The 72,089-nt window shown below is 47.4% G+C and overlaps 1 protein-coding gene across 1 annotated transcript; it reads left to right on the top strand.

Moving 5' to 3' along the window:
- The first annotated feature begins 17,930 nt into the window (after positions 1-17,930).
- LOC144110029 (uncharacterized) lies at positions 17,931-43,096 on the top strand. Its single transcript, XM_077642834.1, has 6 exons — positions 17,931-18,461; positions 29,018-29,072; positions 30,627-30,728; positions 37,715-37,896; positions 38,219-38,378; positions 41,678-43,096. The coding sequence occupies exons 1-3, from the start codon at positions 18,189-18,191 to the stop codon at positions 30,713-30,715; spliced, it is 417 nt and encodes a 138-aa protein (XP_077498960.1). The 5' UTR covers positions 17,931-18,188; the 3' UTR covers positions 30,716-30,728; positions 37,715-37,896; positions 38,219-38,378; positions 41,678-43,096.
- Positions 43,097-72,089: the final 28,993 nt, after the last annotated feature.

Below are 72,089 nucleotides of genomic sequence, written 5' to 3'. Positions count from 1 at the left end.
ACTGAAGTGCGTCAGCAAACCTTCTGTGTTCCTTTGCGATAGGGAGATGAATTATCTCGGGAGCACCTGACGAATGTTGCGTTTCATGTTTTTAGTTTTTTTTTGTGTTGCTTTTTCCCTTTGATTGTTTCTTCATATAAGAAGGTTTCATTGAATAAACCTTTTAGTTGCGAGAACAGCGCTTGTCCTGTTTCCCTTCTTTTCTTGTCCCTTGTAGTTCGCGCTGTTCAAATCATGAATATCTACCAACTCGCCCAAATGAACGTTTTGCTAAACCATATTTCAAGTGTAGCACGCCATTAACACGTCGTAACACGCTCGCTACGGCCGTACACCGGCAGATTACGCCAGGCGTATCCGCCTCCGCGAGACGTTAAACGACAACTGGGTCGCGTGAATGTGCGCATTTCGAGTTTATTTCAAGTATAGCACGCCCTTAACCCGTCGTAACACGCTCGCTAGGGCCGTACACCGGCAGATTACGCCAGGCGTACCCGCCTCCGCGAGACGTCAAACGACAACTGGGTCGCGTGAATGTGCGCATTTCGAGTTTATTTCAAGTATAGCACGCCTTTAACCCGTCGTAACACGCTCGCTAGGGCCGTACACCGGCAGATTACGCCAGGCGTATCCGCCTCCTCGAGACATCAAACGACAACTGGGTCGCGTGAATGTGCGCATTTCGAGTTTATTTCAAGTTTAGCACGCCCTTAACCCGTCGTAACACGCTCGCTAGGGCCGTACACCGGCAGATTACGCCAGGCGTATCAGCCTCCTCGAGACATCAAACGACAACTGGGTCGCGTGAATGTGCGCATTTCGAGTTTATTTCAAGTATAGCACGCCATTAACACGTCGTAACACGCTCGCTAGGGCTGTACATCGGCAGATTACGCCAGGCGTACCCGCCTCCTCGAGATGTCAAACGACAATTGAGTCGCTTGAATGCGCGCATTTCGAGTTTATATGAAGTATAGCACGCCATTAACGCGTCGTAACACGCTCGCTAGGGCCGTGCACCGGCAGATTATGCCAGGCCTACCCGCCTCCGCGAGACATCAAACGACAACTGGGTCGCGTGAATGTGCGCATTTCGAGTTTATTTCAAGTTTAGCACGCCCTTAACCCGTCGTAACACGCTCGCTAGGGCCGTACACCGGCAGATTACGCCAGGCGTATCAGCCTCCTCGAGACATCAAACGACAACTGGGTCGCGTGAATGTGCGCATTTCGAGTTTATTTCAAGTATAGCACGCCATTAACACGTCGTAACACGCTCGCTAGGGCCGTGCACCGGCAGATTACGCCAGGCGTACCCGCCTCCGCGAGACATCAAACGACAACTGGGTCGCGTGAATGTGCGCATTTCGAGTTTATTTCAAGTATAGCACGCCATTAACACGTCGTAACACGCTCGCTAGGGCTGTACATTGGCAGATTACGCCAGGCGTACCCGCCTCCGCGAGACGTCAAACGACAACTGAGTCGCGTGAATGCGTGCATTTCGAGCTTATCTCAAGTATAGCACGCCCTTAATCCGTCGTAACACGCTCGCTAGGGCCGTAAACCGGCAGATTACGCCAGGCGTATCCGCCTCCTCGAGACATCAAACGACAACTGGGTCGCGTGAATGTGCGCATTTCGAGTTTATTTCAAGTATAGCACGCCATTAACACGTCGTAACACGCTCGCTAGGGCCGTGCACCGGCAGATTACGCCAGGCGTACCCGCCTCCTCGAGATGTCAAACGACAATTGAGTCGCGTGAATGCGCGCATTTCGAGTTTATATGAAGTATAGCACGCCATTAACACGTCGTAACACGCTCGCTAGGGCCGTGCACCGGCAGATTAGGCCAGGCGTACCCGCCTCCGCGAGACATCAAACGACAACTGGGTCGCGTGAATGTGCGCATTTCGAGTTTATTTCAAGTATAGCACGCCATTAACACGTCGTAACACGCTCGCTAGGGCTGTACATTGGCAGATTACGCCAGGCGTACCCGCGTCCGCAAGACGTCAAACGACAACTGAGTCGCGTGAATGCGCGCATTTCGAGCTAATCTCAAGTATAGCACGCCCTTAACCCGTCGTAACACGCTCGCTAGGGCCGTACACCGGCAGATTACGCCAGGCGTATCCGCCTCCACGAGACATCAAACGACAACTGAGTCGCGTGAATGCGCGCATTTCGAGCTTATCTCAAGTATAGCACGCCCTTAACCCGTCGTAACACGCTCGCTAGGGCCGTGCACCGGCAGATTACGCCAGGTGTACCCGGCTCCGCGAGACGTCAAACGACACTGGTCGCGTGAATGCGCGCATTTCAAGTCTATTTCAAGCATAGCACGCCATTAACACGTCGTAACACGCTCGCTAGGGCCGTGCACCGTCAGATTACGCCAGGCGTAGCCGCCTCCGCTAGACGTCAAACGACAACTGAGCCTCGTGAATGCGCGCATTTCGAGTTTATATGAAGTATAGCATGCCATTAAAACGCCGTAACACGCTCGCTAGGGCCGTACACCGGCAGATTACGCCAGGCGTTCCCGGCTCCGCGAGACGTCAAACGACACTGGTCGCGTGAATGCGCGCATTTCAAGTCTATTTCAAGCATAGCACGCCATTAACACGTCGTAACACGCTCGCTAGGGCCGTGCACCGTCAGATTACGCCAGGCGTAGCCGCCTCCGCTAGTCGTCAGACGACAACTGAGTCTCGTGAATGCGCGCATTCCGAGTTTATTTCAAGTATAGCACACCATTAACACGTCGTAACACGCTCGCTAGGGTCGTACATCGGCAGATTACGCCAGGCGTACCCGCCTCCGCTAGACGTCAAACGACAACTGAGCCTCGTGAATGCGCGCATTTCGAGTTTATTTCAAGTATAGCATGCCATTAACACGTCGTAACACGCTCGCTAGGGCCGTGCACCGTCAGATTACGCCAGGCGTAGCCGCCTCCGCTAGACGTCAAACGACAACTTAGTCTCGTGAATGCGCGCATTTCGAGTTTATTTCAAGTATAGCACGCCATTAACACGTCGTAACATGCTCGCTAGGGCCGTGCACCGGCAAATTACGCCAGGCGTACCCGCCTTCGCTAGAAGTCAAACGACAACTGAGCCTCGTGAATGCGCGCATTTCGAGTTTATTTCATGTATAGCATGCCATTAACACGTCGTAACACGCTCGCTAGGGCCGTGCACCGTCAGATTACGCCAGGCATACCCGCCTCCTCTAGACGTTTAACGACAACTGAGTCTCGTGAATGCGCGCATTTCGAGTTTATTTCAAGTATAGCACACCATTACACGTCGTAACACGCTCGCTAGGGTCGTACATCGGCAGATTACGCCAGGCGTACCCGCCTCCGCTAGACGTCAAACGACAACTGAGTCTCGTGAATGCGCGCATTTCGAGTTTATTTCAAGTATAGCACACCATTAACACGTCGTAACACGCTCGCTAGGGCTGTACATCGGCAGATTACGCCAGGCGTATCCGCCTCCTCGAGACATCAAACGACAACTGGGTCGCGTGAATGTGCGCATTTCGAGCTTATCTCAAGTATAGCACGCCCTTAACCCGTCGTAACCCGCTCGCTAGGGCCGTACACCGGCAGATTACGCCAGGCGTATCCGCCTCCTCGAGACATCAAACGACAACTGGGTCGCTTGAATGTGCGCATTTCGAGTTTATTTCAAGTGTAGCACGCCATTAACACGTCGTAACACGCTCGCTACGGCCGTACACCGGCAGATTACGCCAGGCGTATCCGCCTCCGCGAGACGTTAAACGACAACTGGGTCGCGTGAATGTGCGCATTTCGAGTTTATTTCAAGTATAGCACGCCCTTAACCCGTCGTAACACGCTCGCTAGGGCCGTACACCGGCAGATTACGCCAGGCGTACCCGCCTCCGCGAGACGTCAAACGACAACTGGGTCGCGTGAATGTGCGCATTTCGAGTTTATTTCAAGTATAGCACGCCTTTAACCCGTCGTAACACGCTCGCTAGGGCCGTACACCGGCAGATTACGCCAGGCGTATCCGCCTCCTCGAGACATCAAACGACAACTGGGTCGCGTGAATGTGCACATTTCGAGTTTATTTCAAGTATAGCACGCCATTAACACGTCGTAACACGCTCGCTAGGGCCGTACACCGGCAGATTACGCCAGGCGTATCCACCTCCGCGAGACGTCAAACGACAACTGGGTCGCGTGAATGTGCGCATTTCGAGTTTATTTCAAGTTTAGCACGCCCTTAACCCGTCGTAACACGCTCGCTAGGGCCGTACACCGGCAGATTACGCCAGGCGTATCAGCCTCCTCGAGACATCAAACGACAACTGGGTCGCGTGAATGTGCGCATTTCGAGTTTATTTCAAGTATAGCACGCCATTAACACGTCGTAACACGCTCGCTAGGGCTGTACATCGGCAGATTACGCCAGGCATACCCGCCTTCTCGAGATGTCAAACGACAATTGAGTCGCTTGAATGCGCGCATTTCGAGTTTATATGAAGTATAGCACGCCATTAACGCGTCGTAACACGCTCGCTAGGGCCGTGCACCGGCAGATTATGCCAGGCGTATCCGCCTCCGCGAGACATCAAACGACAACTGGGTCGCGTGAATGTGCGCATTTCGAGTTTATTTCAAGTTTAGCACGCCCTTAACCCGTCGTAACACGCTCGCTAGGGCCGTACACCGGCAGATTACGCCAGGCGTATCAGCCTCCTCGAGACATCAAACGACAACTGGGTCGCGTGAATGTGCGCATTTCGAGTTTATTTCAAGTATAGCACGCCATTAACACGTCGTAACACGCTCGCTAGGGCCGTGCACCGACAGATTACGCCAGGCGTACCCGCCTCCGCGAGACATCAAACGACAACTGGGTCGCGTGAATGTGCGCATTTCGAGTTTATTTCAAGTATAGCACGCCATTAACACGTCGTAACACGCTCGCTAGGGCCGTGCACCGGCAGATTACGCCAGGCGTACCCGCCTCCGCGAGACATCAAACGACAACTGGGTCGCGTGAATGTGCGCATTTCGAGTTTATATGAAGTATAGCACGCCATTAACGCGTCGTAACACGCTCGCTAGGGCCGTGCACCGGCAGATTATGCCAGGCGTACCCGCCTCCGCGAGACATCAAACGACAACTGGGTCGCGTGAATGTGCGCATTTCGAGTTTATTTCAAGTTTAGCACGCCCTTAACCCGTCGTAACACGCTCGCTAGGGCCGTACACCGGCAGATTACGCCAGGCGTATCAGCCTCCTCGAGACATCAAACGACAACTGGGTCGCGTGAATGTGCGCATTTCGAGTTTATTTCAAGTATAGCACGCCATTAACACGTCGTAACACGCTCGCTAGGGCCGTGCACCGGCAGATTACGCCAGGCGTACCCGCCTCCGCGAGACATCAAACGACAACTGGGTCGCGTGAATGTGCGCATTTCGAGTTTATTTCAAGTATAGCACGCCATTAACACGTCGTAACACGCTCGCTAGGGCTGTAGATTGGCAGATTACGCCAGGCGTACCCGCCTCCGCGAGACGTCAAACGACAACTGAGTCGCGTGAATGCGTGCATTTCGAGCTTATCTCAAGTATAGCACGCCCTTAATCCGTCGTAACACGCTCGCTAGGGCCGTAAACCGGCAGATTACGCCAGGCGTATCCGCCTCCTCGAGACATCAAACGACAACTGGGTCGCGTGAATGTGCGCATTTCGAGTTTATTTCAAGTATAGCACGCCATTAACACGTCGTAACACGCTCGCTAGGGCCGTGCACCGGCAGATTACGCCAGGCGTACCCGCCTCCTCGAGATGTCAAACGACAATTGAGTCGCGTGAATGCGCGCATTTCGAGTTTATATGAAGTATAGCACGCCATTAACACGTCGTAACACGCTCGCTAGGGCCGTGCACCGGCAGATTAGGCCAGGCGTACCCGCCTCCGCGAGACATCAAACGACAACTGGGTCGCGTGAATGTGCGCATTTCGAGTTTATTTCAAGTATAGCACGCCATTAACACGTCGTAACACGCTCGCTAGGGCTGTACATTGGCAGATTACGCCAGGCGTACCCGCGTCCGCAAGACGTCAAACGACAACTGAGTCGCGTGAATGCGCGCATTTCGAGTTTATATGAAGTATAGCACGCTATTAACACGTCGTAACACGCTCGCTAGGGCCGTGCACCGGCAGATTACGCCAGGCGTACCCGCCTCCGCGAGATGTCAAACGACAACTGAGTCTCGTGAATGCGCGCATTTCGAGTTTATTTCAAGTATACCACGCCATTAACACGTCGTAACACGCTCGCTAGGGCCGTGCACCGGCAGATTACGCCAGGCGTACCCGCCTCCGCGAGACGTCAAACGACACTAGTCGCGTGAATGCGCGCATTTCGAGTCTATTTCAAGTATAGCACGCGATGAACACGCCGTAACAAGCTCGCTAAGGCCGTGCACCGTCAGATTACGGCAGGCGTACCCGCCTCCGCTAGACATCACACAACTACGTCGCGTGAATGCACGCATTTCGAGTCTATTTCAAGTATAGCACGCCATTAACACGTCGTAACACGCTCGCTATGGCCGTGCACCGGCAGATTACGCCAGGCGTACCCGCCTACTCGAGACGTCAAACAACAACTGAGTCGCGTGAATGCGCTCATTTCGAATTTATTTCAAGTATAGCATGCCATTAAAACGCCGTAACACGCTCGCTAGGGCCGTACACCGGCAGATTACGCCAGGCGTTCCCGGCTCCGCGAGACGTCAAACGACACTGGTCGCGTGAATGCGCGCATTTCAAGTCTATTTCAAGCATAGCACGCCATTAACACGTCGTAACACGCTCGCTAGGGCCGTGCACCGTCAGATTACGCCAGGCGTAGCCGCCTCCGCTAGACGTCAAACGACAACTGAGCCTCGTGAATGCGCGCATTTCGAGTTTATTTCAAGTATAGCATGCCATTAACACGTCGTAACACGCTCGCTAGGGCCGTGCACCGTCAGATTACGCCAGGCGTAGCCGCCTCCGCTAGACGTCAAACGACAACTGAGTCTCGTGAATGCGCGCATTCCGAGTTTATTTCAAGTATAGCACACCATTAACACGTCGTAACACGCTCGCTAGGGTCGTACATCGGCAGATTACGCCAGGCGTACCCGCCTCCGCTAGACGTCAAACGACAACTGAGCCTCGTGAATGCGCGCATTTCGAGTTTATTTCAAGTATAGCATGCCATTAACACGTCGTAACACGCTCGCTAGGGCCGTGCACCGTCAGATTACGCCAGGCGTAGCCGCCTCCGCTAGACGTCAAACGACAACTTAGTCTCGTGAATGCGCGCATTTCGAGTTTATTTCAAGTATAGCACGCCATTAACACGTCGTAACATGCTCGCTAGGGCCGTGCACCGGCAAATTACGCCAGGCGTACCCGCCTTCGCTAGAAGTCAAACGACAACTGAGCCTCGTGAATGCGCGCATTTCGAGTTTATTTCATGTATAGCATGCCATTAACACGTCGTACCACGCTCGCTAGGGCCGTGCACCGTCAGATTACGCCAGGCATACCCGCCTCCTCTAGACGTTTAACGACAACTGAGTCTCGTGAATGCGCGCTATTCGAGTTTATTTCAAGTATAGCACACCATTAACACGTCGTAACACGCTCGCTAGGGTCGTACATCGGCAGATTACGCCAGGCGTACCCGCCTCCGCTAGACGTCAAACGACAACTGAGTCTCGTGAATGCGCGCATTTCGAGTTTATTTCAAGTATAGCACACCATTAACACGTCGTAACACGCTCGCTAGGGCTGTACATCGGCAGATTACGCCAGGCGTATCCGCCTCCTCGAGACATCAAACGACAACTGGGTCGCGTGAATGTGCGCATTTCGAGTTTATTTCAAGTATAGCACGCCATTAACACGTCGTAACACGCTCGCTAGGGCTGTACATCGGCAGATTACGCCAGGCGTACCCGCCTCCGCGAGACGTCAAACGACAACTAAGTCGCGTGAATGCGCGCATTTCGAGCTTATCTCAAGTATAGCACGCCCTTAACCCGTCGTAACCCGCTCGCTAGGGCCGTACACCGGCAGATTACGCCAGGCGTATCCGCCTCCTCGAGACATCAAACGACAACTGGGTCGCTTGAATGTGCGCATTTCGAGTTTATTTCAAGTATAGCACGCCATTAACACGTCGTAACACGCTCGCTACGGCCGTACACCGGCAGATTACGCCAGGCGTATCCGCCTCCGCGAGACGTCAAACGACAACTGGGTCGCGTGAATGTGCGCATTTCGAGTTTATTTCAAGTATAGCACGCCCTTATCCCGTCGTAACACGCTCGCTAGGGCCGTACACCGGCAGATTACGCCAGGCGTACCCGCCTCCGCGAGACGTCAAACGACAACTGGGTCGCGTGAATGTGCGCATTTCGAGTTTATTTCAAGTATAGCACGCCCTTAACCCGTCGTAACACGCTCGCTAGGGCCGTACACCGGCAGATTACGCCAGGCGTATCCGCCTCCTCGAGACATCAAACGACAACTGGGTCGCGTGAATGTGCGCATTTCGAGTTTATTTCAAGTATAGCACGCCATTAACACGTCGTAACACGCTCGCTAGGGCCGTACACCGGCAGATTACGCCAGGCGTATCCGCCTCCGCGAGACGTCAAACGACAACTGGGTCGCGTGAATGTGCGCATTTCGAGTTTATTTCAAGTTTAGCACGCCCTTAACCCGTCGTAACACGCTCGCTAGGGCCGTACACCGGCAGATTACGCCAGGCGTATCAGCCTCCTCGAGACATCAAACGACAACTGGGTCGCGTGAATGTGCGCATTTCGAGTTTATTTCAAGTATAGCACGCCATTAACACGTCGTAACACGCTCGCTAGGGCTGTACATCGGCAGATTACGCCAGGCGTACCCGCCTCCTCGAGATGTCAAACGACAATTGAGTCGCGTGAATGCGCGCATTTCGAGTTTATATGAAGTATAGCACGCCATTAACGCGTCGTAACACGCTCGCTAGGGCCGTGCACCGGCAGATTATGCCAGGCGTACCCGCCTCCGCGAGACATCAAACGACAACTGGGTCGCGTGAATGTGCGCATTTCGAGTTTATTTCAAGTATAGCACGCCATTAACACGTCGTAACACGCTCGCTAGGGCTGTACATTGGCAGATTACGCCAGGCGTACCCGCCTCCGCAAGACGTCAAACGACAACTGAGTCGCGTGAATGCGCGCATTTCGAGCTTATCTCAAGTATAGCACGCCCTTAACCCGTCGTAACACGCTCGCTAGGGCCGTACACCGGCAGATTACGCCAGGCGTATCCGCCTCCTCGAGACATCAAACGACAACTGAGTCGCGTGAATGCGCGCATTTCGAGCTTATCTCAAGTATAGCACGCCCTTAACCCGTCGTAACACGCTCGCTAGGGCCGTGCACCGGCAGATTACGCCAGGCGTACCCGCCTCCTCGAGCTGTCAAACGACAATTGAGTCGCGTGAATGCGCGCATTTCGAGTTTATATGAAGTATAGCACGCTATTAACACGTCGTAACACGCTCGCTAGGGCCGTGCACCGGCAGATTATGCCAGGCGTACCCGCCTCCGCGAGACGTCAAACGACAACTGATTCTCGTGAATGCGCGCATTTCGAGTTTATTTCAAGTATAGCACGCCATTAACACGTCGTAACACGCTCGCTAGGGCCGTACACCGGCAGATTACGTCAGGCGTACCCGCCTCCGCGAGACGTCAAACGACAACTGAGTGGCGTGAATGCGCGCATTTCGAGTTTATTTCAAGTATAGCACGCCTTAACACGTCTTAACACGTTTGCTAGGGCGGTGAACCGGCAGATTACGCCAGGCGTACCCACCTCCGCGAGACGTCACACGACAACTGAGTCGCGTGAATGCGCGCATTTCGAGTTTATTTCAAGTATAGCACGCCATTAACATGTAACACGCTCGCTAGGGCCCTACACCGGCAGATTACTCCAGGCGTATCCGCCTCCTCGAGACATCAAACGACAACTGGGTCGCGTGAATGCGCGCATTTCGAGTTTATTTCAAGTATAGCACGCCATTAACACGTCGTAACACGCTCGCTAGTACCGTACACCGGCAGATTACGCCAGGCGTACCCGCCTCCGCGAGGCGTCAAACGACAACCGTGTCGCGTGAATATGAAAGGAATCATTGTTTTCAGTCGCTGCTACAGCCATGTAGACGAATATGCATATTTTTCAATGATGCTGGGACGACATTTCAGCATCACGCGAAGCATGCCCCTGGCCACAGGCTGAATTTCAGTTTCGGCTTGCTGTTCTTGCTTTTTTTAAAATGGGTTCACTAAATAACTTGAAAATGTTTTTTTTTGTGTAGAGTGGACTCCAAAGATGTGATGCTACTGTCAACTTGAAATTTTGATAAACCTCAGGAGTAGCACTCACTTTAACAGTCCTTGAGGTATTACTGCTAGTCAGACCTCAGAACTTCACTAAGCTCTTTTTTTCTTATTCTATTGAGTAGTCCTTCATAAATCCTGGCCTTATGTTCCAGTTATTGCAAGTCCTTTATCTTCGTTGTATGCTGTTCGGTGTTTTGACGATTTGTAAAAAAATGGGATTTGGTGGGATTTTCTTTCACTCGGAGCATAAAGTGCTTCATTGACCTCTGTTACACAAAGGGGTGCAATTCTTTCAAGACATATCACATGCTAGTACCTCCGTGTGCAGATGTTTACGCTCACTGCCCGCTTGGTGGGTGTGCTACATTGTAGTTTTGTCTAGGCACAATATTTGGCTGAAAAGGGTTAGGGCTTATTGCTTTCTTAGTAAGCAGAACAAATATTTGTCACGAACTTGTGTTAAGGAAAGCTATCTCCTGGCATTAGGCCTGAATAAAGTTTCGGCATTACAAAGAAAGCTAAAGGTGCAGCGGGTTAGGCAATATTTTTGGTATCTTTGTGTAAACAAAGTTAAAGCTGACAAATTTTCCCTTATTGGTTAATAGGTGCTTGGCATTGCTAAGCGAGTATCTCTGTGTCTCAATACTAGATAGCGATCATGCTTAGTGCATTGTTTCTGTTAATTGTCCACCCTCATCAGTACATTGAACAGGCTAATGAGACACATATTTGAATTTGCTTCACTTCTTCCAGAGCAGTAATAATACATTTAGCTTCAAGTATGTTACTTCTTACAACACAACCTTGCAAAATTGACGGCTTTCTCAAAACAGTTTTCTCGGTGGCAGATGGTTCAGTCTAGTGTCCATAAATATTGGTTCGCAATTAAGCTGTGCACCTGTGCGTAGCGCGCGAGTTTGTGTTGAAGTGGCATAGAAAAATAGACTGCTAGAGGACATCACAACTCAGACTGTTTTTGTGGCGAGAGACTAGAGGCCATGCTGTGTTGCTCCTTTAGCAGCATTGTGCATGGATGCTTCCCTGCTGCGGTGTGGTCACTGAGCAAGGCAACCAGACTGGGAGCACATGCAGAAACTGGTTTAGCCTTCATACTGACATAGCTGCTTATTAGCCACAGAACGATGTACAGAAAGGAACCCTTATGGAGGACTAGAAGTAAACTTCTGAAGGCAGTGCATTTAATAACACTGGCAGCTCTAGCAAGTGGCAAGCAACAAAAAAAGTGTTCCCTTTAACACGTTGTACAAAGGTTTATGGCATGCACACTTAGCTGTCATCAAGCCCTTCTTTTTTTGCTTACCTTGTTCTGCATACTCGGGGATTTTCTCCTGCAGCCTCATGAGTGGTTTCGAAACTGTGCCATAATGTGTCTCCCGCCAGGCCTCGTACATATAATAAACAGTCCTTTTTGTTGGGTTCAGTGCACCACTGGCAAGTCTGCGCCTGTCTTCTGCGGTTGTTCTGTCTCTTGGCGCTTCTATGCTTGGCCATACCAATGGGAATGTTTGCTCTGCCGTTCAAAATTATCTACTAGAATCAAAACGTCTACCTTCATGAGCTTTCGTCCTGCCCATCCCATTATCAGCTTCTGTATTTCGGTTTTTACAACCACTTATAGTAATCCCTACCCTTTCTTTGCCTAAATTTTAGTTTGTATGACCCCCCTAACCTCCTGCAACCACCTCAGCTACGAAAACTGTGCAATCAAAATTTTGGTAGGTCATCCCATGCTTGCCACATGCAAGTGGTCATTTAAATAGTCACCGCCTGGTTATGGCCAATCCCCCTTGTGGGTATGTGCCATTGTGGGAGGTCAACAACAACAACAACAACAAGTTTCAGCAGGCTTCCAGTGTCGCCTTCAAGACACAAAGACCCTTCGTGCAGGCGTATCGCATCAGCCGGAGTAAGTCCATCAGCGAAGTACTGATGAAAAAGTTGTTTTGTTTCCTCACTGCATCGCAGAAGGCGGAGAGCGGCTGCACTCTCCGTTGCATGATTGTGCTGGGTGTGCAACTTGATCAATGCACATAGCGGAGGGTTTCTTCGGAGATACGCATCATTCTTTTGGGTGTTGTAGTTGACTTTTTTATCTTTATATCGATCATTGCATCGCAGTTTGTTGTGCATTTGGTGTTTTTTTTTGTTGAGGCAGTGGAGGTGGCACCTCCAAACTTTGCGACAAACCATTCTGCAAAGGACACATGTTCATTCTATAAAACACCACTTTCTTCAATTTTCTAATCTGCACATTGATATACTTCAAACTAATGTTAGGTGTGCATATTTCGCTACCATTGTTAAAAACTTCTATAAAGCACCACTTTTTTCAATTTTCTAATGTGTGCATTGATATACTTTAGACAAACTAATGCTGGTGTGCATATTTCGCTACCATTGTTAAAAACTCCATCGTGCAAACTGCTGGCCTTTTTTTTGCATGTATCCTGCCACAGAATATAACTACAAATCATTACTCATGGGCAAATTCCAGCCTGCAACAAATTTACGCTAACTGCCGTGTTATAATTAATTTGTTTCTGAAACAGCACTTTCGTTCCAGGTAAGGTAGCTTTCCCGCATCGCATGTTAACCGTGATTTCGTGTCGCGAGAATTGTTAACAAAAACTAATTGAAGTTATGTAATGCAGCACTTGAGATGCTATTCGACGAAGATGGGGAAATATTGTGGGAAAGGTAGCTTGTGGTTGTGCACTGCTGCTGTTTAGACCATATTTTGCGACGTGAAGCTTGCTTTCCTGCAAAGCTAAGGCTCGTCCACAAATGTGCAGTGTATACAAACTACCTTGCAGTTCAATTCCCCCTTCCCGGTGGTGGTAATTAAAGTGCGTGACAATTTTTTACCTTGAAGGATTTTCATGAACTGCTAACGAGAAAAATTTTTTTTAATGCGTTTGCGGGCGACCCGGATCATAATCGCACAATAATGTATGTGCCGAAAGCGCGGAGTAAACAATTCAGACCTACTTTTGACATTTGCCCTCCTTTTGGGCGCTGCAGATGATCCATGATGTATTCGTAACAGCGCTGTAACTTTTCACCCACTCCGAGGCCCCTTCTTCACTGGGAATGTCGCTTCGTAAAACGACAGTATGTGCTGTCGAAGCAGCAACATCCCGGAGGCATTGCCAACCGAAGCCAAGGCCCTCCTCGGGAGGAGCAAGCATGGTTTCGTTGTTGAACTTTTTTTCCAGACTCAACTTGAATCAACGTCAGCGAGCTCCCGCAACTCGGAAGGAAATCGAGCACGGCGAAACCGCGCACGTATGCAGACGAAAAAGACAGCCACTGAAAATACAGTGAGGAGGGTGGAAAGCAGATATTCTCGATTCTTTCCACAAGCACGCGCCAGAAGCTGGGTCGTCGTCCCCCCTCCATTTCTCGGGAGAGGTCGTCTCTGTGGGAAGTAGTGATTTACTGAGAGGCGTGACGCCCGCGCTTAGGGTGCCTCGATGCCAGCTACCCGCGCTATTCCTTCCGGCGCCGACTGATCCCCTGCTGACCGGCCGTACACGAGCGGTAGAACACTGACAGTGCATCGCGCGTTTCGGACGCTGCTCAAAGCCGTGGGAAAATTGGGGAAGAACCCCGAACTGCCTTGTCAGAGCCGCCGGGGGCCGACGACCTTTTCTCGCTGCAGAAGTTATTTTTGCTGTCAGCGGAGACGGCAAAGCCTATGCGTGGAAGCTTCTATGGGGCATCAATGGAATGCACATGCAGCAAGCTGCGTACGCGGAACCACGCGCCCGGCATGCTCCAGGAGGTGCGGGGTCCACAGTGTTCAGGCCGGTGAGCCCTGGGCTCCGTCCACTTGTACATACGGTGCCATTGCACTGCTATTAGTTCAAATTGGGTGATAGCTGGTTTAGTAAAGCTCTGCCCAATTATCGAATGGGTTAAAACCCGCTGCAAACGAAGACTTAGGAGGAGCGCGCCGAGTCTCAGTCTCGACCGCTTTTAAACAGCCTTTTCGTTAAACTGCATTATTCTCACTGCATTGTATTTCAATCCCGTCTTTAATAAATACATTTTGTCTTGAGAAGTTGGAATTGCTGCCCCAACCGGCAACGTGCCGCCAGACGAGCGGACGAAGGCCTGAAGGCTCTTCGTACTGCTAACTGCCGTGTATATTCGATCACCAGCTAGCGTGCCGCCATCATTCACCGCTCACGACGTTCAACCGATCGACCAGCCCAATCCGGCCATCCCATCAAAGAAGGATTCGGAAAGTTTAACTGGTGCCGTGACCAGGATTGATTGGAACTTCTCAACTCATCCCATACGTGAAAGGCGGGACATGGCCGCTTGATGCAAAGCGCGATTTTCTTTGCATCAAGCGGTCGTCTAACCCGCGCAGGAGGCTTCTATTCGAGTCGTGGCGCATCCAACGGACATGGAAGAATGAATCGCTCCCTGGGGACACTTCCCTCTTCCTAAATCCATGGTTTGCGGCCACTGACCCGAGGTCTTCCACACAAGCGCAAAGAATGGGCCTTTTTCACGTTGCGAGAGCGACCCTAGCGGCGGCCGCCGAATCACAACTGGTGGTTCGGTCAGTCGGTTCGCGTCACGCGGTCAGCAGTAGTCAGTTTGGTCGGTTGATCATTTGCTGAAGTTTTCGCACTCATCCGAACGTCGGTATTGTGTTTCATTATGCTTTTGCCTTTATTGCTGTGAACATTTTCTTTCTGTTGAGCTGACAATGTTTTCGCCGATGGATTTTGCGCAATTTTCGGACGCGAGCAAGCAGTGGACGAACGATCTGACCTTTGTGCCGCCGGTTAGTGAGAATGCGATTGACGTGCACTTTGGCGCACAGAACCGGCAACTGCGGAAAGAATGGGCTTTCAAAGAGGCCAAATACATTCGCCGCATTGCATGTTGCGTTAATCAGCACTCGTCCGAGGGCGATCTGCTGATACGGAGAGAGCGGGCGACAGAGCCGACGCGGCTATCATTCTTCAGTTCGAAGGTCGATGGCACGTAATCCGGATGGTCCAAGAAACGAGAGGGCATCCCTGCAAAAAATAAAACGTAAGGGGAATGCTCGTCAACCTGACCTTTTTCAGAGTTGTGCACCTTCTTCACTCTAATCACTGCAGTTTCAGGAATATAACAAACGGGAAGCAAATGTATTGAAAGCCCGGTCGTGATACAAAGTCGGGCGTGCTCTTTGTTTGATAACAAGGCTGAGCCATGGCTGTTGATGATGCGCAAACGATCTCACAGCATGATACAGCGCTGTGGAGGCACCGAGGCGCTTACTGACTGGCGTATTCGGCTGGCTGGTGAGTGAATGCACGAGAGTTCTGCTGAGGAATCCGTCAACTCGCATTCGCATAGCCCCTGCACTGAGATGGTCTGAAAAGGGCACAGTCCGCTGCAGCAAAATATGTCGAGGCGACTGCTTTCGCAGGAGAGTTGCTCCTAAGCGAAAGGTATCTGGCATTCTCGAGCCAACGTCGTCGTTTCCGCGAACATTGTGGTCGCGCACTCCCCTCGAGACCGGCTGTGCCACGGCGCGCGCACGTTCCCGTAGGCGTACTACATTCCTTTAACCTTTCACCCTATCTTTTAGGCTCCCTTCTGCTCGGATGCGGCACTGATATTATAGGTAATGAAAGAACGGCGCTATCGAGTCACGGACGGCGAAAGCCAAAGACGCACACAAACGCTGTCCTTGCCTCGTCGCCTTCCGTGTCTCGTTCGCGAAGATCTTTTCTATATAAGCCAACCAGCCCGACAAGTTCTACTGAAGTTATTATTATGCCCGGGGTGCTAGCAGACGGTCCCGCGCAGTTTCCGCTTATTTTTTCATGCAGCTACTTCTTCTACGCTAGCAAATGGACAACAGAGGCGTCGCACATTGCGCTTCGCGCTACAGCTTCTTAGAAAATAGAGTGCAAGAAAAAAGAAAAGGAGTTCTTACCTGACACAAAGTCGTCGCTGCAGACACGCGAGTTGGCTGTTGGCTGTCACGCAGATCCATCAACATTCACACGGCACGTTGTCTGCGCCCACTTGGCTCTTTTGGCTTCATGGAGTGATGCCGCAGGGAGTCTAAAAAATCTTGCATTTACTGGCTTTTTGCTAAAATAAAAGCATACCACGGCAGCGCATCGCTGAGGTACCTCGCCAGTGATTTCAGCAGACACGCAAAACTCAGAGTTGGCGACAGCTACGCAGCAGCGAAGCGCCGCTCGCGCGAACCAACCAGCCGCACCGCTCCAACCGCTCAACTGGCCGACGAACCACCAAAAAACATGGCGGTCGCGCGCTTCCCGCAGTGCACTGCAAGCGCATGCGCAGAGTGCCACCATGAAAAAGGCCCATTCTAGAGGCCCGTGTGCTGTGCGATGTCAGTGCACGTTAAAGAACCCCAGGTGGTCGAAATTATTCCGGAGCCCTCCACTACGGCGGTATGCTACCCTACACGTGGGAAGGGGAACGGAGGGAGAGGGGGGATGGTTGGAAATTTTGATGTCAGGTGGGCTCTACCTGAGGGATCAGGGGATCTCATTAACACATAAATGTAGATATTATGGGCAATGAGCCTGCAGCCTTCACGAGTGCATCGAAAACGTGCTACAAGGTACGTAATGCTTTCGGAAATGGAAGCACATGAACGTGAAAATATGAAACGTCATTTTCATTGACATTTACTTTTAAAAACGGCGATACCTGGCAGTCAGCTTTGGCAGGGGCTACCGGGCGGCACGTTTAAACAAAAATTGCCGGAAAATTTTTCTCGTTTTAAACTGTACCTATCCAGGCAGTCGTTCGTTAACAGTTGGCAAGTGCTTTAAAGAAAAAAATTACAAAATATGCTGCGTCATTTCGACGCTATCGCTTTTAAAACGTCACAATAAATGTGTGTTGCGAATGCGGGCATGCTCCCGACAGGCACTCCAACAGCAGGGTGTTGCACCAAGTTCTCAAGGAGTCCGATGTGCTGCAGCGTGTACTACATTTACTCGTTAATGTTAGCAATCGTTCAAATTAGTCAACACACCCATACGTGAAAAGTTCAGAAACAGCGCGACCGAAAGCGAAACGCACTTGACAGCGTAAATACCTCTAAAACGCCCCGTATGTTTGTAAGTAAACATTGGTTTCTTACTCTTTTCACCTTTGTTTTAAAAAAAAAGTGCCCTAGCAATAGAAAAAGTAGCTTATTTGTCAACAGAAAGTGCCAATAATGCAGACGTGCAGACGCGGCACAAACAAAAGCGGTAGATGACGCGTTAAGCGCAGCCGATGTAGGCGGCGGATTGCTGTTGAGAAGTTTTAATGCAGTAGACCATTTTATTAACAGTGCATTTCAGTTTGTGCAATATGTGGTATGCTCGAACAAACGTAAGCAGCGTAATTGTTTTGTTTTGCTTGTGTTTTGTGTTTAGTGACGTCACCGGAACTTCCGCTGCTGCATCTTTGGGTCTTTGGAAACGCGCGGCATCCGAGGCGTCCGAGGGTCCGAGGTTCCGTTTAACGAGAGTCTACGTATACTGTGTACAAAAACGTGCTCAAGGCTATCGATTCGCTGCGGGAAACGAACAAGGCGGTCTGATGGCATTGAGTCTTTCGGAGACTGGCGGCACTGGGGTATTCGGCCATTCCAGCAACTATAGGTGCCGCGACGGCAGTTCAACTTGGCGGACGAGACGGTGATGGAGCGATGTTGCAAGCGTCCGCGTCTCGCGCAGCAAAGCGCGTCAGGCTCTGTTGTTTCGTTGCAGAGTGTTGTTTCGTTGCTCTCACTAAAGAGACGCGAAGGTGCGTAATCGAAGGTGAATCGACGTTCAACGCCGGCCTCATCGTATGCTGCGGCATCAAGAAAGTTACAGACACCGTGGTCAATGTTGAATCGCTCTGCCTTCAGACAAGTGCCATGAAAGGTCCGCCGCACTGTGTGAACGTCGCAGTATGTAAGGATACAGGCTCCGTAAAGGTGAGTATGCTGCACGAAACCACGTGTTTGTATTCATTCCATGTATCAGTATTCACTCCATGTATTTGTATTCATGTAACATTCAGTACACGCGACCGAATGTCTGCAATAAATTCGTTTGTAAATTTTTACGCGCTCCTGCTCCTAGTAGACCGCGTGTGCAAAAATGAATGAATGAGTGATCTGTTTATTTAGAAAGGGAGGCTCAAGGCCGTTTGTTGGGGGAAAATAAAGCGGCTGTGACTTGCAGCGGTTTGAAAAACTCGCCGTCGCGATGGCTCAGTGGTGATAGTCCTCGGTGGCCGACCCGAAAGACGCGGGTACAATCCCGGCCACGGCGGTCGTATTACGATGGAGTCGAAATGCCCATGTACTGTACGAAGACAGTGTAAAAGAACCCCAAATGGTCTAAATTACCGAACCCTTACACTACGGCGTCTCATAGCCTGAACCGCTTTGGGACGATGCTTCAGTTTGATGTGCCTGTCACGAAGTAATTTTAAAGAAAAATTTGAACACTAGCCAGTGATGCAGAAGCTCCAGCCATAAATTTACACTGTGACTTCATCTGGTGTCTCCAATGTATTTCGTTTTTAGGGAACATGCACATGCCAGGCAGGACTCTCCGGACAATGCAAACATTTTTTTGCCACCCTGATTTACTTGAACCAATATTTTGTTTTGGTCCATCGTTTTGGAATTTCGTGCAGTACAGTATGCCTTCCTCACATACGATGCTTCAATTTGATTTGCCTGTCACGAAGTATTTTTTAAAACTTGAGCAGTGAACACTAGCCAGTGATGTAGAAGCTCCATCTATAAATTTACCACAAGCAAAAAAATAGCAAAGCTCAATGATTACCTTATTAATAATATAATTTTGTCTGAGTGTTATCTTAACGCGTATCAGTCACAAGTATGTCTTAAGTGTTTAAGCTGTTCTGATTTGGTGGTCTGTTAGTAATAAGGGCTTGTCTACATAAAAAAATAGTAACACGAGGCTGAAAAACTCAGTTCTGTTTATCCTTTTATTTTCCATGTTCAGGGCAAGCAAAGACAGCCTGCATTTACTGTCTTGCACAGATGTTCAGCAGCAGTGGGGTCGTATTGCCACATGCAACTTGTTGGAGCCACGACCAGTAAATGCTTTTTGTCATGTCCACCGACCAACAACAAAAATATTTTCTGAGGACGTGCGAAAGGACATCCTCAAGGAATTGACGGAAGCTGCTCCAGAGTCTGCACTTGCGAAGCACAAGACACGTATCAGAAAACAGCACACTCACACTCTGCAAGCACACAACACTACAGATGTTCCTTACGCACTTGAAAGCTTATTTTCAGAGGAGCATGCAAACTCTCCCCTGAGAGATTATGCAAAGTTTCAGTTTTATGAAGACTTGAGTAGCAGAATGAGTATCTCAATCAAGAGGTTTTCTCTTTAGATGCTAATGGCAAAAGAAAGCATTTCATGAGAGTGAGGTGTGCCTGACAGTAGACAGGGCAAAACACCTATGTGAATGCACTGTCAGTCAGCAGTGCACATTCTGGCAAAGTGAAAAAAAAAAAAATAACCGGTAGCATCTGCAGAGAACTATACACTTTTGTAGAAACAGCAAGTCGGACATGGGCAGCAAAAATTGAAAGAATATTTCAGAACCCCACTTTTGCTGGCAACCAAGCAGCAGCATATGGTAACGAAAATGAACCGCTTGCTATTCATGAATATGAACACATGCAGAATGCTCAGGTTAGCAGGCTGGGTCTTATAGTTGTCCCCGAGGTGCCATGGTTAGGCTACAGTCCTGATGGGATTGCAACTCAGAATGGGAAAAAAATCCTTGTTGAAGTTAAGTGTTCTGTGTTGGGCAAACAGCACAGTATTGCTGAGCTGGTAAAGAACAAAAATTGACATACATCGTAAAAAATGAAAACTTTGCTTTGAAGCGTAAGCACACTTATTACTCCCAGGTTCAGCTCGGTCTTTTGCTTTTAAACCTCGACATGTGCCACTTTGTCGTACATTAAAAGCTAGAAAGCTTGATAATTTATGTGTCGAAAGATGTTGAGAATATGCGGGAGCTACTATACTCCGTTTCATACTTAGCTGTCTACGCAGCCAAGGCTACGGTGCCTGTTTGCGATCCTCGTCCGCATCATAATATAGTGCGTCAAAAATAAAAATAGAAATGAATTGACAAGCAAAGTGAACAGTAGTTGATATTATAGTAGACCGATGGAAGTGTTTTATTTTGCAAATAGATTGATTTTTCTTTTATGTTTTCCAGAACCGAGTGACGCAGATTTTTCGTTTTCTCAGGCGCCGGCTGTATCAGGTTTTCGCAGCTGAGCCGGCAGGTCTGTTTGTGAAAATGGCGTCGCTGTCACCTGCTCGCTTGTTTTCTTCCCCCGCTTCGACTTCGAAAACATCTCCTGTTCGCCTCTTTTCCAAGGTGAAGTCTCCAAAGTTTTCTAAAGACTGCAAGGCGGTGATAGTTAATGTCTACGCAAGCATAAGGAAGCTCCACCCCGAGAAGACTGTGCGTGACGTTCTCGCAATTGTGGGCGAGATGACCGGAGTGAGCCCTCGGACAGTTGTGAGGTTTAAGAAAGAAGGTCTTTCTGGCGGAGTAAAATAATTGAAGCCACACTGAATTCTATCACCCCACAATTAATGATTCATTTTTTGCAGCATGCGAAAAAATCCGTGAACACCGAAAAACAGTGCCTCTCAGCACGTCCGTTGCCAACTCTCACTTCACTTTCGTTTCCCTGCGGAAAAAGTTAAACAGCACGCTTCTTATTAAAGAAGTCATTTCATTTTGATAACAAAAAAGGCCACTTATATATGGCTCGCATTTAGACTTTCTATCTAGAGATTCGCCGAAAAAAGATAAAAAAAAAGAACAAACCTACGCTGAGGATCGAACCTGGGCCCCCTCACAAAATGAACAAACATGCCCGCTCTTCGTACCACTCAGCCACGACGCGAGGCGGAGTGACACATTTTGTTAGTTTTTTTTTGACGGACTACTTCCGTACCTTTGGCTTTGTCGACAGCTATGTATGAAACGGAGTATAGGCAAGTTGCAATATGTATATTTTAGGAAAATACTTCCCAAACTTGCCAACATGACCGAAAGTAAAATTGTGCACAGAGTGAGCCAAGGTCATGCCGCTTGTATTAAACGTAGGGCGAATGGCAGCTTTCTTGTGAATTATGTAGCATTCCATGACTACAGCACAACGAACGGGATGTAGAAGAAGGACACAGGCAGGGACTCAACACAGCGCTGTTGTGTCCCTGCCTGTGTCCTCCTTCTACGTCCCGTTCGTTGCGCTGTAGCCATGGAATATCAAAACCAACTCGCCCAACAACTTACCTTATCTAACATTGTATATGTACAAGTACCTGCAAAAATTGTAATAAAAGTGGCTTTTGATTGTCAGTCTATTGCAATTCTGGAAGGTTGAAATGAATCCACAGCCCTCTAATGTGGCACACCTCGTCTTCACAGTGCATCTTTAGCATTGAATAAAGTGGCCTCTCATTACAAAAATTGATCGTCGGCCAACATTGGTGAACACAGGTTTGTCGTGCCACATGCTACAGTAAAGAGATGATCAATATGCGGTAGCATTTCCCACAATATTGTGCCATTAAACATTCTGAATATTTTCACTGTTCGAACGACCCTTTCAACATGCACTCTAGCCCTTGCAATGTTAGCTGTCTTCAGGGCTTCAGTTTCAGAGAACTGGTTCTCCTTTCCTAGGAATGGGGGCCTAATAATGCCCACAGCACGAGATTCACATAGATCATCAATAAAAAAACCTCTGTCAACCATGATGTTGTCAGTGAAAGACTCAAACTTGTTGAGAAGGCCGCAGTGCGTTGTAATAGCTTTGTCAAATGCTCGTCCACCAAATGCATCACTAATAAATGTGATTGTGCCTCCTGGACTGACACATACAAGAAATTTTACAGTGTAAGTTGATTTATATTGGGAGTAGGTTAGCAGCTAACACGTCACACAACTTGACCGCTCAACTGCAATTTCTGTACAGTCTACAACCCCTCTTACTCTAGTGCACTTCTCAAGTTGCACAGGTATTTTGTTTAACACCTCTTCTTTTGATGGCCACTGTTAAGTGGAAGCCCACGGGGCCGATGGCCCCCCCCGCCCCCCCCCCCCCCCCCGCACCTGTTACCAGGAGCGATCATGCCCGGGGAGGGGGGGGGAATCGAGGAATGTACGTCGAGGCGTGACGCCCGCTTAGGGTGAGAGCTGCGCATTCCACTGGGCTCGCGACAGCCCACGGGGACAATGCCCCCCCCCCCCGCACCTGCTACCAGGAGCGATCATGCCTGGGGCGGGCCCTGGGCTCCGCCCACTAGTACATATGATGCAATTGCTTTGCTATTGGTCTAAATTGGGCGAGAGCTAGATTACTCAAGCTCCGCCCAATTATCGAAGGGGTTAAAACCCGCGGACAACGACGACTTGGGACGAGCGCGCCGAGTCTCAAGCTCGGCCGTTTTTAACAGCCTTTTTTTAACTGCCCTTTTTTTAAACTGCCTTTTACTCACCTGTCTTTTTATGTCAGTGCCGTCTTTAATAAATAAGTTTTGTTCTAAGAAGCTGGAATTGCTGCCCCAACCGGCAACGTGTCGCCGGACGAAGACCTGAAGTACTCTTCGTACTGCTAAAAGCCGTTCCCATCCGGAGGAGGGCAAGAGGAAAGTTTAACTGGTGCCGTGACCAGGATCGTCTGAGCGGCTTCCTGCAGAGCGGTTGGAGGCAGTACCTTCCGGAAGATTGACGGAGCACAAAATCTTGGGGAGAAGCCCCGGGGACCAAAGTCCAGGCGAGGCCTCGGAGTCAAGGCTCCACGTCAGCGCTGAGGGGCCAGTGAGGCGAGACCGACGGAGCGAAGCGCTGCGACTTCTTCGGCGCCTGCGGCTGGCGACTTCTGCGGCACCGGCGGCTGGCGACTTTGAAGGCCGGGAGGACGTGAAGGGCCTGCTGCGAGCTACAGATTCCGGCCACCCTTCTGCGCCTCAGGACGTGACCTGCTGCTGCCACGAAGCAAGTGCCATGACCGACAGCCCGACAACGGAGTGAGTTTCCCCATTCTCACTTTACTTGCCTCGGGAGTGCTTGAGCCGTAAGGTTAGAATTACGCAAGGCACAATGGCTACATTTAGTTGGCGAAGTGGCTGTGGCTATGGGTATGAGTATGAGTATGGCGCTCAGCGCGCAGAAATGTCAGAGGCTGAGCGAGCCAAAGAAAAGGAGCGGAGCGGAGCGATGCTATTATTCGAGAACTCAAGCGCCAGTTGGCGGTAGCCGAAGAGAAGCTCCGGCAGGAGAGGAAGAGAATTGAGGAGGAGGAACGCTCACGGAGAGCGGCTCGTGTACTGCCGAAGACGGCACGGGCAAAGCCATACTCGATTAGCGCGAATGACGCTGTTGAAGCGCTGGTCGAGGTGGGAAATAACGAGGATAACTGCGGAGGAATTCAGTCGGCTCCTATTGAAAACAGACAGCAGGAATCCCAGGTTCTTGCAAACGATGCAGCTGTCGTTAGCGCCGAGGAGCCGCGAGTTGTCGAGTCGACCAAGAGTGTTGACACAGACCAGCAGTACTTTATTCCCAAGGTGGAGGCGAGTTCCACGGACATGTCTGTTCAAAATTCGAACAGTGATCTGACCGTGAAGGTCGAGTGTTGCGAGGCAGCCGAGCATGTTATGGGCGGTGCTAATGACACTGATGAGCGCAACGACATGAACTGCTCGGACGGCCCGATTGCCCCGAATGACCTTTTGTTGCGAACTGAAGCGCCAGCATGCCAGGCAGAGAGCTGCGAAAGCGGCATGGGCGTTCGCGTTCAAATGGCATGCGCAGCACTTACAACGGCGTCGGAGAAGACAGCAGCACGGCTGGGTAGGCGAGGTTATTCAGAGCCCGTAAACTCGGACTCGTTCAGCGCCGCAATAATATTGGCTCCAGATGAGGGGAATCAAAGCAGTGAGGACGGGGGATTCACCCCATGCCCTGGAAGGAGCGAAGTTACTCTACCGCTGATAGAGGCGAAGCGCGACCCATGCTGCAATCTCCTTGCGGATCTGGGCGACAGGCGGATCGCAAAAATAGAGGTCGCTGATGAATTCAGTGAGCTGGCCATGCCATGTTCTAGGAGGCTCTCTAGACACGAGCATTTAAAGCCTTTCGCGGAGGCTTGCCCCCCATATGCGCAGACGGTCGGCCTCTCCTTCGAGGAAGATGAGAGAGACAACCCCAGAGCAGGACGAATGCGAGAATGGTGCTTCCTGAAGCGCGCAATGTACACTTTCGTGCGAACAGACATGTTAGATCCTGGGGGATAGGGACAAATGCATAATGGCTATAGCCTTAACCCACTTTGCCACTGCCAGGTTGCGATAGGCGTAAATATTCTTTGTGGCTCGAGCACACGATGGGGCAGTGAGTGAGAGTGGGGGAACGTGAAGAGTGACTCTGAAAGTCATCGAACAGTTTCATTCCAGTTGGCTAATTGTGTCCTCTGTGAACTGTTCCCCTTGTGACATTTAATCAATGTGTGACGAAGAGCACCGCGTCATTAGGTTTGTTTTGCCCTCGTCGGGATCGTGTTGAGGTGTATATGCCACTTCATAAGAACTGGAGACATTGTATGCTTTGTTCATTCGGTATTCCGTTCCATGTTGTTGGGTGTGAAATTGTTCTAATGCTTTTACAAGAGGATTTCATTTCTGCTTGTCATCCTGTACCTGAAATGTGTTAACTAAGAATTGTGCTTGCATCTGCATGCCTGAAGGTATCTTCCCTAGCATGTTTTTTTCTTTCAGTTGTTAGTAGGATGCAGAAGGGTATTTTTTGTGCTGGTACAGGGGCCAGTGGGGGCCTGGACCCTTTTGCTTTCGGGCATTTTGTATGTTGTTGAAGGCCGGATGCATTGTGCTATTGTGGGCTTCCGTATGTTGTTTGTACAGCAAGTGTCCCCCCAACATTCTTGGTGGGGAGGTGTTAAGTGGAAGCCCACCGGGCCGGCCCCCCCCACCCCCCCCCCCCCCCCCCCGCACCTGTTACCAGGAGCGATCATGCCCGGGGAGGGGGGGGGAATCGAGGAATGTACGTCCAGGCGTGACGCCTGCTTAGGGTGAGAGCTGCGCATTCCACTGGGCTCGCGACAGCCCACGGGGACAATGCCCCCCCCCCCCCCCCCCGCACCTGCTACCAGGAGCGATCATGCCTGGGGCGGGCCCTGGGCTCCGCCCACTAGTACATACGATGCAATTGCTTTGCTATTGGTCTAAATTGGGCGAGAGCTAGATTACTCAAGCTCTGCCCAATTATCGAAGGGGTTAAAACCCGCGGACAACGACGACTTGGGACGAGCGCGCCGAGTCTCAAGCTTGGCCGTTTTTAACAGCCTTTTTTTAACTGCCCTTTTTTTAAACTGCCTTTTACTCACCTGTCTTTTTATGTCAGTGCCATCTTTAATAAATAAGTTTTGTTCTAAGAAGCTGGAATTGCTGCCCCAACCGGCAACGTGTCGCCGGACGAAGACCTGAAGTACTCTTCGTACTGCTAAAAGCCGTTCCCATCCGGAGGAGGGCAAGAGGAAAGTTTAACTGCCACTCAGTGACTGATTCAAAAATTGCTGCAAGAAGAGGAAGTGTATGAGCAAAATACCTGTGCACAGATGATGCACTGCATTGAAAGAGCACACCAACAGATGAATACGAAATGTACTGCCTCAGAAGAATAAACGCTAACAGAACTCTATCCTTCGCAGTGGCTTCCAACTTGTCCCTTTCATGCCTCTCCAGGAGCTGAACAATCTTGTTAAGAATGTTCATATTTGGGATACCAGTAAAAGCATTCAGTTTGGAGTCTGTCGTTAGAAGTTCAGTGATTTTAAACTTCTGTGCCAAGTCGTGCGGCACATTGCCCTGCGTTGCCTTGTCCGCATTGTGTGGTTCCTCTAACTGATGGAGAAGGTTGTGCAGGTCCACTTCTCTGTGTCCTGAAATGAAAAATATGGTGGGTGCGGTGGCTGTAGTAGTAGTGATAGTACAGTGGCAGTAGTAACAGTAGTAGCAGTACTGACATTAGCAGTAGTATAAGTAGCAGCCTATTTGGTGGAAAATTAAGCACTCAAGAAGTTGATAGGTTGACGAATCAAGGGCTCTTCAATTCCAAGCGATAGAGTAGGGTCGGAGTAAGGAGGAGGATTTGGGTAGCAACAGGACAAAAAAAACGTAAGGCACCAGGTTAGCATAGAGGAACAGTAGGCTCGGGCACGATGAATCTAGACGTAAGTGGTAGGTAAAGACAGGGTATGTGTCTAAATTTCACGACGGATGCAGAATGAGGTAACGAAGAGAGAGATGAAGCTCTGAAAACAGTAGTAATGTCATGCCGCAGTAGATGTTATGAACCTAATGTGGCTCCTGCAACAGTTATGGTAATATTTACAGAAACTTACCTGTTAGCATTTCTTCATTTCCTACATGGAAACCTGGACCCGAGTTTACCGCAGGCAACTAGTCCTGGATAGGTTGATCTGTAGTACACAGACACGAAGAAAGTTGTGCATAAGCAGCTTCACAGGCTAAGCATATGCATTTGTTTATGGTCTACACACAATCCAAATGATGAATACAGAAACAACATACTCATGCAATAACTGACATTGCAGGTGGCTTGTGCTGTGTACCAGAACACATACAGAATCGTGTCGCCTCTTACCTTGAAACAAGCTTGGTACAGTGCTGGCGGCACAGTTACAAACGTGGTGACTAGGCACAGCTGATCCATTCGAAGCGTGCTCGCTGGCAGAAATTGGAGAACAAATTGGGCAACACTTTCTAAAATGAGTACTTACCGCAGTTTTCAGCTGCATATGGATTGACTGAAGGTGCGCAAGCGTAAGCTTCCCGAGATTCAGGTGGATCTGGGTGATCAGCGGGATGATTATTTCCTGCAAGATTGGCAATGCCGTCCGAGTCGTATTTAGCAAAAAAATAAATAAATAAAAATAAATGTGGAACTTGCGCATTTGCAACACCCTTGCAATACATGTCAGTGGAATCAATGAAGCCGCTAATTTAATTACAAAGCGCCGCATATCAAGCGCATGAATGCAATGATTCGAGAAACTGCCGAATGTCGGCACCAAGATGAAGGCATAGATCATGTGCCGAAGGCAATTCTTTCACTAAAAAATAAACATGGGAGTTCAGTATGTACCTTGAATGGACTCTGTTGCCTTCCTTCTGTTCGGTCTTGGAGTTACTGCCATTTCATGTGTCCGCGAAAGTACTTTCAGCGATGGGAAAACCCCTTTCTTCAGCCGCGGTAGACGAGGCTTTAGGTTGTCGTCTTGGAAGAAACCATAGTACCATCACAAAAAGTTCCCAGGAACGTAACCACTGAACGCCTCGATGGGCACGAAAAACTTACCAAGATAGCTCCAGAAGTAGTCTTCTTGCTTGAAGTGTTCACTACAAACATACATCTCGGCGGTGACCTTTTTGCCTATACGCATCTTCACGGCCCTCAATTTCTTCAGTTTATTTTCTTTAGGGAATGCATGCAGGCTTATGTTCCTCGATACGGCACGATTCGAGCATTGCGGCACGCTGCACATGCGATTGCTGCTCGCTTTTTTCCTTTTGACGCGTCTGTGCCGTCCATTGCAAGTAGACGGCCGTCTGCTCCGGCGATGCTATCACCGGGTTACTGCTTCGGAGGAGGGCCACGTGGTGTCGCCACCGTCGCTGAAACGACCGAATGGAGGCTGTACTAGAACAATGTGATCGGGATGAACAGGCTCGGTCTGTCCAATGCACTCACGACGGTGCGAAGTGAGTGAGCAGGAAGAGCCCTTGCTGAATGCTAGTTCGGCGTGGCCACTTTGACCTATAAGCAGGATGAATTTCAGAGGAAGATATCTTCAGGAGACTAAAAGAGAAGACTGTGAAGGTGACTGTACACTCAGGAAAAGAGGCGCAGGTGATAGAAACAAGGACAAGACGAAGGTAGGATAATGTTAGCTTGCACAATGTGACATTTAGCGGGTCCCAGTGGCAAAGGACACAAGTAGGCAGGGCTGCAATAAATAATTTTCCAAGAGCAGGCGTCTAATAAACTTAAATTGCAATAATACTAGCAAGTGTCAGCAGACTGGGCACAGATATATTGCAGTGGTTCGTGAGATCTGGACAGTAGGAAAGATAATGCTCTTGGAGTTGCCTGGAGTGTAACTTCTGCTTCGCTGCACAAGTTTTTTTCTTGTTTTTTTAATGGCAACAGACGTGCATGGCAAGCCACAATTGTACCGACGTTCTGTAGCAGGACAGTTTTACATGACTTCTCATTCTTGGTTTCTTTTGTTCTCATTTCCTCCTCTATTTTTTCTAGAATGTTTCTTTTACCCTCATATCTTGGTGCAGTAAAGACAATTATAAATACGTGACTCCTTATTTGGTAGCTGAAGCATTTGAGATGGAAATGTGTGTGTTGCAGGTCTCAGCAAGCATTTCCTCAAGCACTGGGTCCATTAACAGCTTCCTAGACAGTCGTGAGCACATTTGCTTGTGATGCATGCTTTGCATTTGATGTTAACAGTAGTGCTTAAGTCAGTGACAATGCGTTTAAGCCTGGGCAAGCTGCTTGGTGAAATTGCTTGTAGGTGTCATGGTGCGCATAGCTGTAGTGCTGTAGACCCCGAGACCGTCTCGAACGCCATGCTCCGGCGGTCTTCCATCCTTCTTCTTCGGTAATTTCGTCAGCGGAAATGTCTTCCCGCTTCATTTCCATGTTCATTCTTGAGTTACGTTCGACGGCTTGTGCCGCTTCATTGGAAAGAGTCCGTATACGTGGCACCGCGTCCGTCGGTAGCGTGCAGCTGTTGCGCCGGCTAGGCCTAGCGTCTGGCATACACGCCTAGACCTAGTGAGGCTACGGTGTAGTCGGAGTGCTGAAAGTTCAATATCTCTGTGAGGAATGTTGGCCCACCTAAAAAATGGGTACCCGTCGGCGGTGAAGTACGGTTGAAATCGCTGTGAAATCGTGTTCAAGACAGAGCCGATGTGAACACGTCCGCGCATCTCGGCGATCCCCCACGAACCAAGTATAATCACAGATTTTCTACTACAGTGCAGCGTGTCATAATCATTTGAGGCATTAATAACAATAACACCTTTATTTAAGCGGTAAGCTAACGTGAAATGCAGCCCCTCTTACGACGGGCTGACACGAGACGCTGCTGCAATGATTCTCCGGAACCACTTTTGCCGATCAACTGCGCTGTTTTGTTATTATGTTTATGAGATAATATTTCTACTTCAAAGCGCTAATTAACTGCCTTCTTTTGTGGTTCATAAAAAAAAGCAGCAATTATCCTTTTTTTATTTTGCTTAGAAAATACAGCCGTCATTGCCACACGATTCTGTAGACGCAGGGTATCAAAATTTCATTCCGCGACTTTTTTATTAGGCTTCGTCAATGTCCTTCACATATTGTCCGACCCACAAACACATCATGGCGCTGAGAAACGCCATTTATTTATATCAAAGCGGAGTACTAATAAAAACAATCGCCGGTTTCCAAACTGTCGTAAAACTCATCTCCAAAAACCCCGTTACAGTACTAATAAAAACAATCGCCGGTTTCCAAACTGTCGTAAAACTCATCTCCAAAAACCCCGTTACGGATGCACAGAACAAAACACAGGCCCTTGAAATCAGCGTCCGTCGCCAGTGCCAAATATGGTCATAGCTCAGCGCTGGCACAGGTGGCCACCATCAAGACTGTCTTTGCTTTTGTCTCTTATTAGTTTAATTGAGCCTGATTGCGCTCGGACGTTAATGAGCGAGAGTTGCACACGTGCGATAGAGGGAAAGGGAACGCAAGGTGTAGTCTGCAAAGCCATGCAAAGCAGACAGTTACAAAGAAAGAGCAAAAGAGTATGCAGAGAAGGTAGAGAGAAAGGAGGAAAGATACCCACGTATCGTTTGCTAACGGGGCATATCTTCATAATGCGACGGGACTCTGGTAAGCGACGGTTGGTCGCAGATACGTTTCCGGTTTGATGCCCCGATTAACAGTGCACATTTTTCATCTTGTTTTGCAGATTCGGAGATGATGGACGCCTTCAACCCGACTAAGAGGCCCAAGCGTCAGACCAGAAGGCCGAAGCGTGAGAAGGCAGAGAGATGTTGAGCCAAGCCTCGCGGTAAGTGGTGCTGGGCAAAGAGCCGCCATGTTGACCTACTTTCTCGTCCTCCGCGGGTCGTCAAGGTCACCAGGACCGGGTCGCGCTAAGCCTATCTTTACGGTGTCCGCGGCGTGTTATCGCTAGTTTGACGCGTTTGCGCCGCTATTTAGGCGCGATTTGTATTGGCGCTCGCTCGCGCAGGTGCGCGTATGCTTGTGACAGTATTTCAATAGCGCCCGCTCAGGTGCGCGTGTTAGTGAGGGGTCGCGTGGCGCGAGGTGACGTGACGGCCGTTCTTGAAACGGGGTTTGAGGATTCGAGGGCGCCATGTTTGGCACGCTGGGCAGGCATGATTTTATTTATTCACCGAGATTGCTCACGTTCTGTATTAGTTTGTATATTAATATTAACATTTGGGCAGATTGCGACATGACTAACTCGTTGAATATTGTGATTTGGTTTACTTTTGAATTCATTAAGTGAATAACTTATTTAATTATCGCCGATTTATTTGACCGATCAATATGACGAATGATTTGTCGATTCATTGCTTTTTTTAAATGATTAATTGGCCGATCGATATACTGATTAACTGATTGATTGTTGCGTAATTTATTATATGTACATGGTTGAAAATGGACTTGTCCTTGTGTTTTTTTCTTCGTCCGTGTTTCTTTTTACGCCTCTTTTCACCCATGCATTATAACAAACTTGTCCAACTTTCTCCTCTTCTTAGCAGATGGGGTTTAACTTCCCAGTCAGTCAGTCATAAAACTTTAATATCGGCACTGGTATTGATGGGTTCTGTCGACCCCACGAGATGGCCCTCAGTCAGTGCTGAACGCGACCTCTTGGGCTTGTGCTGTGACCCGGACTTGTACAGATGTCCGCAGACCTGTCTAGAGCGCTCGAACTCTGTGCACTTTGCGTGCTGTGGAGCGCAGCCGGAAAGGATTTCGAGCGCTCTGCACAGGTCTGTGGACGACTGTACATCCGAATTAGAGCTGGCTAGCAGGGTGTCCCGCTTTTGGGAGCTTATAAGCTTCTGGAATTCTTCGGGCGGTGGGTCTGTGGGGCAGTCCCAAAAGATGTGTTCATCATGGCTCTCTGGCCACAGAGCGACATAGGCTATGAGGATTTGGGTAGTGTAGTGAAAAGTTTCGGATTAATATCGACCATCTGATTTTTCCTTAACGTGCGCTGGCATCACGAAGTACATAGGTTCCATTTGCTTCGTCTCCATTGAACCGCGGCCGGGATCAAGCCCCTGTCTCCAAGCCCAGCAGTTGAGTGCTGTAACGATTGCACTACTGCGGTGGGGCTCATTGATTGATTGATATAATGATCTGGTTGCTTTATTTGATAGAATGATTGATCAATTCATTAAGGGATCTATAGATCTACTGACTGACTGAGTCATTGATTTATTTTGATGTGTGATCAATTGACCAAGTGACTAATAATTTGATTGGTTGATTCATTCATTAGTGATTGACTATCGATTGATTGAATCAGTCAATGATTGCCGATCAATTGATTAAATTAATTTGATTGTTTGTTAAACTGACCGAATGATCAATGAATTGACCATGTAATAAATTATTTGGATGATTGGTCGAATGATTGATATATGTTGATCACTTGATCGATTGACTGAATGAATATGATTGATTCATTAGATAGACTTAGTGATTAATTTATTAATTAATCATTACCTTGACTGACTTAGTGGTTGACTAATTGATTGGTCGATCAATAATATTATTTGATGTATTTCAGTTGAGCGATTGATCATTCATTTGGGTTGATTGACTGACTGATTTGTAGATCGATTTATTGATGTAATTTGTTGATCAGTTGACCGATTGATCAGTCATTTGATTGAATGAATCATCTGAATGACAGATTTCATAGTCCGATTGATCCACTCTTTAAAGGATTAATAGAATGACTTACTGGTTTATTGATTATTTGATCAGTCGATTGGTTTATTGCCCGATCGACTGATTGATTTAATTTAGTGTTGATCAACTGATCAGTCAACTAGCTGATTAATCAGTCAATTGGTCAATTAATCAGTCATTTGGCTGAATGATAGATTGACTAATCTGCTGATTGAATTATTGATTTCACCTGATATGTTGGTCTGCTAGTTTGATCAGTCATTATAATGCTTTATTGATCGATAGACTTAATGAATGATCTCATTGATTTATCATAGACTGGCTCATTTGTTCACTGATAGATTGACTGACTGATTGATCGATTGGTCGATCGGTTGACTGATTTAATTGGATGTGTTTGGAACTTGTCCAATTGATCAATTTCAAATAATTGATTTTTATTTTGTGATCCATTAATTCTTTACTAATTGCCATTATTGATTTATTGAATCATTCAATATATCGAGTGATTGACATTCGATTGATTGAATCAGTCAGTGACTGTCGATCGACTGAGTGATTTGATTTACACATTGAGCAATTGAGCGATTAATCAATCATGTAGCCGGCTGGCTGACTGATTTGGCCGGTCAGTTGATTGATTTAATTTGATATATCGTTCATTTGACCGATTGATCAATGATTTGATTGATTGATTATTGATTTTAATTGAAAGAAAGCTTATTTTAGGTGCTTGTTTACTACTGCTTCGAGTTCTAACCGTGCATGTACGGGGAAAATTGGAGCAATAGGTGGTCTTTGTATTTGAAGCAGCTACCACAACACCCTTCGTGTTTCGTTTTTCATGGCAGCTGTTGTGGTTTTCATTATCGCTTTTGCTTTTAATTTTTCTTGTTTTAGTTATTTTTCCTGTCTGCCCCATACGAAGCTGCCACAGTACATTGAGTGTTTTATATTCCGTCTGTAATATTTCGTAGAGTTATTTTTGTGCATTTTTGCCTTGTAGTGTGTTTGTTTCAGTGCAATGTGCTCCCACTCGACCATTACATTTTTTTTGTCTTCACCCTGTTTCAGGCAGGGTAGCATGACGGGAGAGAAAGGATAGGGGAAATATTTTGGAGAGATCAGCCTTTGTGTGATGAGGTTCGTTCTTCGTATGCCAGACGTTTGTTACATTCAGCACTCTTTGTGATTTCAATGAAAAACGGATTGCACCTAGCCCGAATGAAGTGCAGAAATTTGCATGATTTTTGAGTTCTCGGTTTAAATCCCAAATTTAGTCTGGCTTCCTTAGAGCACTTATCAGATAGACTAAGGCTGAGTAAGATTTTTATGAGACATCCCGGGAGACACCTGGCGCTGTTGCAAAGGGTACTTAACTCCTTGTTTCGGGCCGCATGAAAATCCTCGAATTTTTCAAGTATATTTTAGTACAGTCAGGTGTAAGGCTCGATAAAGACCGGAGTAACTTCCCAAATGCCAAGCGATGTTCCAAACGAAAAAAAAAAACGAGTTCTGAGTCACGCTTTCTATTAACTTTTTTTTACTATTTAAAATACTACTTTTATTTTAGTAGTGTGTTTGTTAATTTAAAGAAATGGTTCAGCGTAAATTGCACCGCTCAGTACTTCAGTGACCCTAGTAATATTGTTTCCAACAGCTGCCGCTATGGAGTCCAGCGGGCTTTGTTGCTGAATCTTAGGGTTACTACAGCGCTCACGATGGTATAAAGTAAAAAGTTTTATTCAATTGCTGGAGACAAATATTGGTAGATGTGGTAAATAGCCTTCAGTTTTATTTCGCTGGAAAGTGTGTGAATAAATATGCGGGAATCTATATTATAACGAACACTACTCTGTGTTTCTGCTCGTGGTGGTGTTGAGGAAACCGCCTCATCAGCCTGTAAGGTCGAGAGTTCGACTCTCGGTAGCTACGGCCGCGTTCCAGAACTTTATTCAGCTTTCTTAGTCGAGGAAAAACAAAAAACTTCCCAATTATGAGGATTTAGCCTTGCGGCTTGTATTTTCGCGAATTGAATTGTTTTTATTAGTAACGTGATGTACTAGAATTCGGAAAACAGCGCTGATTTTTAGTCTTCAGCGCAACACAGAACAAAGTGGCAGCCCTGGGAACTAGAAGCCCTTGCAAAGATTTTCTGGTCTTTCAAAACTTAGCTTCACTAAACATGATTGAGATTCCCCCGCGTCGAACAGTTGTCTATGAGCTGAAAAAATCCCAGTATAGGGTGACGTATCTAGTGTTTAAAGCACAGAGGAAAGTTCTGCGTTGCCTTACCTCGGAATGGTACCTAGTGTTTCGCCTAAGATGTTCTGCAAGCTTTAAAACTATTGCATCGAAGGGCTCTTTGAGTTATACTGGTACTTTCTTTTTGGAATAGCATGGTAAGCGGTGTAGCACGTCAGATTACAGCTAACTACTAGGATGGTCACTTGTCAACTTTCTATTTCTCTTAGTCTCTTATTTATTGAGAAGCTTTTAGAACACCTTAAGTAACATCTATATCAGCCGCGGTGGCTCAGTGGTTAGGGCGCTCGACTACTGATCCGGAGTTCCCGGGTTCGAACCCGACCGCGGCGGCTGTGTTTTTATGGAGGAAAAACGCTAAGGCGCCCGTGTGCTGTGCGATGTCAGTGCACGTTAAAGATCCCCAGGTGGTCGAAATTATTCCAGAGCCCTCCACTACGGCACCAAATTCTTCCTTTCTTCTTTCACTCCCTCTCTTATCTCTTCCCTTACGGCGCGGTTCAGGTGTCCAAAGATATATGAGACAGATACTGTGGCATTTCCTTTCCCTAAAAACCAATTATTATTATTATTATATCAGTTTTGATTATTTCAAAAATGCAATTACCCTCGGCGCTGTTGCCCAAAAAAACATTTTGCCCATTCCGAAAAGGTGCGCGTATTGGAGGGGTGGCATTGTGTGCAGCCTACTCGAAAGCCAGTGTGTTTTGTTGCGATGTCGGCAGTATTTGTTGAGCGACAGCGCCGTGGGTAACTGCGGTTTGGAAATTATAACACCGATATATATTTTACTTATGCTGAGCTAGAAGCTTCTCAGTAGTAAATAAGAAGACTTAACAATAAAAGTTAGAAAACTATTTAGCATTAATTAACCAGCCTACTAATGCCTCTTATGTCAAATGTGCTAGGCCGCTTACAATGCAATGGTTGGAAAGCGCTCTACTAACTCGAAAGGCCTTTTTTTTTTAAAGAACATCTTAGGTGAAACACCCGGTATATGTACACAGCCAGCCCTTCGATCCGTTTGTCTATATTGGACGCCAGCATTTGTTTCTTTGTTAATAAGTGATCTTGAAATAAAAAAAAGATTTGTTTCGTTGCCCGACGAGAAACATCGACGCTGAGAGCGCCCGTCCTTTAAAGCTGACTTTTCCTGACAGACTCCTTTCTTGAGAGGAGGACCCTCTCCGTCTATGCGAGTCATTCGCAGCTACCAAACAGGTGCACGTGCGCAATTTATGCACGAGGGTTCGATGCCTCCACGCTCTGATCAGTGGTCTTCATCAATTATTAATAACATGTAACCTATTGTTGAAAGCTACGTCTATTCGCATGTCTGAAAATTATACCAAAAATACCAGGCTGTTATTTCGTTGGAAAATTACAAGTGACGTCCTGTCAACAGCTCATGGGCCGGGAATAAGGGGGGTATTTTGTATATGGAGAGGAAGTGAATGTCATTTGATGGATAGGAAGGTACAAAAAATAGGCGCTACAAAACAAAGTCACGAGACCATAAAATGATACACGAAATCATGCATGGAGGGGAAAAAAAAATGAACAAACTTTGCACTGCAGCCAGACGATACCTCGGTGAGGGTTTTAGGGCTGCCGTCCGAGAGATGAGAGCAACAATCTCATGGCACGAAGTTCCAGAGAAGAACTCATGAGAAAGAGAAATGATGGTGGGACGGAGACGTTGGCTGCACGGAAGAATCAGTAGCGTTTTTGTTCAGAATTGTGGGGTGTTATTGGGGAATCTGCGCTGTCAACATGGCATACGCGTCTGTCCACTGGTCTGGGAAAATCTGCTCATATGGGCCTATCGGGTCACCATGAAAAGAAGGAAGTGGCCTAGGGACACGTGTCTTATTCGTTGAGTTCTTTGTCTCGGTGTGTTCCATACGTGGCCAGCTTGGCTTCAATATAGAGCACAAACCGGTTTCAGCATGGAAAGGAAGCTTCAGCACAGGTTCCCTCTTGCACAGGGCGCTGAATAATATATTGTGCTGGTATATGGTACTGTGTTGCAATCTGTGGCGTTGTGTGGCGTAGTGTTTGTTGCATGGCGGGCTGCTCTGGTGTTGAGAATGTCCTCCTCGCTTCGTTCATTGCTGAAAGCGTGGTTTTTGCTTTTTCGTTGCAATAGTTCGCCGCAATAGCATTCGATACACCTGACCTTCGTAAGGAAATGAAAGAAATACTTCTTCTACACGTGACGGTTCAGCGAACAAAAAACTGAAAATGAAAAACCAGTAAAATTAGATGAAGTCATCTTGTCCCATTACCATGCCTTTTTCAAGAAGGCTATGACGAAACCAGAATTGTTCCGACTATTCTATATTGTTTGTATTGCTCAGTAAGTAGATGCTAATTCAAACCTGATCTCTCGACAAGGCAGAAGCGGAAAAATAGGAAAAAAATCTGTTGCAATATTCATTGCGCTGTAATGTACAGCTTTTTGATATTGAAAAGGACAATGACTGCTCTTCTTTTATTGAGCCCATTTGAAAGAGGCGACGGTATTCCTCCCTTCCTATCCTCCGCTTTTATTCATTACTTCAGAAAATTTATGTAACGAGGTGGGCTTTTTCATTTTCATGAAAGCTATGCCTCTCTTAATTGTAAACAACGAAATAGACATTCAAACGGATGAGCAGAGCTACACTCAAAACAAAAGAGCAGTAAAAAAGGAGTAAACTGTCCTCTAGCACCATCTAGGGGACAGCTTACTTCCTTTTTTCTTCCAATTAGGTGCATTCGTGTTTACAAGGTAGTCCACGCAGGTTGAAGTTCCCCGCAAACCAACATTTACTATCCCGCGCATTGACGCAGTACGTGCAGAGAAGCCCCGCAAGAAAGAAGCCAAGTTGGACACTCGTGAATACGGCGAAGGACGTTCACACCGTGGCCGGAATGGCGCCCCCAAGGAGGCGAAGAAGGAGGCCCCCGGCTCCTGGACCAATGCTCAGCCACCGCGCGGCAACGTTCCCAAGGAGGAGGAGCTGCCGCCAGAGGTGATGAGCCTGACGCCGTTCCTCCATCACGCGTCCAGCGCCACTAGCCTTTGTCCAAAATGTACAGCTCGGGAGGGTCGCGCAGTTCCTAGAATCAACGGATGGTTGAGTTGAAACTAACACCGTCCGCCACCAGTGAGCACTGGCTGTGCTTCTGATTCATTCAAAAAATCACCGGCAGCCTCAGCTGCTTGGCCGAGTCTTTCCTGTCACTGCCTAATGTGGCGCCAGAATTTTTTTCATGGCTGCATGGAAATAACCTAGGCTGCAAGGCAGAAGCTATAGCCTATGTCTATTATCCTCGCCTGTGTCTTACATGCAGTACAACGAAAAATTAAGGGACGAGATTGTCAAGAATTACTTGGAGAACATCCAGCCAGATATGAGCACGGTCATAGAATCCAAAGAGAGGGATCCTCCATTGCCTAGCACCAGCCGCCAGTTCAGCTGCTGTGACCTGGATACCACCAAGAGACGCCATGGTGAGAGGGAGAGACACTTGTTCCACTTTCGAACACAACTTTCGTGGTGATGAGAGTTGCTGTGTAAGTACCTGTAGTTGCGAGTAGACCTGCCAAGTTGGTGCAGAAAGTTTCCAAGGGTTGCGGCAAAGCTGCACTTCACGCTTGCAGGAGATGCTATGCGGTGCAACTCGTACGAGGAAATCATCGAGGGATTACAGTTGGCAATTTGATTCCCCCATATTTTACCATGGGCACTTCTCATTTAAGCAGCATGTTTCACTTCAGAGTTTACACATTTTTTAATAGGCTTTCTGAGTTAGAAGGTCGCTTTTTTCGACATAATACTGTCAGCAGTGCAGTGCATCAGAAAACAGTCGAGACGTGCAAAATATTACAGGCTGGGTAACTGATACTGAATAGTTAACTTTTTAACTATTACTGTCAGTGTACTTTGTTATTGAGATGCATGTAGCCCACCGTAAATGAAAACCGATGCTATTTTTTAGAATTTCGAAAAGCTGGTTGCCCGCGTTGGTGTGGTTCAACAAATTTTAGCTTTTTCTGTGAGTTACCGGCATTGGAGCAGTTGCTTTGCCCACAAGCTTCTCGAAAGTGCATGTATTTTACCGCAATGTAGCCAGAATTTGTTGGACCACAGTGCCAAGCGTAAACGCGCTTTCGAAATTATAAAAACTGATATGGATATTTTTCACCGTGGGCTGAACGCCTCTCAATAATTGAATAGCCTAACGTGTAAAGTTAATTAATTAACTATCTAAATATTAGTAAACGAACCTGTTAGCTCTTAGCTTTGTTCTGATTTACTACACAGCGGACTATGTTATGGCAAAAAAAAAGCGCTTCTGTAACTCAAGAGGCCTGTTTTTAAAAATTGTGTAAAGTCATGAAAAACCCTGTAGAATTGCACCGATTGAGCACCTGGGAAATCTAGCTCTGGGGCTTTGCCGCATTGCTTAGATGCTCTCTGCGGGAACTGTGCAGATCTACGGGTCACTCCAGGTGCAGGGTTTGTCAAAAGTTCCCAGGCCACAGGGTCTTCTTTGAAGCGGTATAGTCCGGACCTTAACACCGCTATGGGTCTAACAAGGTTCTGAGAGGCGAAAATGATGCTTCTCCTACACCATTAGGCTTCGAGGGTGTCGTAAATGCGACATGACACTGGTAAAACGCAGACCCCGTGGCCTGGAAACTTTTGACTAAGCCTGTACTTGCAACTCTAGCTGGATGAAATGGATGGATGGATGGATACGGCTGAACCCTTTAAATCGGGCGGTGGCTCAAGCCACCTAGCCATGACATGAAATTCTACTCTTCTCTTGATTTTAGCCACCAATCAGATAACCTTCGCTTGGTTACTTCTACCCGCTTAAAATCTACTTTCCCTTCACTGTGCTTAAACCCCAATGCCTTGGATAAATCAGCCCCGCTGCTTTCCACTGTGGGGTGAAGCCCTTTACAGAAAAGTATCAAGTGTTCAGCCGTTTCCTCCTCCTCTCCGCACGCAACGCACAACGTGTCTATCTTGTGGTACTTGACTCTATATGTCTTAGTCCGCAAAACTCCCGTCCTGGCCTCAAACGACAAAGAGCTTCCCCTACAATTATCATAGATATTTTCTTTGGCAATTTCCTGCTTAAAAATCCTGTATGTCAACCTGCGCGTCAACTGCGCGCAACGCCGTCTAGGGGAGCCTTCGGTCTCCACTTCCGGGGTTATCAGGAAACCATTCTTCGTCCGCTATAGGATTGTGTTCTGCTGCCCAAGAAGCTCACGTCGTTTCGGGGGCAAATATTTGGGATCGAATCGGCGACAGTTAAGCGTGGAGGACTTCGCTTTTCCGGACACCACTCCTTTTTGAGGTGCTGTACGAATAGAAAAGAGTCAGTGAGATCGAAGCTGTAGCGGCGAGCAAACAGTGGAACGTAAGAAGGGTGCGCGCCAGTGGTAGAACTGGCGGAAGCCCATCTACTTGAGATCTCCACGGGACAGTCTTATTAAGCCGCTTTTGCGTGTAACAACTGTGGCCGAAACCCACCGCCACGTCTAAGCACTATTTCAGGTTCCCAGTCATCACGAAATCCTTCTTTGCGCTAAGATATCTGTGCGCACTCTTTTCTTGTTCAATCCTAAGACAGTTGACATAGTTACGTGACGGCAAGCAGGTGAATACAGCATGACGCGACAGGTGGCTATGGCATGATTTAATGGCGGATGGCCTGGCACGAGCGCTCCTCCCCGCACCACTGCACAGTTCGTCGTCTTCTATTCCGTCACAATATGCCAAATCCGACTGTATTTCAATTTGGAAGAACTGGATTGAGTATGTATAAACGGCATGTGAGTTTGCACGCAACCTGCAGCCTAACTGGTTCGCTTCGCTTCATCACTTTTAATGCTTTAATAACGTGTGCTAATAAAAAAGCAATTTATGATTTGTAACGTTGTTGAAATGACAGCAGTTGAACTGTGTGCGAGACATTCTGTGGCATTCTTGACACTCCAGAGCACTACAGAGACAGAGAACCACAGCTGGTGAGGATGCCTTAGTTTTGTGGACAGGTGAATCGAATGTATGAATCCATAATTATGGGATGGCGTCCTCCGGAGGCGAACCCCTTTTCATGAGCGTAATTCTTTGGTCTTAACCCTATTTAATGCGCTAGATGTTAGGGTCATTTTATAACGATAGCTATATGGCGATCAATTCCTTGGCCAACAACCCCTCTCTTTCAAAGTCAGTCACACTGCTAGCATCGCAGTGAGCTTGGACACATCGAGCCGTCAACCTGGCTTTCTATATACACCAGTAAGAGTAAGCCCTTTGTTCTCAGTTATTAAGGTAGCGTGCGCAGACGTGTTCATACGAATAAGGCTGAGAGCAACGCGACAACACTCGACAATGCAACGGCACAGGCGCTGCCTTGTCTCGCCGTGTGATGTCCTGTTGCGCTAAACCTTATCGTGTGAATACGTGCAGCGGAACATTCGTCGGGCGTTGAGACGTCAAACGCAGAAGCCGGAATGTCATTCCGGAAGTGTGTCAGTAGCCGGTCGATGCTGCTTCATTGGCCGCCGCGAGTGACTGAAGTCGCAATCATTCAATCAAGTTGATCACTGACGCGAACCTGATATCCACATGAAAACCAAGTGGTATGCGCTTGCACAAGATGCCGGGAGTCTGGTGTGTTCGGGCGCAAGCCGTTCCTCTGAAGTATTGCAGTGCATGTTTGGAGGCCCTTGCTTACGGGCACGACGCCGTATTGGCAATGGAGCGCTTACCTTGCACACTGTTCCAGGCTGCCCTACTCCTTGGCTCATCGCTACCTTGTTTGGCATCGGACGTGGTCTTCACCTGCCCTGTTGAGAACGCGAATCAACCCGCGGATTGGACGCAACAGCCTTGCCTACAGATCCATCTGGAAGGAAACCTGTTCTTCGGCTGGCAACCGCGGTCGTTCATCACCAGCGATACCACTATCAGCGCCGGCTGCCCGTGAACGCCCCTCTGGGGCACGACGCCGTATTGGCAATGGAGCGCTTACCTTGCACACTGTTCCAGGTGAGTTACCTTGATCATTGCACTTGCCTAAGAAGCAAGAATCGCTGCTTGTTTTTGGTGTCGTGCCCCAGAGAGTGGTTATTTGCCCTAGAAGCATGCGAGGAAACTGTGCAACATTGCTTAAGTAGTTTATTCTTAATTCTTTCCGGGGATGTGGAAACAAACCCCGGACCTGATTCTAATGACATCCTGGCTACTGTGCTAGAGACTGTACAAAGGATCGAATCCGGCCAAGATGGAATTCGAAGTGATTTGAGAGAGTTGAAGCAGTGGCAAGCGTCAGTAGACATTGAACTGAAGCAGTTGTCTTCTAGACTTCGCAGTGTTGAAGTGGACGTTTCAGATCTGAAAAACAATCCCGCTGCGTCTTCGGCTGATTCTCCTGGTGCAGTTTCCAGCGTCATCTCTGACCAGCTCAGAATTATTGAATCGCGTTGTAATGACGCGGAAAACAGGCTGAGACGCTGCAACTTGCTTTTTTTCGGCCTTTCCGATGACATATCTGAGACATGGCCAAGTGCTGAAACAAAAGTGATTGACCTGTGCAAGAAGGAATTGGACATTACAGTAGTTTAATCGCAAATAGAACGGGCACACCGCATTGGTAAATACGACCCGGAAAAGTGCAGGCCAGTGATGGTAAAATTCACATTGTTTAAGGACAAACAACAGATCATTGGGAACGGCATCAAGCTGAAAGGAACTAACTATGCTGTGCGCGAAGATTTTTCCTTTCAGACACGACTGGCTAGAAAGAAGTTGATCGAATTTGCCAAACCACAAAATTTCCGTACAAGCTAAATGTCGATAAGCTGAGAATAAACGATAGTGTTTACGTGTACGACGCCGCTACTGACACCGTAAAACTATCTTCCGCATAGGTAAGGTGTTGCTCGGCTACACGTGTCATCAAGAAAGAACAAACATCTTACCGCAATAACACCGCGCAATCGCAGCTCGCCTTACTTTTCACTAACATACGCAGCATTCTTGCTAAGCGCATCGAACTTTGTTCATACCTTGACAATTGTGAATGCGACATTTTAATACTAACCGAAACATGGCTCCATAAGGATATTAGGAACGATGAAGTCTTGCCTGATATGGACAGTTTCACTACAGTCAAATCTCGATACAACGAATTTCAAGGGACCACCGAAAATGATTCGTTATTTTGAAATATCGTTAAAGTGAAAGTCGCGTAGAGTAGCGCCAATAATTTGAGATCACCTACCTCAGCTGTACAGCAGCGGGTACGCTGGGAAATAACCGTTTCCGGCCAATAAATACACAGGGTTGAACACACAGCATTTATTTAAAAAAATCGGTGATCTTTTTCTGCTTAGTGGAGGCCAAACGTTGCAAAACAAACGACTCGATGTCGTCGACTTTCTTCTGTACCACCTCGGGCACACTGGCAGAAGCCCCAAGGAAGGCGCGCACCTTCGCAATGGCACTCAACACATCGGAACCCGAGACGCAGTCGTCCGGACGATCAGCGATCTCCGCCTCCACGTCGTCGTCGTCGTCACTGCCATCCTCCGGCTCGCAAGCGCTGCTCACGATGTCCTCGGTTGTGAGCTCCGCCGCCGTCCACGCAGCCGCGTCGCACTCGACGTAATCGTCAAATGTCACCGAGGGGTCTATGGAGAGCTGTTCTTGCGCCTCCACCCACAACTCGCTTGCGTTGTCGTCGTCGTCTTCGCCTTCGCGATCTTGTGGATTGGCTGGCGTTTTCAGTAAACCTGCCTTCCTCCAGCTGTTTCGAATCGTGATGGGACTGACCTTCCACCACGACCCGGTGAGCATCTCCGCGGCCTGCTTGACGTTTATTGCCGTTGGCTGGTTCAGTCGAAGGTTAATCAACAGCCGCTGAACTAGGCGCCTTCGAAATTCGGCCTTCACACTCCTGATTATCCCCTGATCCAGAGGCTGGAGAAGTGAAGTACAATTCGGGGGCAGGAGCTCGAGGCGCACATTCGTCAAGCGAATGTTGACAAGATGCGCTGAGCAGTTGTCGACTATCATCAGGATTTTCCTGCCTTCCTTCTCCATGTCGCTGTCGACCTTGAGGAGCCACTCAGAAAAGATATCGCGCGTCATCCAAGCACGGCTGTTGGCTCGGTAGTCACACGGCAGCGACATTACATTTTTCAAGCAACGGGGCTTTAAAGATTTCCCAATGACGAGAGGCATGAGCTTCTTCGTGCCAGTTGCGTTACAGGCGAACAGCACGGAAATCCGAACCTTCGATTTCTTCCCGCCTTTGCATTTCATTCCCTTAAAATGCATCGTTTTCTCCGGGAGGAGCTGATAGAAGCACGCGGTCTCATCGGCGTTAAAAATGTCATCCTCGGAGTAAGACCGCACGACTTCTTGAAAGTGGCCGTTCGTCCACGCAGCGGCACCCTCTGCGTCCGCTGCTTTTTCTTCTCCGGAGGCCGTCTGCCAGGTGATCCCGTTTCTTTGACGAAAACGGTAGAGCCACCCCGCACTTGCTTCGAAACCATCGACTTCAAGCGCTGCGGCGAATTCTCGCGCTTTTTCGTGAAGCATTGGCCCCGACACTGGCACGCCTTGCAATCGGGCATCCTTGAACCAAGTCAACACTGCTTCATCCACGTTTCGAAAATTCCCGAGCCGCAGCCGTTTCCTGCTTGGAGCAAGCTGAGACCTTTGGTGAAGCTCAACTATTTTCGCACGATCCTTCAAGATCGTCGCAATGGTCGATGGCGCCACACCAAGCTCCTTGCTGATGTCGATCTGCCTTTTCCCGGCATCAATGTCCCGAAGAATTGCCACTTTATCCTGCAGCGAAAACTGCTTCCGCTTCTTTCTGGTGGCCTCCGCAGAATTCATCGTCGTCCGAACGGCAGAGTGATAGCGCGGCAGCCGAATATCAACACGTCCTCAACGAAACAAAGAACGGCGCGGGCGCTCCGCAGGCTCAGTGCGTAAGAAAGAGCAGGCCTAGTCACGCATTCCACTTGCACGTTTGGATTTGGATTTGGCTAGTTTCCCCGGACGCGGCCTCCGCGATTGCCTCCGGCAGCGCTGCCGGAGCGGATCCCTGAGGCCACGCTTTGTATTGCTCGCATCCCGCGATCGGTTCCGAAATTGCCGCTTTTCTTTCTGCGGTGGATGTAAATTCGTAGTAATGAGGTATTTAACTTGAGTGACAGCGAGAAAATTGCAGTCGTTATTCTGAATTATTCGGTATTTTGAAATTCGTAGTACTGAAAAATTTTTACATTGATAGCATAGGCCTTCGGAAGGGGATTTTCGAAATGTTCGTAATTCTGAAAAAATCGTAAATCTGAGGTTCGCTGTAACGAGATTTGACTGTATCTACAGAAATGATAGGAGCGACAGAAGGGGAGGAGGGGTGTTGATTGCTGCTAAAAAGCATATACGGTTGAATCCCGCCACAACGAAATCGGCGGGGCGTACGAAAAATTTCGCTGTCGCGGAATTTCGTTGTCGAGAAATTATAGCCCGAGTCGGCTGATCCCGGGCTGGCGTTGCATACGACTGTTCTTACGTCGCCGCGCACGTGAAAGTGCGTGGCGCGAAACGACTGCACCATGTGTCTGCGCATAGGCGACTTGGTGTAGAGAGAGGAACTCGAGTGAGACACAGCGGGAAGCATCGTGCCTGCATGCTCTGCCGAAGCGCGATTGGTGGCCCCGAGAGGGACCATTGAAAAAAAAAAGCTGCCAAAGGAGCTTTGAGAGAAGAGGAGGAGGAGAGGCGGCGTTGCGAAAAAAAAAATTATTTCCAGAAGTCCGTAAGCTTTGTCTGCTTGCGTTTTGCTGCCAGCAGCGGTGTCACGCGACTCTCACACTCTGTTATGAGAGCCATCGCAACGTCGTCGTCGTGAGAGCCCAGAAACTTCCTGATAAGATCGAAGGCATCCAACACCTGCGACGAGGTTGCCAAGGCGGATGAATCCTGGGCGGAGTCGTCTTCAGCTTCGGACGGCGGCTCTTCTGGCTCGCGAACACTTTTAATTAGTATGTTCTCATCACTGAGCTCCTCGTAAACAAGCACATCCGCATCAGCGTTGAGGAAATCGTCCAGCTCGATATCACCGGGGATGTTTCCTGCATCCTGGAGGGATTTCCAGGCCGTACTGATCCCCGGAGTCGACGATGATGGAGCGTCATCCTCCACGGCTGCAGCTGTGCTGGTCGCCTCCTGGTCAACAAACCCGGCGTGCTTGAAGCAGTTGTTGATCAAGGTGGACCGCGTCACGTTCCACGCAGCAGCTATAATCTGCAGAGCCATGAAGAGGTCCACCTTCGTCTCCCTGCCCGTCTCGATATTCAAAAGAATACGCTGAATCAGCCTCTCCCGATAAGCACACTTCACGCTTTTGATAATGCCTTGATCCAGCGGCTGAATGATCGAAGTGCAGTTAGGCGGGAAGAATCTCACCTCAACGCTTGACAACTTGACGTCGTCGATGCGGTGGACAGAACAATTGTCCAAGAGCAAACAAACCTTTCGGTTCTGCCTGCTCATGTCGCGGTCAAGTGCCATAAGCCAGTCCGCAAATATGGCACGGGTCATCCACGACCGCCCGTTAGCGACGTACTTGACGGGAAGGCTTCTGTTTCCCTTGAAGCAGCGCGGTTTAGCACTTTTCCCAATAACTAACGGGGGACGCCTGTCCGACCCATCCATATTCGTGCACAGCAGCACTGTCACTCTTTTCTTGCTGTGCTTGCCACCCTGGCAACGCTGCCCTTTAAAATCCAGTGTCCTCGCTGGCAGCATCTCGTAAAAGAGGCCCGTCTCGTCCGCGTTATAAATATCGGACGGCACGTAGCCGCTCATGATATCAGCCACGTTGTCCACCACCCATTCTGAGGCGCCGCCAGTGTCCGCGGAACTTGCTTCCCCGCACAAAACTTTCCCGACGACGTTGTGCCTCACTTTGAAGCGATTGAGCCAACCTGTGCTGGCCTTAAAGTCATCCAGGCCTAGCAAACAGGCATAATTGAGGGCCTTCTGCTGAACAATGCTGCCGCTAAGCGGGATGTTCTTGGCTCGCGTTTCGACAAACCAGGTGTAGACAGCCTTATCGAGCTCTTCGTAAGTTGGCTGCGTCACCTTCTTGTGTTGAGCTGAAGTGCCCGACGCAAGTGCCTTGCCGATGTTTTCTTTGCTCTTGAGTATCGTTGATAACGAACTCGGCGCGATGCCAAAATCTGCCGCAATAATCGACTTCTTCTTCCCGCTTTCTGCTTCGGCGATAATACGCGCTTTTTCTTCTAGCGAAAGAAATTTCCGCTTCTTCGCTGGCGGCGACATCCTAGGCATTCAGCAGAGCAGAGACGCGACGAGACCACGCTAAACAGTGCACACACAAAGGAAGAAATGGTGAAGCGGAGTGGGCTTCTTCCTGCACTCTCGCGTTTTCCTTTTTTTTTTTTTCTCCGACAGGACACGAAGCTCCGCCCACCGATGGCTCCGCCCACCGGTCCACACAGACTGCCTGAAACCGCGCTCGGTGCCTAGCAGACGACGCGGCCACGGAGGACGCGGCCGAAGACGCTAGCAGGTGGCGTGCGCTGGCGCATTTTACACGCGCTTTCGAGGAGCCCCTCTTCGCTTGGAGGCCGCGAACGCTTACCAGCCAACACCGCTAGCAAGTGATCATGACGCGCTTTCGTGCTTGACAGGAAACCGCGAGCACCATGACAGCGAGCTACATCAATCGAAGAAGCCCAGCAAAGAGCCAATGAGCGGGGCGTGACGTCACTTCAAAAATCACGTGGGCATCTGGAGAAAAAAAAAAAAAGCACACGAGGGTGTGCGCGAGGAGGATGTGCGATTGAGTGTGCGTACCCCCCCCCCCCCCCCCCAACAGTCTGCGATGCAAAAAAATTAACGGCGGGAACGGGAAAGTCGCTCTTCAGCACTCAACTTCTGAAGAAAGACAAGACGGAGGGGCCACTCACCCGCGAAAATTTGCAAAAAAAATTCGTAGAAGCGAACACGTGCTCGCAAAGTACTTCGTTTTTGAGGAAATTTTAATACATTAAGTCCTATGGGGGTTTCACGGGGAATGCAAATTACTTCGTTGTGGCGAAAATTTCGTTGAAGCGGCGTTCGTTGTACCGGGATTCAACTGTAACTTCTTTTCCCGTTGATATTCCTAGTAAATTAGAAATTTTGTGGGTTTGCATCACATCGCCATCTTCCAAGCATCTTCTTGGAGTTTGTTACAGACCACCAGATAGTCCGCAATCATTCGTCTCTGATCTACATGATAACCTAACTGAAGCAAAAGCTAAATTTCCAAAAGCAAGTATTTGTCTACTTGGTGACTTCAACTTTCCCCGAAATTGACAGGCCGAGCTTTAAGTTCGAGAACACGTGATGGCACTAATTTTGTTCAACTAACTCTCGATTTCTCTTTTGTCCAATTAGGTCGAAAAACCTACCCGAGGGAAACAATAAGCTTGACCTCGTCTTCTCGTCAGTCCCAGACAATATAAGCCCTATCTCTTATTCTGATGGCTTCAGTGATCACGAACTGCTTAATTTCACGATTTCCATGCCTTCATGCGCACGTGCACAAAACACATAAACGTATTTTTGATTATAACCGCGCTGACTACAATGCCATTAATATCGGGTTACAATCCTTTTGTGACACATATCTTCCGACTTTTTCTCAGCGTTCGGCCAACGATAACTGGGTTTTGTTCAAAAATAGTTCACTGGAATTAGTACACCGTCATATACCACTGCTCACCCTCCCGCACGAACGCGTCTAAACCATGGTTCAACAGGATGTTACATGCATTAAAAAACAAGAAAAAGCGACTATTCAAAGCTGCCAAACGCCTTGGCACACCGGCTTCATGGCAGAAACACAAAACCGCCGAAAAAACATATTGTAGTGCCATCCGCAAAGCAAAGCTTAAATATTATTCCCATGACCTTCAATCCCTTATGACACACAACCCTAAAAAATTTTGGAAAACGATATCACCTATTGACACTCCGGTTCTTGTTTCGTTGTTGGATAACACTGGTGCTCCAGTTATAGAAGAAGAATGCCCACTTATATTTAATAATTATTTTTCTTCAGTGTTCACACAGGAAGACCATTCCACTACTCCACCATTAGTAGATGCCGATTACCAGTACATGAGTCCCATAGAAATAAGTGTCTCCGGTATTGCAGCATTAATAAACAATCTTAAGATTTCGACTTCTGCTGGCATTGACGATATTAATACAAAAATTCTCAAAAGCACAGTGATCCATTCAAGCAATATTCTCTTCCATATATTTCGTCAGTCGCTATCAACTGGTGAAATTCCAAGGGATTGGAAAATTGGTAAAATTATCCCCATCTTCAAATCAGGTGATAAAACGAACGCGCAAAATTATCGCCCCATATCATTGACATCTGTCCCATGTAAGATCCTCGAACACATCATCGTATCAGCAGTGGCGCAGCATCTAGATAGTAATAATTTCTTTTTTTCTAACCAGCACGGGTTCAGGAAAGGCTTCTCTTGTGAGACTCAACTACTGGAATTTACTAACGAGCTACTACACAACATGGACGAGAACTTCCAAACAGACTGCATATTCTTAGATTTCTCAAAAGCATTCGACCGCGTTGCGCACTCACGCTTAATAGGTAAAATTACTTCCCTCAACCTAGACTCACTAACAACCTCATGGCTAAGGAATTTCTTGTCTTTTCGTAAACAGTTCACGGTTGTTAACGGCCACTCATCTCCGTTTAGCGATGTTCTATCTGGTGTTCCTCAAGGAAGCGTCCTGGGCCCGTTGCTGTTCCTGATTTACATTAATGATCTGCCATCTAACATTACATCAACCATTCGCTTGTTCGCAGATGACTGCATAATTTACCGCAAAATCCGATCACCTGCAGACCTTCTTGCACTTCAAAGGGACCTCGATCATGTAACCGCTTGGTGTTCATCATGGCAAATGTCACTTAACACTGAAAAATGCAAGTTAATGACATTCAGCCGCAAAAAATCTAACTCTTCGTTCAATTACATGCTCGATAACAGCTTAGTCTCTCAGGTGTCTTCTTACAAATACCTCGGTGTCCATTTTTCATGTAACTTGTCCTGGTCCACTCATATACAGAAAATAACAGCTAAAGCATCCCGGACCTTAGGATACCTAAAACGGAATCTTCATGGAACTCCTGCTACTACCCGTAAGCTCGCCTATCAAACATTTGTTCGTCCGCAACTCGAGTATGCATCATCCATTTGGTCACCTCACCAGGCTTATTTAATTAACTCCCTTGAATCAGTCCAAAATCGTGCTGCGCGTTTCATCTCCAGAAACTATGACCGTCACTCAAGCGTCACAAACATTAAATTATCGCTCTCTCTTTGTACCTTGCAATCACGAAGATTAATTGCCCTAATCTGCTTATTTCACAAGATAGTCTATAGCACTAATCTTTCGACTCTCCCTCTTGCCCAACCTCACCGCACCTCGCGCCGTTTAAACAACCATCTCAGCTTCAAATGCCTTTCAAATAAAACCGTTGCATTCAATTCATCCGCTTTGCCGCAGGCTATTGTTCACTGGAATGGTCTTCCGGAACACATCGTCAATATTCGTGATCCAGCTTCTTTTAGGACCGAAATAACAGCCATTTTTTCTTATTACTGACGCGTCAATAACTATTGTATAATGATGTTCTTACTGTTTAATGAGTACTAACAGTCAATCAGTATTATATAATCGTGTCATTCATGCTCCTGTTATTACCCCTATTTATGTAATCCCCCCCTCACACAATACTCCATGCTTGGAGCCTGTGAGGCAACGTGAATAAATAAATAAATAAACTGGCGATTTCTTCGAAATTTTTGTAATTTTATTTCAGAAGCACTGCCTACTTTTGCAGATGGCCTTAGGCAGGAGTAGAACGTTCACGATACAAAGAAAAAAAAGCTACATTGCATGAAATGAAAAAAAAAATGCTTAACAAGATGGGAATGGAGGAAAACATAAGACAAAATCAGCCCGCTTCGGGAGTTAGCCCGTGACCAAAAAAGTGGGTAGAATGTGCTGCACATCGGCACGCTGTTCGTACAGTAAATGTGACGACCATACATAGGCAAAAAAAGTGCGAAGAAATGCAAACACTACACACACGAAAGAAACGCTAACAGCAACACAGCAGAAGCACATGCGTACAGGCAAAGAACGGTGTTTAAGTTTTGATACAAAGACTCGGCCATTCCACATTCCAATAAGGAAATAAAAAAAAACGAGCAGCAGCAAAAATAGAGTGAAACAATACGTATAATACCACATGCACAAGAACTATAAGAGCAATGCAGGAGCAACACACGCGAACAGATTAAGATCAGTATTTCAATAATTTTCATACAAGATACCCGACAGTGGGGCATTCGCAGTATACGAGCTGGAAGTGCGTTAAACTCACTGACAGTTCCATGGAAGAAAGAATTCTTAAAAGCATCGGTATTGCAGGTGTATTCTTCCAATTTTCTGGAATTGTCTCGGTGCGTATTCCGGCAAGTAAAAAGTTCCATAAACTGCTCTCTGCCCCGTTCTTCACCATGACCGCTAGCCCGATCAATTCCTCTCCTCCTGTAAGCTGTGCGGGAAAGCTGAAGACTCTTTACGTCCTCCTCACATGTCCTACCTTCCCACAACCTCCATCCCCAACCACAGCGGAGTCATACTGGGAGACTCTCCTGGCCAGCTCCGCTGCTGCTCACCAGCACCGGATACAGACGGCCAGAAGCGGATAGCCCTCTAAGGGCTGTCCTTTGCTCTGTAAGGGCAGCCCCCTAAGGGTTGCCTCGTGCCATGTTAGGGAGTCTGCCCCCTCTGTATTGCTTGGCTATAAACTTTTCCACCACTACCCCCTCAAGCACGCCACGAAATGCGACTAAAGCACTGAATTTTGAAGCTCGCTGTATCAGCTTATGTGGCCATGGCGAGTTTTGTTTCTTGTTACCTTACACTTGTTAGGTGTAAGAGTGACTGCGCTGACAGCCAGGGCGCACACGTCCAGCAGACTGCAGGAGGATCTTAACCCGGTGTCTGCACCAATGAAAAACGTCCTTGTTGAAGGAGGACATAGAGGAGCGAATGCATTCAAAGAAAGAGGTGAAAAGGCGGTGCAGATGAGCTTTCTCATAGCGCAGCGCTAGTGTGGAGATCTGAAGAGCACGCCACTGTGATCAAAAGACGTACCTATGCGAGGCACTTCTAGCACAGAGTGACCGGTTGAAGAAGTAAGAGAGGGCTTCACGGAGAAGAAGCCTTAATTAATTATTCAGCCCTAATTGAGAGGAATACTCTAGACGCAGCAACGCGGAAAGCTGCAGGTAGCGCTGAGCGGGTTGACAGTGACCATGCAGGCAGTCCTTTTGGCAGACATATTTGCACCTAAGCCACCTTTGCACACACTCCACCGCTTGTGTCAAACAAGTGAGAGCAGACAAACACAAGGAAATGAAAGAGAAAATTGGAGGGCAGACTTAATCTCTGGCTTAAAGGTATGATGCGATAGCGTTAAAGAGTTAATCCCTATATATGCATAACTGGTCATTCTATACTTAAAATTCATAGATCCCTGGCAGTCCTCATAACAGTCCTGGCGCAGTGTTGCAGCGGTTAGGCGTTGACGGGTGCTGCCACCGGTGGGGCTTCTGCGACCCAGGTTGCTCTTCCCGAGCGAACCTCTCGCGACCATGCAGTCAGTAATTTAACTGCCACCTGCCACGGCGCACAGCTTGCTTGCAATCCGGTGGGCAGCGAGTGCTGTCGCCACAAGGCTGCGTGACCTAGGTGTCCCGCCTGCTTCTGTGTTGCCTCTCTGAGGACTTTTCAAGGATTTTTACTCACGGTCAAGGACGCCGACGCTGACCACGCTGACGACGAGGCTGGATATTTTGCAAAATGTGCTCCTTAACATTAACGCTTTAAAATGAAGAGAATAAGGAGCAAACCACGCAACACACCTCTCTGCTAACTTCTTCTTCTTCTTCACCCCAGGTAAATGGCACATACCCACGCTGGGGGATTGGCCAAGGTGTAGTAGAATAAACAAAAGTTTCCATGGAAGATGGCGACAAAATTGTAGCACTAATCGTGAATTTTGAAAAATCAATGAATAAAAACAACAGAACAATATTGACAGTTAAATAACAGACAGCATTTTGGTGAAAAAAGAAGAGCTCGTAGAACTTTAAAAGAATTAGCTCATCAACCTACCAGTTGCAATTATGTAATCGTGGAGAAACCCACAAATAGAACCCAATGCAAATCCCTTGGCGTTCGCACCAAATGATAATACTGGCAAAGATAAAGGGAGCCCTAACCTGGAGACTTTCAGAAGGTTCAAGAACTTCGTTTTCTTCGCTTCTTTTAAATAGCTTTTCACTACGTCACGAGACGTGTAGAAGTCCTATAATCTACTTTGAACCGCCACAACTCGCGGTTATTTTTCTTCATTGCTGCGAGTATGGGTTGTGCTTGTTGTCAATGCAGCCTGAACATGAAAATGAACGGCCGCTTCCTATTTTCTGCTGAAATCCACCTGTAGGAGTGTATGGGTACACGAAATGGCGGTAGCTGTGCAGGATATACACACTGCCAATATATCCTAAATGGTTCTTATGGCAGGGTCGAATGGACTGCCAAGCGACTTTGCTAAGGAGGGGTTATTCCGATCTTTCAACGGTAGAGCAGCCGAACTTCTTTCGCCTTCCAGCTCAAATGAAAATATTTGAAGCAGAGAATTTGGCTCAGACCTATTTCAAAAGGCAACAAAAAAGGTAGCACAGCCAGGGAAGGCAGTGAATAATTCACGTGCTGTTAATTCTGCGCTTATTCCGGTCCCTAAATGGTGCACAACACTGCACTTCGAGACTCGTTTCGCAGCTTTGTAAACGCCGAGCTGCCCTCCTTCGCATTCAAAAACGCAGCACTAATCCATTATCCCACACATTCGATGAGAATGACTGCTTTGTCTGCAGTGTTGTTTACTCTCATAAAATTTCCCTTCAGGTGGGCGCTACTTAAGTGCAAGTGAGGAGTTTTTTTTCGAAATGAGCCAAATCCACAAACCGAAAGTAACGCAACCCCAACTGTAGTGGCAAGCTAAGCCAGTCAACTTTCCTTTAAAAAACAGATCAGATCAAAATGGGTCAAATCACACCAACTGAGCTAGCCCGCAGATCACATTTCAAATCGAAAACGAGCCATATCCTTCCACTGCGTGGATCGAAATGAGCCAAATCCGTTCAACCAATAGGAGACTGACCCGGAGACCACGTGATTCAACCAACATAGCAGCCTCCTTGTAGGCTCGTGCCGGCGGTGCTCGTGCGTGATAGCGCGGACTGCGTGGTCTGTTTCGCGAGCTCCTTTGTTTTTTCTAGACTTTTGCTTTGACGGACTTAGTTCCGCATGGATTGCGACGGGTATGAAGAGGTCGGTGAACGTTCCCTGCCCAGACGCCGAGAAAGCAAGAATTTGCCGCTTCCGAAATGTAAGCACACAAAGAAGACTCTCAATTGCGCGCTTGTGACAGAAACATTGGTGGAAAGCTTCAAGAAGACGTTTAGTGAACTGTGCAGTGTGAAGCAAAAGGCATTCATATTGATGCAGTGCACATCTTCTGCAGTCAAATGCAGGAGAGGAAAACATGAGGAACATCGTCGAAGCCTCGCCGTTTCTTACAAGGTACGGCTTGAAAATGGAAGAGAGGTTCCTGTTTGTCGTGATATGTTTTGTGCAGTGCTTGCTGTTAGCCACAGTACAGTTACCCGCTACGTTAAGCACAGGCACGAAAAAGGCGGATTGAAGGCAGATGCTCGTGGAGGCGATCAGAAGCTCCAACGCTATGGTCGAAAGCGATCGGCTGTTGTGATGTTCATAAAGCACCTTCGTGCAAGAGAGTCGCACTACAACCGACAGAAGACTCGAAAACTGTATCTCCCGGCAAAGCTGAAGAGTATCCGAAATAAATGGCGGATGTATAATCAACAGGCTACTGAAGATGTCCGAGTGAAATGCGGTTTTTTTCACCGAATTTTCCGCGCGAAGTTCAACCTCTCGTTTGGAACACCGAGAACGGATGTTTGCTCTGTGTGCTTAAAAAACGCCTACGACATCAAGACTTTGAAAGATTCTGCACAGAAGCAAAAGGTTCTAACAGATCAAAGGGTGCACAGGTTGAAGTATAGGGCTTTTTATTCCCTGCTACGTGAGAAGCGAGAAGACTTAAAGACGTTCTCTTTTGACTGCCAACAAAATCAAGTGATGCCCAAGATTCCAGACCAGCAAGCCTATTACAGCCGCCAGTTGTATCAATACCACCTGTGCGTGGTAGAAAACCAGAGAGATGGATCGATGCCCAAAGATGCTGTCCATTGCTACACATGGAGTGAAGATCAGAGCAGCAAGGGAAGCAACCAAGTTGCCAGTGCAGTGCACAATACACTTCGAGGTGCAAATTTGGAAGGAATTAAAGAGGTGCGGCTGGTAGCGGACGGTTGTGCTGGTCAAAACAAAAACTCAACTATGCTTTGCATGATTCTTTGGTGGATTCAGAATGAGGCTCCAGCTTGTGTTTCGTTGGTTTCTGTTGTGTTCCCTGTCACAGGCCACAGTTTTTTACCTCCAGATAGAGTATTCGGTCGGATTGAGAAAGCTGTCAGAAGACATGAAGAAATTCTAAATCCAGAAGGCTACAAGCGAATTTTTGCTAACCACGGCATTGTACTAGAAATAGGAAAGCACTGGAACGTCTATGACTGGAAGGCGTACTGTACGGAAGTAATGAGATCAACGTCCAACCTGCCTTTCAAGATTACTGAAACGAAGGTTTTTTACATTCAGAGAAATGTGACAGGCCGAAGCCCTCAAATTAGAGCCGAACCCCACTACAGGGTTTCGGTGTCTAATTTTGTATCGGTCCTAAAGAGGGGAAAAACCCTTGTACAAACACCGAAACAGTGCGAGCTGTATGCACACCACCTCAACGAACTGAAGGTGAGAGACGTGACCAACCTTCTGGTGACTCACTTTGGTGTGTCATGGAAAGAAAACGAAGAACTTGCGTATTTTGAGGCTGCCTTTCGTCGCTGTCAAGAAAAGGAGCCCATGGCAGATTGCGAAGAAGGCTGCTTATGCTGCCAGGAAGACAGGCCTGCTATCCATGTATCAGTGTAAAGCGGGTGACGCATACTTGTAATTTTTTTTTGTTCTGAAGTCACAGCACAAGCATTTTTCCATATTGTTTTGAATGTAACCTGAAACATACTGCAGTAATAATAAAGTTTCGAGAAGAAAGCTGGTTCAAATCTAATGCTTCGCTTCGATATGAGCCAAATCCAATGTTTCCATTGTTGTATAGGCCAAACTATGCGCGTAAATTTTTGGCGATTAATGCTGTTCGACTGCTCTATCTGCCCCATAAAACTTGTGAGGTACTAGGTTGAATAGCAGGGCATTCCTTTCAGACAAGAAATTATGGCCTTGTCTAAGTTTCTGTTTCTGTTTCTGTTTTGGTGGATCTGGCTCATTTCGAAAAAAAACTCTTCAAGTTATGGGACTGGACCATTGATCGAACGGAATTATGCCAGGCCAAAGATTTGATAGCAATCTATTAACTAGTAGAGCCACTTTATAGCAATTTAAAATTAACCTTCTTTTTATCTGACGTTTTCGTTACAAGTCAAATAGAACAAAAATGGCATTACGACGAGTAATTTTTGAGATGGTACCGTTGCGTTCTTCGGAGAGCCTCAGGCCTCTCCAAGCGTGGTTATTCGGCGGTGATGAAGGAAGAGACGACGAATGTAGAAGATGAAGACAACGGAATATATTTACAGAAATTTGCAAAGTTGAAAACTGCAAGTTAAAAAACGAAGAAACAAAAACGAATTCAGTAACGGTAACTTAAAAGAACGGATCTCACACAGAGAAACACACTACATGACCTTATTTATCGACCGAAGCTTAAAGCCTAGGCACTTACAGAAGTATACGTCCTGAAAACGGAGCCTCTAGCTAGACTGGACAAGACTGGTGTCTAACACTTATTGCATTTGTATATGTTCCACAAATAGAGATGTTAGGGCGGTCATGTTTTAAGGCCCGTCTTAGTCTTCGCTAACCAATGATGCTTAAATAGAAGGTAGCCACAGCCCCTGAAGGATGGGCACAACCTTAGGCCCAGGGCTTGCTAAAAGAAACACATAAAGAAAACATTCCTCTCCACGCGGGACTCATCGCCCTCTCCGCGTAATTTTCTCTCCCTTCCCATTCTGCACGTCCGTCTTCTCGCCACGTCACCCGCGTATCGCTTCTCTAAGGCGGACGTGTGCTCGCTAACTGACAGTCGAATGGTGGATGCAGAATCCTCAGATCCTGTGAAACGCTGAGCAGTCGGTGCTGTAAGCGTAGAATTTTGACTGGGCAAGTCAGTCGAATTTGAAAGCGTACCTGATCATCTCGCTTTCCGGCTGAAGACGATTGCACTGTGGGAATGGGGATAGTCACCAAGACAGGAATCTCAAGTGAAAAGGGCTGAGAGGCTCGCTGTATAAAGGAGCATTGTCAGAGGACTGTGTGTTCTGGTTACCGTTATTGTGGCTGTCGGCATGCACAAGGACTAATTTGGATGCATACCAAATATTTCCATCCCTCATCTTAAATGCGTTATGCGATACCTTGGACAGTACTGTAAATGAACCTGTGCTCTCAGGACGTTTCCCTGGAGTGCGTACCCTTACTCTACTCCCAGTCTGTATACATAGAGGATTTGTTCCCCTCTTTACATCCACGTGTTGTTTCACGTACTGCTGTGTACGGAAAACCCTAGTTCTTACAACAGGAGGATTGCAAGAGGAGTTTGCAGGAAGTCGACGCAGCTTAGACGCCACAGGTTTCACGCCCTATCGCCGAGTTGGATAAACCGGCGGCAAAGTTGATGCGATTGCAAGCCGCAGAGAATATGATCTTGCACCATGATGTCTGTAGCAGTGCCAAACTTGCAAGATTTGGCAAGCCGTTGGACATCTCGAATGTATTCGGCAGCTGGAGCAGTACTCAGCACTCTGCGTTGGAAATGTACGCGGCTGCAATATTCGTTTTCTTCTTGCTGATTGTGCTCGCCTAGCAATTGCAGCGCAGCTTTGCATACGTCTGGTGCCTCGGAGTTACCTGTTTTTTTTTTTTTTAATTTAAAACGCATATGCATAACGAGCAACTCTGTTGATGTGGCTATGTTGGATTTTCAATTTTCGTTTCGCGCTCATCTGCTGATGTCGTGCGTGCGCCTCATCGTGGCAAAGAGAAAATAACTGCCTGCGTACTTCGGCCAACGTTCGGGCTTTCGCAGTGCAGAACCCACTGCCGCTGAATTGCTTTTGCTGATCGGACTGTGCTGCGACCTTTGCTTATCCACATCTGGCACCTGGTACAGGTCGGTAGGTAGCGCAGCCCATGCTCCGGATGCCTCCAAAAAGACGGGACTCTAGCGCTTCTGGATCTCCTGCCATCGAAGTTACACGTACCGATTGAGATAGACGAAGGCTTCAGGGTCTGCAACCGGAGTTTGGGCCTTTAGTTTAGCCTTACACTCCCGAGTTCTTGAAATAACTGCATTACTGTATGACTGTTCTGTAACAGCTGAAAATTATTACGCTGGGCCATTTAACCCACCTCTCGTGAACTGGCTGTATACGCCGGAATACAGTTTCGTCGACAGCCGTCTTCTCGGCATAATGCTTGCATGTGATTTGGCACAATCTGTACTTCAAAACATCCGTTAAAATAGTGACACTAGTCCAATATTCCATCTTGTAAATGTTAGCAAAAATTTGACAGGGTTCAACATCTGTGTGGGTAATGGAGTATTTGACCGCACGCTTGTGCTATTCAGTAACAGGCTTGATAAATATAAGAAGAAATGCATTAAGCCCTGCAAAATCGTTAAAGACTTCAGTCATTCCAGTCAGAAATCTGTCCTTCGAGAACTTTGGAGGCTGGTTGGCAACTTGCCAAGAATTGATATTAGTTCTCTATGACAGGCGTTTGTACCTTGCTGTAAATGCTTCACGGACGCCTTTGTTTCGACCAAACACATTAAAGAACAGCGAGCAGACCCTCCGGTTGGTAAAACATTTATACATATACAGCATAGCTTAAAACGTGTGAAAAAGGTGAACACAGCACTGAAGATCTTTGCCGACTGCAAACCAAGCTTTCTGATGCATTTTGGCTAGCCCGACAGATTCTTTTCCAGCACTTGCGGAAGTACCTAGAAAAGTAGTTCCGATAAGTTTTGGCGATACCTTGGCAATAAAATCATATCCGTGGATGAAATAAGGCAGCAAGATAATGTAATCGTCGATCCTTAGGAAATTTCTAACATAATGTATGAATACTTTCATTCTGTATTCAGCCGTGTTGATAGTGCCATAGAGGCTTCGTCTTGCCTGCGCCAAGTTCTAGACCTCATATCTTTTGAGAGTGCGTTTTCGTTATTGCTAAATGTTAAACAAAAATCTTGTGGAGGTCTTAATGACATACCAAATTCTTTGAAGCGCCGTTACTCCGAGCCCATTGCGCACATCTTGTTGAGCATGGCAACGTGATCTGAAGATTGATGTTTGGCTCATGTCGTAGTAGTCCACGAGAAGGTTGCCCTCCTGCATATGGAAAACTATCGTCCCATTTCGCTAATATCTACAAGTGAAAAACAACAGAACACATGATCACTTACTACATAACGAATTTTATTGAAAGGAACAACTTACTTTCTCCCTTTAAGCATTGATTTCGCAGGAGATTATTAACATATTATTAGCGACTGTTGACGAAATCGCATAAACATGTTATTCTCGCAAGGCTTATCTTATAATCATTGACTTCATCAAAGCATTTGAACGCGTGCCTCACGGCAACCTTGTTGAAAAACTGACTAATGTTGGTCTTCTACATTTATCATCATTTGGATATAAGTGTACCTTTCAGACCGTACTCCGTTCGTATATGCTAAGGGCCACGCTTTCCCTGTATTGCCGGTTCCGTTCAGAGTGCCTCAAGGAAGTTTACTGTGACCGATTCTTTTCTCAATTTATGTTATTGGTATAACTAGTGCCGTTCAACCTCATGTTGACATCAGATTGTTCCCCGATGATTATCAGCGCTTTAAACAGGCCACATACCAAGGCGATTTTCAGTCAAAGACGTCTAGCCAAACTTAACGAATAGTTCACGACATGGTGTATGACCTTAAACACTGAAAATAAATGGTCGTACTTCGCGTGACGAACACAAAGCAGCCCATTCTTTTTCATATTGAATCAATAATACTCAAAGAAAGAAAGTCTCAGAATACAAAGAACTAGGCATAACGCTTACACCCTTTCATGGTCCAAACACATCTCGAACATTTCCCTATCCGCCTCTAGGAAATATGGCTTTCTGCATCGTAAACAGGATACGGCACTTCCGGATTTAGAACATCTAGCCCCCACAACTTACATATTGCCCAAATTAGAATGCGCGGGAATTGTATGGGATGGCTTTTACCTAAAGGATACTCATAAATTTGAAAAGGTGCGCTGATTCCCCGTCACAGCTATTGGCTGCCAACCATATACCTACCTTATAATCGCAAAAAACTGTAGTAATGCTTATATTATTTTTATTACGCATAACGAGTCGCCGGAATCTAAAGGCCCACAATGCTGATGGTGATCATTATGATTATGATGAATTTTTATGATGCAAGGGCATGTGATGCCAAAGAGCGCTATGGCTCAAGGTATCTTCGTCCGCTAAAGGTGAGGTCAAAGATCTATTTCCCAAGCAATTCACCCCAAAGAGCCGAGCACCAGGGCAGGGGAAAGCTTGTACCCATTGCATCGCCGGTGGATACCCGGCGGCACTGGGGATCGAACCCCACAGCTCCAGCATGAGAGGCGGATGTTCCGACCACAAGGCCGCCGTTGCGGTATGGACCACCATGCATTCAACATTACCTGCCACGCGTGTCTACGCACCTCCACGCTCACGATGTGCTCCAGTTCCACGCACGCAGTAGCTTGTTTAAAAATTCTTTTTTTCCTCATAATGTTAGTCAGTTGAATAGTCTCCCCTCTGCAATTTTTTTTTTTACTGAAAATTCTGATCAGACGCTACTCATGTATAATGCTTGTAATTTTAGTGTCGGTTTTCTATCGATTCGCCGGTTATCCTTATTCTGGGGGAAGTGCAGTTTTCGTTCTCATCACGTGAAGACCATCATTTTGCATTACCTAAATGCCAACTTGTTCATTTTTGTTGTGTATCTTTTTCTTTTGCGTACGTCAAGCACAAGATCGTATGTGTTCTGTAATGTTAATAAAAAGAAAATGTGTTTGCTCAAGTACACCCACCTGATTAGTCTCATCGAGGCTGCAGTATATGCAAATAAATAAGTAAATGGATGAATAAATAAACACACTGTCACCTGGTCCACCAAGACATTCAGCGAACACGTCAATCCACATAAGCATGCACACTGCTATCTCTTCGCCATCCGTCGTGCTGCAGCAGCCGCAGGAGATACTGGAGCCCGTAGGTGAATACAACCGGTGGGATGATGACCCGAAGCTGCAACTTCTTTTTTTCGCAGCTCGTATACATAAGCATAATGATATCGTGCCCCTCACATGAAACACATCGGCGCGCTGTAACTTTTCGCTGTACGCTGTACGCCGGAAAGATGTATCATAATTATACTCAGAAGCAACTAGCGCAGCTCTCTACGCTGTGCCTATCGTTGCCTAATTAAGATTTCGTCTCAGCTTAGAGGTTATAACCCTTCAAATACTCTGGCCTTCGTCGCTGTTGCTGAGATCTTGACGAAGGCTATGGAACAGGACAAGGCATTAGGGTTGGATTATGTAGTCTGCTGAGGAGAGAGTGGTGACACTGCTGAGAGGTCATGTTCCGCAGCACCATCCGGTTGAGTTGCTGGTGAAAAAAAAAATTGATTTTGATGAAAGGAAATGACGCAGTAACTGTCTCACATATTTACTGTGTTACTGTGATTATACCTTTCAGTTGTGCGTTGAGCCCTGGTCCTGTGTTTCCTCGGCTTCTGTTTTCGTCCTTCACTCTCTGTACCGTTAAAATGCATCACGGTCTCTGGGGAGCTTTATAAAGATGTGCAAACGAGCAGTGATCAGCTGCATTGAAACAGTTTGCGCAAACTCTCTGATCTATTAATTATGCTCGCAAACAAATGTCAGGCAATCAATAACTTCTGTTGGGATATGATGCGTTTAGGTTTCGGAAATGAGCTGCTTTACGAATAGCTATGCTGCCAACTAGCTCACCGCCCTGTACTTTGCACTATCACGTACTATAAATGAAGGGTTGTCAGAACGCACTTTAAGATCCTAGCCCCCTCTGAAGATATTTCAGTGTCAGCCACCTTCCTTGCGACGCTTTTCCGGGCCCCTGCAGTGTCCAATTACCGTGTTTTTTCATCTACCAGCGGACCGGGATCTTCGTATCTGTTCCTCTAGGACCTTTTGCCCATACCACATAACATACCTTGTCCCTCGGCCCCTTTTTTGCCAAAGCTGCTCTTGCACCAATAAAATGATGCATCATCATCATCATAATAGCCAGCACGAGCTACTTAACCTTAAATAGTGGACTGTATCTGTAAGCGGGTTCCAAGAGAAGGAAAGCGGCAGAAAAGGGGGGGGGGGGGGCGATGAGATTAAGAAGTTTGCGGGCATATATACAATGGGCGCAGCTGGCAAAGGACAGGGTTAATTGGAGAGACATGCGAGAGGCATTTGCCCTGCAGTGGCTGTAGTCCGGCTGATCAAGGTGATAAATCATGCCTAATTGACCCTAATCTTTCTAACCACCTCCGCCTTTCTCCTGTCAGTTTTTTTTTATTTCTGTGGGTTCGTCAATAACATCTATCTCTTCTGCAACCCACTGGACCTTTTGCTGCTAGTTAAGATTATCCGTGCGAGAGCTCACATATATGCCGCAGTCCGCCAGAGGCGACCAAACTGTTCGCAAGTTGAAATCTCTGCCGCGCTTCATGTTCTCAGGAGGTTTTTCCCCAGATAGGACGTTTGTAGTGCATGCAGCAATCTCGAAAACCCAGTGCCACGAGTTCTTACCGTACGGAATGGTTTTTGCCGTGCAATTTTGAATTAAACTTCAGCAAACAGCCAAGCTTCCGTGTGAGGTTTTATTTGGCAACGAAACTACGGCATCTGCTGCCTTGACATATTCGGTCGCCGTTAAGTCTCCGAGTGCCTGAACGGGGCACGAGCAGCCGTGCTAGAGATCTCGCCGCTGAAACAGCTTCCTCCGAACCTTGCTTTGGCCGTCTGTTTCTTGCCCGTCACGGCACTTCGCCGCTGCCGGAGCGCAGGCGCCGAGATGCGTTTTCTGAGGCGCTTTCGGAAAAGGCTACACACTTTTCGGACGCGGAGTACCCGGGCGCTCTTTCGCGCGGTCCGACACGGCAGCACCGAGTGCCTTGGCTTTGATCTTCCGAGCGGAGACTCTGACTGGCTTCTTCCATGTGGTCCCAACACGGTCTCGCAGGGTCAAGTTGACCAGGTCCGTGAGAACAGACGTCTCCAGGCTTTCTTCTTTGGATGTCGTACACAGCTTACTGTCGTGCTGTGCAGCTGCCTGTTCACCTTTCTGACGACTATCGAAGCGTTTCTTTTGCGATCTGGCGCGGGGAGGTGAGTAGGTCGCTCCGACATCAGCGCGACCAACCGAAGCGGAGGAAGCCTTGCTGATGGTTCTTGCGGCTCTGGCAGACGTAGCGGCCTTCCAGGGGTCCCGTCGAAACATTCGCCCGCCGCGTCTTGTCATTCTTGCTTCTCTTTACGCCGGCAAGTACCAGGAATCGCTTGAACTGAATCGAAAGCTCACGTCGTGCTGCTCCTGAATACGTAGCGGGAGCGTACAATTGAACGTCATCATCTTCGAGCCTGGCTGCATAATTGAAGACCAGAGTAACTTCGTAGCAAATTGCCAAAAATAATCATCCGTTGAGTCGCAGGGCACGTAAGCTCGCTTTTCAAGCAATTTAGGCGAGCTTTGTTAATGACACGTTGTTCTTATAGATTGCGAGTTGCGCCGGCAGGTGGCTTGTGAAAAATCTCCGACAGAAAGCTGCGATAGCAAATACATCAGTACAGACAAATTAATGATGTGTTGCCATACCTGTGAAAGTTTGTTTCAACTAAGAATAACGGCTCAAAACGCAATAGCCCGCTTTTTTTCAGCGCATTACTAAGACTAGTTCACACGGTATCAGAACCAGAGTAAATAATTACGCTCGAGTCTTGATCCAAAACCGTCGATGAAGATAGTGACATGCTTGTAAGCCAATTTTTGCACACATATAGCTACTCTTTACAAAATGAGGTTTGAACTGAGTCAAAAGAAAAAAAAGTAACCTTGGATAACTCCGCATTTGTGCAGAAATGTTCACAAGACAAAATTCTTTGTTATTAATTCAGGGAAACAAAAGATACTAACATTCTAAATCAAGGACTCATAAAAATTAGGTCAGCAAAGAATAAAAATGCGGACTCCGTTACGATTAGTCGATGCAAGAAAAACTGCAGACTGCCAACTACGTGACCTTGCTTTGGAGGGCGAAGAAGCAAAAGTGGTGCATGCTTGCCGTGACACAATAGTGCCCATAAATCTCAGAGTGCTCGTTTTGTTCTTAATTGAAATCTTCAAATCTGGAATAACGTTTCTAACAAACGTTTTGAGCACCTGTCAGTCGCCGACGGAGTCTTGGCCAATCCCCTGCAGTGGGTACGTGCCATAATCTTCTTGAGGACATCATCAACAACAACAGGACGCGTAGATCGAATGCGGCGCGGGAGCCATTGCAACACATCACCAGCGGACGTTGAATACCCACTAAAATTTCTTTGCGCCTGATGCCTCAGTTCTTTTTTGCCAATAAAAACATTGAATTTCCTCATTCTTATTGGGCTTTCGATTAAGAGTTTTTTCTTGTTTCAAAAACTAGGATGTCATCGTCCTGTCCTGGGGTGCGAATTCATCATTTGCACTTAAAGAGAGGAAGTCCGCCGAAGTTGGCATTTTTTTCAGAAAAACTTTTCTTTGTTTCAACCACACTATGTTGACAATTTTTCGGATGTGCGTCCTTAAGCTACTGGCATATTAAAGGCAAAATAAGAGCTAAATAATAGCTAAAGCTATTTGTACAGGATCATGTGATGTTTTCCCCACGATAATATGCCTTGCATGGCTAGAACAAGCGAGCAAAATTTAGGAACGACGGCATAAGGTGCCCTTCGCCTACCTCATTCGACTAGCTCGAATTGAGTGTTTGTGATCACGCCACTATTATTTTGCTACGATCGGGAAACTGACTCATTTGCAATAACTGATTTCGCCAACTCTAGCCGTATGCTGAGGCGATGGAGGAGGGACTTTAATGGAACAGGAAAGGTCTGCCTGGTTGCCGGCCTGGCATGCTACTCCAGATGAAAGTGAAAGAAGAGAAGATTAGAGAAGAGGACGGTGAAAAAGAGGAAAACACACACACATGCACGCATGCACACACACACGCACACACACACAATTGTCAAAGAATATCTACCAAACCCGTGTCTCTCCAAAACACTAAAATGCTTTTGTCCCGCGCACACCCGAAGCCGCGTCTCTTCAGGGTCCAAGGAGAGGCTCCAGGTCACAGAGCTGTCCTGTCGGACTCCTGAAGCACACACCATGTGTGGTGCACAGAGGGCTACTTGATATGCAAAGCTTATGTAAACAGGATTTAGTGAAAGCAGCGTCCAGGCGAATTCGGTGGAGGCAACTTCGGTCACGTCTATCTATATTGTGTGGCATGCGGAAGTCGCAAGTGGGGTTGATACGTAGAAGGGGTCTATATTGACGTTTTGGATCACACCATAAAGAGCGTTGCGCTGAGGCGATAGTGTTGCTTGCGAGACTAATAGATTGCGTAGAATCATGGTCTAACGACATTCTCCAGGATTTATACTTGATACATTTAGGTGTACCTAAGCATCAACATCCGCTCATTTGTATCCTCAAAACATGGATATGTTGGGGAGTAGCTAGTAAAACGGATTAGTAGAAGCGACGTAAGACCTGCTTGGCGGAAAAATAAAATACAATTCATTGCCAGTGAAAACTCTCCGCTAAGGCTCCATCACGACTCAGTAGTAGAGAAGCCCCGGCACTCTTTTACCAACGTTTTCGCGAACCGCGACGTCGCGCGGGGCAATCTCTCTGCTGAACAGTCACTCGCGCTAAACTTTTTTACTAGCCACTGTTCGTCATTGATGAAAACTCGCGGACCACAAAAGCTTTTGAAAAAGTAGGCTCTTTTCGTCAGAAAAAAGGAGGCGCCAACAAGGCATCCCGCTTTGTCGGCGTCTGAACGCAGCAGCAGAAGCGGCTATGAGTCGTGCTTGCGGCGGGGCGGGCTGCCGGAGCCGGGGCTTGCTTTTGCTCTGGCTTTCCCTGCTCCTTATTTACGGCCGGCGCGCCGGCTGCAGGCTCCCTTGCACCGGCTTTCTTCATTGCTGCTCGACCTTTCTTCGGAGCGGCCTCCTTGCTATCGCCTACGTTGAGGTTTTCCATGGCTCACAGGACACAGCCATCTACTCCCAGTTCGAAAGCTGGTGGACTTCCATCTGTCGTCTCTTGAAGCGCGCCGTCTGCGAATGGGTATAGGGAGACGAGTAGCTGCCACTGACCTCGGTGCGTCCTCCGGCACAAGCGGATCTGGCGTCTACTGGCCTTCGCTGGCCCAGTCGGAGGCTTCCTTTCACTCTTCTCCTCCTCTGTTCCTTCGCACATTTCGTGGCTGCGATGATGATTCACCGCGCTTGAGAACGCACCCTTAGAGGATGATGTCCTCGGGCTGCATGTCACGCCCCGAAGAGAAGCTGCTGCGCGTGCTTAGCCAAATAATAAGCATCGTCTCCATCCTCTAGACTATATGCTTAAAAGAAGCGAGGTACGTGTTAATTGTGAAGCAACGACCGATTCTTTTCAGATAGCGAGCTCAGAACGATTCAAGCGCTCGTTTTAAGCCTAATAGTTGAAGGCCTCTCACACTGACGGTTCCGCTGCATTGAAGGTCGCGCACTTCTCTCATACTTCTCTCATACTCTCCACGACGCTGCCACAATGTCTCGTCGCTCATCATCTGTATTTCTACAGGTTTTGCTGCTGCCACTCCTGGGACAGCTGTTGTCGCTGCCCGCAGTACAGCTAGCTGATACCCGTGACGAAGAACCGTGCGTGCGCAAATTCCGTGGCCTGGATGAACCGCCAATCTGCTGCGACTTATCTTCGAGTCTGCTGCTCCGACCGCCGCCGTTTCTGGACACGTTCACTTTGCTCGTCGGGCAACGTGGGACGATGCTACCTACTCCGCCCCTTGAAAAGCGCGCACGCTTGGACGACGCTCTGGGCCACGACGCTGCCACAATGTCTCGTCGCTCATCATCTGTATTTCTACAGGTTTTGCTGCTGCCACTCCTGGGACAGCTGTTGTCGCTGCCCGCAGTACAGCTAGCTGATACCCGTGACGAAGAACCGTGCGTGCGCAAATTCCGTGGCCTGGATGAACCGCCAATCTGCTGCGACTTATCTTCGAGTCTGCTGCTCCGACCGCCGCCGTTTCTGGACACGTTCACTTTGCTCGTCGGGCAATGTGGGACGATGCTACCTACTCCGCCCCTTGAAAAGCGCGCACGCTTGGACGACGCTCTGGGCCACGACGCTGCCACAATGTCTCGTCGCTCATCATCTGTATTTCTACAGGTTAGTTATCTCCAAACTCGGTGTTACCGATGCAATGATGTTTGCCTTTTGGCAGTGTCGTGGCCGCCCAGCCCTTTCAAGCGTGCTTGCTCTGCTATTGTTTGTGTTCTGCGCTTGTTGCTTCTCAGTGGGGACGTAGAAGTAAACCCAGGGCCCATGACAAAGGCGCAGGAAGAGAAATTAGACACCGTGGCAGAAACCGTATTACGACTTGAAGCGAGCAACGCCACTCTTATTGAAGCGGTAACAAAAGTGCTAAACATTCATTCGACACTGAAAACAGACCTTGAAAATCTAACCAAACGTGTTCAAGAACTTGAAACAAAACTTGAATTGGCTTCATCTGTTAGTACTTCTGCAAATCACGAAAGTGGGTTATCTAACATCGTCAATAAAATTGATGACTTAGAAAACCGGTCGCGCCGTTCAAATGTTCTGTTTTATGGTATCGCCGATAGTGACTCGTCTGAAAGTTGGGAGACGTCAGAGCAACTTGTCAACGACTTCTGCCTCGATAAGCTTGGAGTCACTGTTACTTCTGTTGCTAGGGCGCATCGTGTGGGCCGTTTCTCGACCGAGAAGACACGGCCAATTATAGCGAAGTTTATCAACGATAAAGAAATTGAAGCCATTCTAAGTAACGGCCGCAAGCTAAAGGAAACAAATTTTAGCATCGGACGTGATTATTCGCTTGCTGTCCGTAACAAACGTCGACAGCTGCTGCAGTTCTCGAAAACGATTAAAAAAGATGGTGACCGCGTGCGTTTGGCTTTCGATAAATTGCATATCAATAAGGACACGTATCTGTGGGATGTCGCCAGTGGCCGAGCGGTGCCAGTTAGTCTTTCCACGACCGACTGACCGGTTCCAACGGCCACCTCATCTTTTCCAGCGTCTTCATGCTCGTTGAACACTCGTCTTAATTCAGAGAATAGCAGTAGTTTCCTTTTCACTAATATCCGAAGTGTACTTTCAAAATCTGTTGCCCTTTCTTCCCTCGTCGATTCAACGTGCGCTTCACTTCTGATATTAACTGAAACTTGGTTGGACGATACTATTCCGGATGCTAACATTCTTCTCAGTGAATCCGAATTTTGCTTTTTTCGTTGTGATAGAAAAAATAGAAAAGGGGGTGGCGTCCTTATTGCTACAAAGAAACAAATATCTGCTGTCCCGATCACTGTCACTACTTTTCTTGAATCTGTTTGGATACGATGCAAAATTGGTATTGCTGATGTTGTTATTGCTGCCTTCTACCGACCGCCAGATATGACTGCCACATTTTCAGGTGAATTTCATAGAATATTGAGTGACTTATACGTGCGTTTTCCTAACTCCATTTTCCTTGTATTTGGTGATTTTAACTTCCCAAACATTGATTGGCCTAATCTTACGGTTAACCCCAGTGACCAGGAAGCCCACATGTTCCTTCATACTTGCTTAGATTTTTCGCTTGTTCAACTTATCACTGATCCTACCCGCCGCTCCGCCACAACGGCAAATATTCTTGATCTCGTCCTAACAAATAACCCTGAGGTTTGTTTCGATATCTTGCATTTACAAGGCCTATCCGATCATGAAATCATCACCGGGTACATCACTCGTCCATTTGGTAGAAAGAAAACATCCACTAAGCGAATTCATTGCTACAACCGCGCTAATTTCGATGGGATTAACTCTGCACTGCAATCATTTTCAGAGGACTTCCTAGCTCACTGTTCATCTCGCTCTGTCGAAACAAATTGGAAATCACTTAAAGACACATTAACTAATCTTGTTGACAAGTTTGTGCCGGTCATCACCATCAGATATCATAAAAATGCACCATGGTTCACAAATCGCCTTCGTCGTCTTAATAATAAGAAAAAACGCTTGTACCGCCAAGCAGTCAAAACAGGTCTTCCATCATCATGGACAAAGTACAGGCATTGCGATCATGAATATCAGTCACTGCTTAATACAACTCGTCATCATTTCTTCAGTCACGACCTGTCCACCATGTTAACCAATAACTGTCATAGATTTTGGCGCGTCATCAATCCGAGTTCCCACCCCGAAATCGTACTAACTAATCCTGACGGTGATCCTGTAACTGAAACTGAGTGTGCACAGCTTCTTAACGACGCATTCGTCTCAGTGTTCACCCATGAAGATACCACTTCCTCGCCCATGTTACAGACATCTTCCGTCACTTCCATGCCAGAAATTATCATTAACGAATCAGGAATTCTAGCCCTTTTGAATAACCTCAAAGTTACTACTAGCTCTGATCACCTTGGATTTAATAAAATACTAACGAATGCCTCTCTAAACCTCTATCAAGTATTGACATCACTTTTTTCACAATCATTATCATCTGGTACAATTCCTGACTGGCGTACAGTGAAAGTAATACCCATTTTCAAATCCGGAGACCGCACCATTCCACTTAACTATCACCCTATCTCATTAACCAGCAACATCTGTAAACTCCTGGAACACATAATTCATACTCAAGTAATTAATTATCTAGAGGAGCACGATATCATTTTCAAATACCAGCACGGTTTTCGCAGGGGTTATTCATGCGACACACAACTCACTGGATTTACTAACGACATATTTTCCGCAGTAGACGCTGGCTTACAGGTTGACGCAGTATTTTTAGACTATTCTAAAGCTTTTGATCGCGTTCCCCATCACAGGCTCCTAACCAAATTGACAAACTTAAATCTCCATCCCAGCGTTATTTCATGGATAAAACAATTCCTCGATAACAGAAAACAATTCACCTCTGTCAACGGCTTTAACTCGTCTTCTGTCCCCGTAACATCTGGAGTCCCCCAGGGAAGTGTACTTGGCCCTCTGCTCTTTTTAATTTTTATTAACGATCTACCCAAGTGTGTATCGTCTCAAATTAGGTTATTCGCGGATGATTGTGTAATATATCGTAATATTACTAATGAAACCGACCTCCAATCACTTCAAACTGATCTTGACGCTGTAACGGCTTGGTGTTCTTCCTGGCTAATGTCTCTAAATGCATCTAAAACAAAGTTAATGTCGTTTACTAACCGTTCCACTCGAATTGCTACAACATACTTCCTCAATAACGATAAAGTTGAACTTACAACAACTTACAAGTACCTAGGAGTTCACTTTCAGTCTGACCTAACTTGGCATTACCATATTAACACAATCTTAGCATCAGCAAATCGCGCACTCGGCCTTCTTAGGCGTAATCTCAAACACGCGCCTTCACACTTAAAAAAACTTGCTTACATCACGCTAATCCGCCCGAAAGTTGAGTATGCGTCTGCCATATGGGACCCTCATCAAGCTTACATCATAAACAACCTTGAATCCCTGCAAAACCGTGCTGTTCGCTTCATCTTTTCAGATTATTCACGCTTCACCAGTGTCACAGCATTAAAACAACGTGCCGAGTTGGAACCGCTATCATGTCGACGCCATTTCGCTCGCCTAACCTTGCTTCACAAACTGTATCACCATCCCACCCTCCACGACGACTTCTTTTTGCCACACCCTGCAGTCTTTCCTCGCCGCGACCACGTTAACAAAATAAAACGCGTCACATGCCGTTCATTGCTCTACTCGAAATCATTCATTCCTCGCACTATAATAGATTGGAATAACTTGCCATCACACATAGCTACTGAGGTTAACCCACAATCGTTTCAGCATTCGTTAAAACAAACCATGGACTAACAGATTTGGTATTTTTGTTGTATTATGTGCATTTACTGAGTATTTTCTTCTGCGTTGTTTGTTGTTGTTATTTGTGTACATTACTAGTTTTTAATTAATTATTACGTGTATTTTGTTTCTAATGCCTGTGCCATATTTTTATGCTTGTATCGCCCCCCCCTATGTAATACCCTCGCACGAGGGCCCTTAGGGGCATTGTAAATAAATAAATAAATAAATACTGTGATAGGCAGATTCATAAACGACTGCGTTATCCACTTAAGGTATAGAGAACTGCGATATCTAGCTATTTTGTAGCGTTAATTGTTCTTAGCTGTTTTCCTGGTTTTGCGGCGGTGGCATTGCTCAAAAGAACTAGTTCACGCCCAGAAAGGGTGCCACAAAACCATGGCATGGCGATTTGCGAAAGTTTGTCATGCTTCCAGTGAGAGAATTGCACATACCTTGACGATCGAATGAATTCGGACGTGGACAATGAAAAACTGCATGCGAAAACTGCATGCGATCTGGTGACGTCTCTTCCCTTCAGATAGTCACAG

This window comes from Amblyomma americanum, chromosome 1, assembly GCF_052857255.1.
Source record: "Amblyomma americanum isolate KBUSLIRL-KWMA chromosome 1, ASM5285725v1, whole genome shotgun sequence".
Lineage (NCBI taxonomy): Eukaryota > Metazoa > Arthropoda > Arachnida > Ixodida > Ixodidae > Amblyomma > Amblyomma americanum.
This window is presented reverse-complemented; position numbering and strand designations above follow the sequence as displayed.

Coding starts and splice junctions, on each gene's coding strand:
- LOC144110029 (XM_077642834.1), top strand. CDS start 18,189: ATGTTGCAAGCGTCCGCGTCTCGCGCAGCAAAGCGCGTCAGGCTCTGT. Junction 18,462..29,017: donor AGGATACAGGCTCCGTAAAG/GTGAGTATGCTG, acceptor TGTGTGTTGCAG/GTCTCAGCAAGCATTTCCTC. Junction 29,073..30,626: donor TAACAGCTTCCTAGACAGTC/GTGAGCACATTT, acceptor CTTGTTTTGCAG/ATTCGGAGATGATGGACGCC.